This window comes from Primulina eburnea, chromosome 15 (genome assembly GCF_022965805.1).
Source record: "Primulina eburnea isolate SZY01 chromosome 15, ASM2296580v1, whole genome shotgun sequence".
Classification (NCBI taxonomy): Eukaryota; Viridiplantae; Streptophyta; class Magnoliopsida; order Lamiales; family Gesneriaceae; genus Primulina; species Primulina eburnea.
In genome coordinates this window covers 13,900,556-13,972,644 of record NC_133115.1, presented here as the reverse complement: position 1 = coordinate 13,972,644, position 72,089 = coordinate 13,900,556, and the positions used below count along the sequence as shown (strand labels likewise).

Sequence of the window (72,089 nt, the reverse complement as noted above, 5' to 3'; positions counted from 1 at the left end):
TGAGAGTCATTGGCAGATTTACCAAATTTCTAGATGTTCGGTGGTATCGACGCATAGGAGCAGACTTCCTCCGATTGTAGACATTCGATACAAACATGACCGAAATCTAGGAATAAGACGTACCGTTACCCCGATTGAGAGGGTAGGTGACAGACAATGACGTCTTATTCACACCGGGATCCCTAGAGTTAGAGTTCGAGTCGAGTCAAGATATGAATTGATTTGAGTTGCATGCTTATATTGCTTTGGTTTCATAGATTATGGAACCCATTGCTATTTCTTTCATTCATGTTAGTGTACTTCATGATTTATATTGCGTATATGCATGTATAACATGTTTTATACTGGGATTTGTTCTCAAGTGAGTTTCCGGCTGTTGTTGTGTCTGTATGTGTGCATGGCAACGGGTGGGACAGGATCTGAGTCTCGACGAGGATGAGAGATTGATAGAGTGGTGACTTCGGACGCAGAAGATTACTAATGGTTTTTACTAGACATGTACTATATATGAATTGTAGTTGGTAGTGAACACTAGTTTGTATTATGAAAATAGAACAAGACTTGTTTCTATTTATGTTTGAATGAAATAGAGTTGTTGCTTATGTATGATTTATATACATTTGAATTAATGTTAAAAAGCAAAAAATTTTGACCCGCAATTTTTAGAAAAGATCCAATAAATCCCAAACAGAATCGAGTTAGAGCCCGGGTCTCCACATCGGCTGCCCATACTATAGCTTCTGATGGCTTCTAGGACACTCCAAACCCAAGTGGTTCTAACAGATTAGACGATCTGTATCAATCACACTCGAGTGTGGTGAAATTCTCGAGATAGCCCGGGTAGTAGGGTACCCAGGTATTTTCTTGAGAACCCGGGCTGTGATTATGGTTGCCCGGGAAGAGGCGTAGTGCCCGAGTATTCGAGGAGAGTACCCGGCATATTGGCTTTGATTCGGGCTATCCAAGTAACAAACGGGGTTAATGAAGACCTGGATCCTTATGGGGGTATCACCACCCATCCCTAAAATAGTCGGGCTAGAGCTTGACTCGCTGTCCCGATTAGTCATAATTGTGCTTTTGCAGAAACATAATTCAGAATGTGTAAGAGCATCAGGGGCTTCAAATATCCCCTAGATGGGACGAAATACCGGGGTCTGATACCACCCGTGTTTAAGATGTTATGCTTGGGCTTCATATCTCCCAAGCTTTGAGTAAGATATCGGGGCCTCATATATCCCGGGCTTTGAATAAGATATCGGGGCCTCATATCCGCCGGGCTTTCAATAGATGTCGGGGCCTCATATCTCATGGGCTTCACATATTTTGTCGCTTAGTATTCTTGGGCATTCCAAGGGGTGTCATTATGACGCTTGATTTAGCATTTAAACCGCCGAAAATCGTTTCATATTCCGAGGTAATAATGAGCATGTCTCCTCAATATTTGTGCACGTTATTTCATATGCCCGCTACAATTTACGAGGCACATCTTGATCGTCCACGTGTATTCAAATCAATGGCCGAGATCTCCCCCCAACGCCTATATATATTAGCCCTCCTATTTTCTTAAAATTACTTTCAAATTCAAAACTCGCGGAAGCTCTTGCAATTTCTTTTCTCGAATCTTTGACGCACAAAATCATCCTCCTCCGACGATCTTCCACCACTTTTCTCCCTAATACTTTTAAATTTTTTATTTTTTTTCCCCCAGAAATATCAAATTCTACCTCTTCTACTTCTAGAGCAAATGCTCGAGGCTCACCTAGTGATGAGTCTACCACGATGCGCTCTGATTCTTCCCCATCTCCACCTCCCCGTCGCACTATTACCCAAGTTTCTAAAAAACCCACAGCTCACCAAAAAAAACCATCTTTTTCCCAGCCCTCCTCATCTGACCACTCCCGGGCTCTGCAAAAGAGCAAGGATAAGGACAAAGCCCGGGCGTCGAGCCCTCTTCCTACTGATACCCCGGGAATTCCTTGGTTCTCCTCAATGAGTAGCACTTTGCGCCCGGGGTCGGACGAGAAAATTCGAGTCCTAGGCTCCATTCCTTCCACCTTTTCCATTTTGATACCCGGGCCTTCTGATAGAGCCAATAACCCTCCTCCCGCGTACACAACTTTCTTTCGGGTCCAAGTTAGAAATGGTCTCCGATTTCATGTTCCTCCCTTTTATATTGCATTCGCCAAGTTTTTTGGTGTACCTGTTAACCAATTTCATCCCAATTCTTTTAGGATTATGGCCTCTGCCTATGTACTTTTTAAAATGAACAATTTGCCATTTCCCCCTCATTCTCCATTATTTCTTTTCTTGCAGACTCGGGGATAATGCTTTTTCCCTGGCTGCCCGGCTAAACGCCAGATGCCTTGATGATATCCCTTCTTCTCAGAAGGGTTGGAAAGGAAGATATTTTTATATTCAACTCCCGCGTCCCCTGCCCGTCTTACCGGCTTCCTCCCTTCCCTGCCCCCACAACCTTCCCTCCCCAGAACTTACAAATTTGAAGATCCCTTCCTTGTAAGCCAAACCTTGGTAGAGGGACGTAAATACTCATCCTCTACCCTTACTTCCTCCTCTTCCCCCCTTCCTTGATCCTGCTCCTGCTCCTGCTCCTGCTCTTCTCTAGTAAGCCAAACGGCCCGAAAATTCGTTACTTTGAAAATTTGCGGGAAATTTAAAATTTTTATTTTAAAATAAATGGAGTGCCTCATTCATACCAAAAAATGATAAAATGTTTAACATTCAAAATAACAGCAGAAGAAATTATTACTTGCCAAAATAACAAGTTAAAGTATTCGACAACTGATAAAATATTTGAGCATCAAAAATAAAATGGCAAGTGCTGAAACTGAGGTCCTCGGGTGCCATTACTGCCGACCCAAGCTAGCTCACTGGTCCCCGCCCTCGATCCCGACATCATCAGTACCTACAACAATCAAGTCTAGTGAGTCTAAAGACTCAACATGCATATATCGTAAATAACGAGTAAATAATATAGTAAAACTTGCATGGGATAAAAATATCATGTCATGAGGTATACGTGAAAATAACTTGTCATGAGCAATTATAATACGTGCATGCTGAACTGAAAAATCATAGTAAAAATGTTTGCTCCTTGGAGCCCTGTACTGAAATAGCTTGTAATAATTTTCTGGGGAGATTATGGTCTACGCAAGTGGTCCCTGAACTGAACTGAACTGAGCTGACCTATACTGGGGACCGGACCGGTAACTGGTGACCGGATTTACGTCTGATCAGACTACTGCCACAGTATACTGGGTGAAACAACTGAACTGGCCGGTAACTGGTGACCGGACCGGTAACTGGGGATCGGATTTAATCATGATAGTAAAGTGACCACAAGCAATATCGCATAAATCTCAAAATGAATATTTTTGCACGTAATATAATTAATTCACACAATTAAATATCCTGTAATAATTTTACTGATGGATTGGATCGCTCCCAGGCTCGCTGCAACCTAAATATGCCATGAAAAATATGCAATAGCTTTTACTTGACCAACTACGCAATTAAATTCAAAAACTGAGACAAATGCGCCTAATGACTTCGTATTTAATCATTACTCCGAACCAGCCCAAACCAACACTGAAACATCATATAGTCATGATTAAAATACACTTAAAATGATGAATTAATGCTCGTAAAATAGTTAGGGCCGAAATCTAGGTGGATGGAGGCCAAAACATGAAACGCTCTTTCGAGAGTCAATTTGGCACATCGCACCGTAAATTCTCGTACGACCTCAAAAATGAACCAAATTACAAACGGTAAAAAACATGACCTTCCTAACTCAATGAGGCACTGTCCAGTCCAAGGCCATAGGCTAAAAGCCAACCGAGAACTCGAACGAGCCACTGAACCGTCACAGCAAGTTGCTGTCCAAAAATACAGCAGCTGTGCTTTGGTTTCCTTGCGTCGTTTGCGAGGCTAATGGCCATTGGGGCTTGAACCACCGACCATAACCTCTTACCAACATCCTAAGGAATGGTTTGAACCAAGGCTAAGGGCCCTAGGCCAGCCACAATTCGCATAACACCATAACTCCACTGAAAGTCACACCCGAGAGCACCCTTGCATGCGTGTGGTGTCTTGCTTCGTTTGTTGTCTCGTGTCGTTCCAGTGGCCATTTGATTTACCATGGCACGATCTAAACATCTAGGGTCCTGGTATGAACCGTGGTTAGGGGCCATAGGCCAACCAAGATCCACACCATCCCTCAAAACCAAATGTTACACTTGCTGAATTCGAAAGGGGCGAAGGGCTATTCTTGTTGTTTGATTTTAAAACCGATTCGACCATGGACCAAGCCTCAAAAGGGTGACTTGGTCACGTCTTAGACATAACCAGGAGATGTTCTAACCATGGCTATAGCCCTTAGGGCAGCCAAGATCAGATCCATCAATCTTTGACATCCACACCATCCCTCAAAACCAAATGTTACACTTGCTGAATTCGAAAGGGGCGAAGGGCTATTCTTGTTGTTTGATTTTAAAACCGATTCGACCATGGACCAAGCCTCAAAAGGGTGACTTGGTCACGTCTTAGACATAACCAGGAGATGTTCTAACCATGGCTATAGCCCTTAGGGCAGCCAAGATCAGATCCATCAATCTTTGACATCAAACAAGAAAATCGAATGCAAATGGTGACATGATTGGGGAGTTGCTGTCATCTCGATTTCCAGCAAGCATGGGGGCTGAAATAATGGACCAAAGTGGTCCTTATCCATCCTAAAACATGTCTAGATGTAGCCTTGGGAGCCTGGAACCGAACCAATACCTGAAACCACCAAAACACAAGAAACCGTGAAGCTTGTCATGGAAACGAAAAATCTGCATGTTTTATTTTCTGAATTTTTTTTTGATAGATTTCGGTTTTTGCATGGAAATGATGATCATGAAATGTAAAAATAATGATAATAGGACTTGATTGAAGAGTCAAGAAGAATATATGCATGCCTGGTTTCGTTTGAAAGAAAAACGAAAGAATGAGACGATCCGGCGCGGAGGAGACAGAGTGATCTACCTTCCTTCCTTCTACTCGATTTTCTCTCTATTTTTTTCTCTAGTGCTAGCCACGATTTTTCTCTCAAAATTACTCTGAATTTCGTGAATGAGTGTGGGGGAATGATGGTTAGTAGTGTGAGGGAGATCCAAAAATAAAGGGATGCAAAGGTATGACCAAGTCTTGTCTTTTTGAAATTTGAATTGGTTGATATCAAATGGCTTCTTGGATGGATCTAGAATGAGGCCGATTCTCTCATGCAAATCTAAACTAGGTTAAAGCTTAATAATTAATTAATTAAGGTTGATTAATAATTAAAAAGGTTAGCATGCTAAAATAACAAAGAATGGGTCAAAGGGTGAGTTGGCATATCAAGCTTAATCAATTAAGGGTGGCCGAAATTACACAATAAAAATGAAGGGGAAATGTTGTTTAGTTGATAAATTTTAATACCTTAAGGGCCTTACCTATCTCTTAAATAATTTAGTGAATTAACACCTCAATTAAGGGACCTAAATGAACTTATTTCCTACTCACCCCAAGTAACTTAAATAATTCCTTAAACTTTCTTTTAACTTAAATCAACTTACTAGATAGCTAAAATAAAATATGGGAATGATTTCTTAAATCTTAAATTTTATCTCAAAACTCCAACTCCAGTCCGGCTTAACTGAATTAACTGAAAAGATAAAAATTAAACTACTGCATAAAATAAATAAATTTAAAGAAGAGAATTTAAATACTCATAAAAATCATTTTAATTTAAATACTAGAATTATGCATGACTTATACGTAGTCTGATTTACGGGTTCTACAATCCTTCCCGCCTTAAAAGAAATTTCGTCATCGAAATTCGCTTATCTTTGATAAAAAAAAAGTTTAGACTCTTATTTCTAGAATCCTAATAATTCACGCTTCCGATGTGCTACTCTGATAAGATAAATATTAAGCTGTCCTTACGTCTCCTCAATCCTAAATAAATTTGTCTACCAAAGTCCTCGTTTGTGATTATGGCGCAATTCTCGAGATGACCCGGGTAGTAGGGTACCCGGGTATTTGCTTGAGAACCCGGGCTATGATTATGGTTGCCCGGGGAGAGGCGTAGTGCCCGAGTTTTCGAGGAGAGTACCCGGCATATTGGCTTTGATTCGGGCTATCCAAGTAACAAACCGAGTTAATAAAGACCCGGATCCTTATGAGGGTATCAAGAAAAAGATTTTAAATTTATGTGGTTATATGGTTTTGAAAGATGGTATCCCAACAAGTTAGTAATATAAGATAACAAAAATATTCTAAAAATCATTTAAATAACAGCATTTTTTTACATAATTTCAGTAGTTTTCTCTGAAGTTTCTAATCAAAGTTTATCGATAGAAAATGAAAGTGGGTCGACACATTTAATTTTCAACATCTTCCACATATTTTGGTAAGATAAAAACTTGTGTGAGACGGTCTCATGGGTCGAATTTGTGAGACGAATCTCTTATTTGAGTCATCCATGAAAAAATATTATTTTTTATTCTAAGAGTATTACATTTTATTCTGAATATGGGTAGGGTTGATCCGTCTCACAGATTAGTGAGACCCACTCTTTTGATAATTATTTTAGCTAGAGTTTACAAATTAAAACTAATTTTTAAAAGTAATATATAAATAAATAGATACATTTTATTTTTTTGGTGCCCTTTTGACAGTTGGCTTGAGGCAGAGGCCTCTTGGACCTCTCCTCATATCCGACCACGACAGCGGTCAAACATTATAAAGGCAATTTGAATTCAAATGTGGACAAATTTATTATCAGAGAATACTGTTTCTTGGAAGGAATAAGAAATATATTCTGATAGGCACAAAACAAATTCAGCTCGAGACATGTAAAGGAACATATTTATCTGGGCAAGTCCACTGACTCGTAGGGGATAACCATGATGGATATCCAACCCAAAATAATAATAATAAAAAAAAGTTCAAACCTTTCGAACTCTGCTTCCGAATTCATTTCAGGCCCTCGGGTGTATATAGGCAATAGTAGGCTATTGTCCAGCAAAATTTTGTCCAATTTTATTAGTTTATTTAAGTTGGTGAGTTCTAATATCTTAATCAAAATTGCAGCTTTAGTTTGTGAAGATGTGGAGAATTTAAGGTTGAAACAGTGGGAAAATTTGAAGGCTACCTTAAAAATCTTATTATTTTTAAATTTCAAGATCTTGCTACAACTATAAAACTCAAGATGTATTATCATACGATTCTTTAATCACGAAAGGTAATGCGCTCAAAACGGAGTCACGTCCTCGATTTGATGAAATAAAGAATGTTGTGTTGTCCCGCTCTTTTAGAAACATGTAATTTTTTGTGATGTTTACTTCTAAACTACGAAAACTTAGCAACAAATAATCATGACCAAAACAATTGAGATTCAGACGAATCTTCAAAGAATTCGTCTTTGACAATCCTATGAAAACAATCGACAAACATCACAAAGTTTAAATCTTTTTTATTAAGTTTGATTTTGTTTGAACAAGATAAGGCTTTGAAAAGTTTGAGATAAAACTAACAAAAACTTTTGTATAAACTCAATTGATACCCCGGGATGTCCCGGGTCATGGATAGGTCCTGGGACTTCCCGGGCCATGGAGCGTACCTATCTATGGATGGTGCCCGTGCCAGGATGGAATGCTCTTGGGCCGGTAGCATGACAATATGGATTAACATCCCGAGTCATAGAACAGCCCGGGACGAGGGGAGTACGACTTAGAGAAATCATGAAATGGACAGTCATTCAATAGGCCGGGCTATTGGACCACCCGGGACATGACTTTCCCGAGACGTGGAATGCCCGAGTTCTTATATAATTACCCGAGAAGCACTCTACCTGGCCACCTCGATGTGAGTGAAGTATTTAATGGCGCCGACTTGATAGAGCATGCACGGCCGACCTATGTCTAACAATAACATAAATGATTGACAAGATCAAGTGGGTTTGATGTGAGTAGCATAAGATTTGACATGTCAAAACAATATGTTAGAATCAGCAACCCTACTACAATTAATACTCAAACACAAAAAACGAGGTCATCATTGCATCCTCTACTATAAATACCAGGTTCTTTACTTGCATTTATTCTCTATTCAGATATTAACTCACACATTTAATAGTATCATTTACTCTCCATCTAGCACACCAATCACACAGCCATCACTTGGCCACATTGGTTTTATTGCTTGAGTACCCTACTGACTTAAGCATCGGAGTGGTCATGCCGGACATCCCTCCGGCGCCCATTCACGTGGTTGTCTTCTTGTTCGCAGATCCCTTAAATCATTCGAGGAATCACGAGATTCAAGCCAAACGTCCAACTCATATTTCCTTCAACATTTTGATAGCAAATCCGGCAGAGTTCCCGACCCAACTCGTCCATTTCGTCCAGGTTGCATCATTGGCACCGTCTGTGGGAAACTTGAGTTCTAAGGCGTTGATATGGCTCCTACTCGGAGAGCAAATCAAGACACCTCCCGAGTTCATGTAGAAAACAACACCCGCCTTTCTGGTGCAGGTGGCCCCCCACCTGATGGTCCCCAGCCCACCATCCATTTAACCCCTGAGGCGTTGACCAAAATCGTGACGGATGCTGTCAAAACGGCCCTAGCAAAGCAAGCCACCACCCATCATTCCAGTCACCCCGAACAGCAATATGAGCAGCCACAAAAGAAGGCAAGGAGGGAAGGGAAGGGAAGGAGAAAAATGTCAAGAAGGGGCCAAGGAGAGAGAAGTGCACTTTGTTGCTGAGGAAGAGCAATAAGTGGTGGAAATTGAGCCAGGAAAGCACGTCCGGGTGGCCCGAGACATTAGCACGTCCACCCGGGTAAATCTCTTACAATGTTTAAAAACTAACATTAGTGTTTTCGCCTGGTCTCAACAGGAGTTGGCCGGGATCTCGCCCCAAGTGGCCGAACATAAATTGAACATCCTCTCGGGATCCCGGCCCGTGAAGCAAAAGAATAGACATTTTGGCCCTGAAAAAGATAAGTAATTGAAGAGCAAGTAGAAGAGTTGCTGAGGGCCGGGCATATCAGAGAATTCCAGTTCCCTACCTGGCTATCAAATGTGGTCCTCGTCCCAAAATCCACGGGGAAGTGGAGCATGTGTGTTGATTTCAGGGACCTGAATAAAGCTTGCCCCAAAGATTGTTATCTACTCCCCCGGATTGATCAGCTGGTAGATTCCACTTCTGGATGCGAGTTATTAAGCTTTCTGGATGCATACCAGGGGTATCACCAAATCCCCTTGGCTCTGAAAGATCAAGATAAAGCCAGTTTTGTCACCTCCGGGGGCACCTTCTGCTATGTTGTTATGCCTTTTGGCTTGAAGATTGCGGGAGCTACGTACCAGCGCCTGATGAATCTTGTCTTCCAAAAGAAAATAGGTCGGATTGAGGTGTATGTGGACGACATCATAATCAAAATCCGGGAAGTCTCCCACTTCATTGATGATCTAGCTGAAACTTTCACCACTTTGAAACAATATGGAATAAAGCTCAACCCGGGCAAGTGTGTGTTCGGGGTCAGGAGCAGTAATTTTCTGGGTTTCTTGGTAACTGATAGAGGAATCGAAGTCAACCCTGAAAAAATCAAAGCAATAATGGACATGCCTTCTCCTCAATCTGTCCGAGATGTGCAGAAACTAACCGGGAGGATTGCTGCCCGGTCGCGTTTCATTTCCCGATCTGCCCATCGGAGTTAGCCATTCTTACAAGTCCTAAGAAAGGCGCAGAAATTTGATTGGGACGACAAATATGAGCAAGCTTTTCAAGACTTGAAAAAACATCTGGCTGAGTTGCCCGTTTTGTCCATGCCCGAGCCCGGGGAGAAATTGTGGGTTTATCTCTCCGCCACTGAGTTCGCTGTTAATTCTGTGTTTATCAAAGAGGAAGGGGCCGATCATAAACCAATATATTATGTCAGCCATGCCCTTCGAGGAGCAGAATTAAAATACAGCGAGGTGGAAAAAATAGCATTGTCCTTGGTAATGACCGCTCGGAAGCTGAGGCCTTATTTTCTTTCACATCCCATTGTGGTCCTCACCAACTCTCCACTTGGAAGGATCATGACCCACGCCGAAGTCTCCAGAAGAATGATTAAATGGACTGTGGAGCTCGGGGAGTATGACATCGAATACAAACCCCGAGCTGCTATGAAAGCCCAAGCCTTAACTGATTTCTTAATAGAAATGATTCAACCGGTAGAAGAAGAGGTATGGAGAGTGTTTGTTGATGGTGCTTTAAATTTATCGGGATGTGGAGTCGGGGTGGTCCTAATTGCCCCATCAGAAGAAAAAGTAAGTTGGCTTTGTGGATTGATTCTAAGGTCACAAATAACGAAGCAGAATATGAGGCTGTTTTGGCTGGGTTGTAGGTTGCCCGGGAAGTCGGTGCTTCCCGGGTCATTATTTATTCTGACTCTCAGCTGGTCACACAACAAATCAAAGGAATGTATGAGGCCAAGAACGAAAAAATGCTCAAATATTTAGGGCTCATCACGGCCTGGGCAGCGTATCTGAACGACTGGAGTATCGAACAAATTCCCCGGGAAGAAAATTCAGAAGATGATACCTTAGCCAAATTGGCTGCTTCCATGATAGATATAAGTACCCGGAGATTCTCTGCTTTACCCGGCTGGTGCCTCTATTGATGAAGAAATACCCCCGGCCCAGAAAAGCTCATGAATGACTCCCATCGTTGAATACATAGTCCATGAAAAGCTCCCAGAAGATCGAGCCCAGGCCGCAAGAATCAAAAAACAAGCGCCCAGGTTAGTCTTTTTTAATAATGTTTTGTACAGGCGACCATATCAGGGCCCATTACTCAAGTTCTTATCAGAAGATTAGGTAGAGTACGTCCTCCGGGAAATACATGAAGGATGTTGTGGGGAACACCTTGGAAGGACTGCCCTATCCCGGAAAACTATATTGGCCGGATTTTGGTGGCCCCGAATGAATCAAGATGATGCCCGACTTGTCCTAAGATGCCAAGGTTGTCAACACCATTCTAATTTTCATCATCGCCCAGCTGTAAGTATGCAACCAATCTCCGCATCATGTCCTTTTGACCAATGGGGTTTGGATATTGTGGGTCCCTTCCCCATAGCCCGGGCACAGAAAAAGTTCCTTGGGGTGGCTGTGGATTATTTCTCCAAGTGGGTAGAGGCCGAGCCATTAGCAAAGATTACTGAGGAGGAAGTCATGAAATTTCCGTGGAAGAACATTATTTGCAGATATGGCATCCCGAGGAAGTTAATTTCAGATAATTGAAGGCAATTCCAAGGAAAAAAGATCACCTCCTGATGTCAAGAAATGAAGATTATTCAATCCTTCACCTCAGTAGCTTACCCTCAGGCTAACGGCCATGCTGAAGTAACTAACAGAATTATTGTGCAAGCATTGAAAGCCCGGCTCCATGGAAAGGGCAGAGACTGGGTGGAAGAGTTACCGAATGTATTATGGGCGTATCGAAAACGCCACGATCGTCTACCCAAGAAACACTTTACAGTCTTGTATATGGTGCAGAAGCAGTTCTACCTGTGGAGATCGGGAAACCTTCTACTCGGATAGAATCTTATCCGAGCAACAACGATCAGGCCCGGGCCATTGAACTTGATCTAGTTGAAGAAAGGAGAGACCGGGCAGCTATTCGAATGGAGTCTTATCGCAACCGGGTAATAAAATCCTACAACAGGCATGTTCGATTACGAGATTTTCAGGTTGGAGACTTGGTTATGAAAAAAATCAAGCCAGTAGGTGATGTGGGAAAATTAGAAGCAATGTGGGAAGGACCCTTCAAAATAGTTCGAAGAGTCAGCTCGAGTGCAGCTTATTATCTCGAAGATTCTCAAGGACACGTTCTTAAGAGGCCATGGAATTCTTTTCATTTAAAGAAATATTATGTTTAAAAGCACGTGTATCTATTGTTTCTTCATCAAATAAAGAAATTGTTTAAAGAAATATCTACAAAGCCCAAGGACCCGTACCCTGGCCCGGAGGACCCTTACCCCGGTGATATCCTAAGTCCAGGGACCCGTACCCTGGCCCGGAGGACCCGTACCCCGGTTATATCCAAAGTCCAGGGACCCGTATCCTGGCCCGGAGGACCCGTACCCTGGCCCGGAGGACCCGTACCCCGGTTATATCCTAAGTCCAGGGACCCGTACCCTGGCCCGGAGGACCCTTACCCCGGTCATATCGAAAGTTTAAGGACCCGTACCCTGGCCCGGAGGACCCGTACCCTGGTTATATCCTAAGTCCAGGGACCCGTACCCTGGCCCAGAGGACCCGTACCCCGGTTATATTCTAAGTCTAGGGACCCGTACCCTGGTCATTTACTAAGTCCAAGGACCCATACCTTGGCCCGAGGACCCGTACCTCGGTCATATTTTAAGTCCAAGGACCCGTACCCTGGCCCGGAGGACCCGTACCCCCGTTGGATTTTAAGCCTAGGGACCCATAACCTGGCCCGGGGACCCGTACCCTGGTTATCCATCAGACCCAGGGAACCATTCCAGTTACTTACACCCTGGTCATTTATCAAGACTAATTTCATTTTAAATCCCCGAGTTTATTCTTTGTGAAGGTGTATTGGTTGATTGATAAAATTCAGAATTATTACCGAATTCAAGTCAATTCTTGCAGTCCTGGATATGTTTTAGAACTATTACCAAATGCGAGGAAGGTAAAGCAAAATATTTTAATTGATACTCAAAGTATTTACAAGGTGCCCGGAAGCTCGGGAATAATAATAATAAAAAAAACCAGGTGGAAACAAAACAGAAGATCCTAGTCTACTCGGGGATTTTTCTCCTTATTCTGCTCATCTTCATCATCTGGAAGGGATGCGGTAGCCTTCTCCAAATCAGGAAAATCCTCCTGGTCCGCCGGAACAAGGCCCGCCTCCTCAAACTGCTCCGGGCATCTATCTTCTTGAACTCAGGGTACTTCAAAAAGTTTGCCATTTGCTCCTCCTGAGCAGTCTTAATGAGGGTCACAACAGCCTGGAAGTCCTCGGCTCGAATCGGGAGTACTCTGCTTCTTCCTTTGCCGCCTGTGTCTCTGCTCGGGCCTCAGCAAGTTCCGCCCGGACCAGATTCATTTGCTGCTCCCAGACAGCCCTCTCCCGAGACAACACATGCTCTTGAAGCTCATTCAAACGACCCACCTCCTCTTGGAGTTTAGCATGCATCTCTCGGGCCGAAGTAGCCTGAGCATTGGCCCCCTTTTCTACTTGAACCACTCGCTCGTAGGAATGCATGAGCATCTGCAAGCCCTGAAAACATAAAAAAGTCAGAGAAAGCAATGTAAAAGAGTGTAATTTAATGGACTTACAGAGAAGGTCCGGGACACTCCTTCGCAGAGCAGCATATTGGAATGAACTCCCTGGAGGTGTGCCACCTCGTCAGGGCGCAGAAGGCCCCGGATCATTTTAACAAGATCCGAGCTGATATCATCCCCAAAGATGTTGGGGAGGATCCAGGGCCTTCCCCCGGAGGGACCGGCAGAAGAACCAGTCATAGGAGGAGATCGGGCGATCTCCTCGGCCTCATCCTCTACCACCACCACCGCTTCCGCGATCGGCTCCTTGGTGGCCTTCCTCTTTCGCTGATTTACAGGAGCTGGGTCCTCCTCGGCAGCCTGGGAGGTGGATTCCTCCCGAGAAGGGGCAGATTCCTCCCTGGCTTTATCTTCTGCCTCAGCACGGCACTCTTCAGCTTCCCAGGCCTCAGCCGCCGCACGAGCTCGGCGTTCTTCTTCCTTCTGAGCTTCCTGGGCCCTCTTCTCAGCCCGGATCTTCTTCTGCTCGGCTTTCTTTTTTGCAGCAGCTTCCTGAAGGCTGGCATTAATCATTTCTCCTTCTGTATTGGGAACTCGTAGATTAGAAAAATAACAGTTTGAATTTAAGAGTTGGAAGTTGGGAATTTATTTACCAGCCTGAGGACCAGCTTGATCAAATTCATCTATTATCCGATCTACAGGATCTTCAGGCCGGGACCCGATCCCGTAATGAATTAGATTGCTCCCCCCCCCCCCCCAAGTAGCACTGAGGATAAGTAAGACTGTTTCTCCAGAACATCCCAGGCTTGGGTAAAGGGGGGAAGGAGTTTGAAGTCCCGGGAAAGTTCAGGCTGTGTGGGCAAAGAAGACAGAAAGCCCAAAGCACAGGTTGGCGGAGTCGGGAACTGAAGAAAGAAAAATTTTGTCTTCCACCCCTTCAAAGAGGAAGGGATGTCAGTTAAGAACCGGTAAAGCATTCGGGCCATGAAAGAAAAGACCCCGTCATTAAACCGGCAAGAATAAAAATAATGGAAAATGGAGGAGTTAATAGGCATAAGTTTCATGCGAAACAAAACAAAAGTAGCAGCCATAATGCGAAAAGCATTAGGATGGAGATGGTTAAGGGGAAGATTAAAAAATCGGATCACCCCTTCGAAGAAATGATGAATGGGAAATCGGAGCCCACTTTTAAGTTGTTCCATAAAGAAGGTGTGGTAGCCGGAAGGAGGGGTGTCTGGGTGGTCACTAGGCTTAGGAATTAGTATTTTATAGGTGGAGGGGATGGATCCTAAGGACCTAATTTCCTCTATACTACCCGGGCGAAGGGTAGAAGTCACAGTAGAGAACCACAAGGGCCCTGCTACCGGGTCTTTCCCCTTGCCCTGAGTGCCAGAAGGTCGGGAAGACGAAGCTTTGGATTTTTGGAGGGGTCGGGAACGGGAAATAGGAGTACCTATGGGAATATGAGCAGATTGATCGGAAGGAGTCGGGGAATTATCTTTTGACCGACCCATGGCATTTTGGCCAGAAGTAGAGGAGGTGGAGTTTGACATGACTATGGAAGTAATGAAGGGAGAAGAGACTTACTAGGAAGAAACGAAGATGATGACTGGTAGCCGATGAACGGAAGGGTCGCCGGAATAAGATCTACGCGACGGAAAAGCTCGAGAGAGGAATTTGGTAGAGCTTCGCTACAAGTTTGAATTTGCAAATGATTTTTGGAAAATCGGTCATCTACTATATATAGGGGAGAAAGGTGATCTACACCGTTGATCTAAAACAAATCGAACGGACCAGATCAGCCTCGGAAATTGAGCGGCATGATTAGGCGGGATATTTGAAAAGACAGGTGCGTAAATCTAGGCGTCATGATCATTCATTTGCTCGGAATATGTACAGATTCTGACAACTTTTCGGTAGGGTGCGCATCATTCTGACATCGCATTAACTGCCCGAGGAAACCAAACGACACTTTATTTATGAGCCCGGCATCTCATTTATAAGCCCGGGTGGTGAGAGAGCCCGGCATCTTATTTATGAGCCCGGGAGACACAGGGCCCCGACACTTTATTTATAAGCCCGGGTGGTGAGAGAGCCCGGCATCTTATTTATGAGCCCGGGAGACACAAGGCACTGCACTTTATTTATAAGCCTGGCTGGTGAGAGAGCCCGACATCTTATTTGTGAGCCCGGGAGGCACGAGGCCCCGACGCTTCATTTTATGCTCAGGAGACATTAGATCCTGGCATTTCGATTTCATGTACTGGTCATATATTACTCAGTTATATTTATTTATTTGCAGAAGATTAAAGAAGCAAGATACGATAATTGAAATTTTATTAAGGAAATGGTCGATGTATTATATCCGCTATTCTCGAAGCTACATAATCTTGCCACTCAGTTATCCAATCGGTCAATTCCTGAATGTGAAGATTGGTGAAGGGCTCGGTGGTTGAGATCTTGTTCAGCTGATGTCATTCCTTCCACAGCATCGCATGCGACAAAACTTGGTCAGTGGCTAGATCAGCAACTCGAGCCACTCCAAGCTCTCGCCTATATTTCCTCGCCACTGCTCTTTGTGCACGAGTAAGGGACAAACCGTTCTGGTGTGTGTTATTGATATCTTGAATCTTATACCAGGTAGACATGACCTTTTCCCAGATATATTCTTCAATGGTCCTCTTCAAAGCCTCTATATAGGATGTATTCCGCCTAATGCTTGAGCAGGCGTACCACTGCAAGTGATTGTACTGCTGAAAGCACTGGAATCACTCGAACTAGACATAATGAACTGATACTCACATTCTGTTCCTACTATCTTATTTATAGAAAAGTGGCATTTAATATTGAAGAAGTCGAAAGGTCTCAAACCAGGCGAAACACCTTCTCATTTATTCAGGAGAAGGGAGCCAATCGCAGCCGTTGATCTATAAACACATAAACGTTCATGATGAATTGTTGGAAGTTGAGCCGAACAGACGAAAGGACGTGCACGAATATTAATGTATCAGACTTACCGAATTCTCGGAATATGAAACGGTTTTTGGCAATATAAATGCTAAAGCATGTGTCATGGTGACACCCCATGGACTACCCGAGAGTGCTAACCGGAAAAACGTCTAAGCCCGGGAGATATGAGGCCCCGGAATATTATTCCAAGCCCGGGAGATACGAGGCCCCGGTATATCATTCTAAGCCCGGGAGATAGGAGGCCCCGACATCTTATTCTAAGCCCGGGAGATATGAGGCCCCGGCATCTTATTCTAAGCCCGGAGATATGAGGCCCCGGCATATTATTCTAAGCCAGGGAGATATGAGGCCCCGACATCTTATTCTAAGCCCGGGAGATATGAGGTCCCGGAATCTTATTCTAAGCTCGGGATATATGGGATCCCGGCATTTCTATTTGTTATTTATCCGATTACTTATCTTCGACTGATATCAGTCCATCTTATCAGTCCATCTTATGTCATTCTGTTCAGTTCGTGATATATATGACTGATGAAATTAAAATTCTTCCAGAGAAGTAAAAAAAACAGAGAAATTAGATAAACATCTTATTTATTTGAGAGAATTTTTGCGGATTACATCGAAATACTCTTCCTCTACAAAAAAACATCCACATGGTTATCCATTTTTTCACTTCTCCAGTGGAAGTCTTTTGGAAGCTATCGGAGTCGGTGACATCCGTCAAAATCTCCCTCTCCTTGTGAAGTATCAGCTGGTAGACATAGTCATCCTCAAAGAGGTTCACTGTCCCGGCAACGTGCAAACGTTCCCGATACTTCTCCAGCTTTGCCACCAGTCGAGGAGTGGTAGCTTCTCCGCATTCTTAGAGAAACTGCAGTCCCTGCAACTCCTCCCAGTAGCGAAGGATCTTGTGGAAGACTTCATTTTCCATTTCAGTCTTTCGCTTTTCAAAAGCTGCATGCATGAACTCTTCCGCCACATCAGGAGTCTTTGAGCTACTCGCACCTGTCATTATACTGCTTGGATAATAATTTGCTAATATGATTGACAAATAGGTGGGTTACTATATATATAGGAGGAAGGAGTTGATCACAGCTGTTGATCTTGAAATGTATGAACGGTTATGATGTATATCGGAAGTTGTGCTAGGTAGCCGAAAAGACATGCACAGATATCGAGATATCACAACGATTATCCTTGGGAGTACAAAATGTTTCGGATAAGTTTGAAGAATAAGGCTCACGTTAGCAATGTCCACGTTTCGCACTGCAACCGGCCCGAAAAAGATCAAACAAGGCGATTTTCCTGACCAGGCACATGAGATTAATCGGGACAACAAGTGGACTCTAGCCCGACTAATTAAGGAGGGAGTGATGATACCCTGAGATGTCTCGAGTCATAGATAGGTCCTGGGACTTCCCGGGCCATGGAGCGTACCTATCTATGGATGGTGCCCGGGTCAGGATGGAATGCTCTCGGGCCGGTAGCATGACAATATGGATTAATGCCCCGAGTCATAGAACAGCCCGGGACGAGGGGAGTACAACTTAGATAAATCATGAAGTGGACAGTCAGTCAATAGGCCGGGCTATTGGACCACCGGGACATGACTTTCCCGAGACGTGGAATGCCCGAGTTCTTATATAATTACCCGAGAAGCACTCTACTCACCCACCTCGATGTGAGTGAAGCATTTAATGGTGCCGACTTGATAGAGCATGCACGGCCGACCTATCTCTGACAATAACATAAATGATTGACAAGATCAAGTGGGTTGAATGTGACCAGCATAAGATTCAGAAAAATAGGGTATAATCAGCCACCATACTACAATTAATACTCAAACACAAAAAACGAGGTCATCATTGCATCCTCTACTATAAATACCAAGTTGTTTACTCGCATTTATTCTCTGTTCAGATATTAACTCACACATTTAATACTCTCATTTACTCTCCATCTACCACACCAATCACACAGCCATCTTTTGGCCACATTGGTTTTATTGCTTGAGTACCCTACTGACTTAAGCATCGGAGTGGACACGTCGGACATCCCTCCGGCGCCCATTCACGTGGTTGTCTTCTTGTTCGCAGATCCCTTAAATCATTCGAGGAGTCATGAGATTCAAGCCAAACGTCCAACTCATATTTCCTTCAACATTTTGATAGCAAACCCGGCAGAGTTCCCGACCCGACTCCTCCATTTCGTCCGGGTTGCATCATCAATAATATGTTGATAATGTTCAAAATTCATCCATATATCTTTACAAAACAAAAAGATATCAAAAAAATCAAGTTCTTAAATAATTTGATCCCTAAACTAGGGAACAAAAATATTTTCCGTGCAACATGGTCCGCTTCACTATATTTCTTCATTTTCTGGGTAAGGGGTGCGCTTGTTCTAGTGCAGGTGGGCGGTAGCTTCTGTACTTTTAGGCGTTGCACGTGGGGTGCGCGGATGCTACTGCCCTCTTGATAATTTAGTACTTGAATTACATTGCAATGACCTCCAAAATTGTTGCCATGTTCCCCAAACCCCTTTAATTGGGACATCATGTTTGTAGACCCTTCTTGGTAGCTCACCATGAGTCCTTGAAATGCTTCCTTAAACTCTAGCTCGTCCCCTCGTTATAGGTCATTAAGCAACCCTAGGAAATCTCATGCCTTCTTTAGAGCTTGATCAACCACGATCGTATAGTATTATATCTTCCCAGATTTCTCGGAGATTCAAATCACCAAAATCTCATTAGTTTATTCAAAGATTTGGTCAAGTGAACAAAAAAATTGAATCTTTAAAGTTATTATGATTCAGTAAAATTAATGAATTGGAGATATTAAAAAAAAAATAGGTAAAAAAATTTCGGAATTTTTTTTAGATGCTTTGCCTAAATTTTTAATGTCAATTAGAGAAAATACTCTAAAATTTTATTTAATGGGAAAAAGAGCAAATAAAATATGTGAGATATGTTTTAGATGTGGTGGAAGGAAAAATTAGCTACGCAGTTCGAAAAATATTGCCACGAGATTAAAATCTTCTTGCTAATTCTCTGGGCTTTTCGATCTCCCTATACAAATAATTCATCAGCAGCATGACATGTGTCCAAGAGATCGGAGCTTCCGAACTCCATCATCCAAAGGATCCAACACGGCCAATGAAAGATTGACACGTGACATATAAGACACTTCAAAACTTCCAAACTCACAAGATTCATCATGTAAATATGAACGTCAACTACTTAAAAATTACTAGAAAAAAAAATAGCAAGCTAATTTTCGAAAATGACATTTTTATGTGTGCATGCAATAACAGCTAAAAATTATATATTTTAAAATAAAATTATTCAACTAACATTAAAAACACTGTAGTTAAAGAAAAATGAGACAACCGTCAAACCCTATACTATCGTTTAAAATAATTCACAAATGAAACCTGCGAAAATCCTAACAACCATCCACATATAAAAGAAAAAGTATGAAAATGTTCAATATCACTCATACCTCATAAATGTAATGTGAGAAAAATATGGTCCTCAAATTAGCGTGCACATATCTAGCACCGCCTACTCAGTCTTCGGCGCCTCCAATCTCCTCATCAATATGCTCACCTCAAGCATTCACTGTTAGTGAGTCTAAATACTCAAAACAATATAAAAGTTATAACAAGTACATATACATAACATGCAATAGTGAAAAGTACTGTAATCAACATAAATTTCATGATCTTAAAAACATGAACGTAAATGTATCGTAACAAAGCATAACGTGTCAAAAAATGTCTCAACATATCATCATATACGTGTTCATTTTCTTTACTTGAATTGTGTTCATTAGTTGTGACTTTTGTATCAGCTTTATTCGATGAATCCATTAACGTATAACCGTGGTACCCGGCGGTGGCGACATTAGCGACTATTACCCATCCATTGAGCCTTGGCCTTACATGTCATCGTATTTGTCGTGTTCGTATTAGTTACAACTAACTCACATCCTTCCAAGCATGTCAACATGTTCATCACTTATGAAAATCATGTATATACGTAATTTCTTCAAAACAAACATGCAACGTATTTTTCATATATCCATAAAAAGTCATGTTCGTGATAACATATACATTTAAAACATGTCAATTTACCATTTTACCCCTGAATCTCAAAATTTCGACCCGAAGCCAAACAAACTCTTAAAAACACCTCAAAACATATTATTAATCATTTTCTAGACATAAAATTGAGCATGTTTCATGACTTATACGATTCGTTTTAAAACTTGGACTGGGGTCCCGGTTTTAACCCGAATCAACCCAAAACTTAACCAAACTTCTCCCGACTTAAACCACGACTCTAACCTACATGACAAGCCCCTAAACCATTTTTTCCATACCCCTTAGGCCTTCGAACAATGCCTTGAAGTTGCTGGAATTTTTCTGCGCACCTACCACAAAACCCTAGTATTACCCTAACCTCGATTTCTCGACTCTAGCCCAAACCGACGAGGATTAGACCCAAGACAACCCTTCCTAGACCACCTCTGGACCCTCCTGGACCAACATAACCTTAGCCTCAGCCCCATGCACGCTGTTAAGCACGACCACCAGTGAGTCATCTGAAACAAGCCTTAACCAAGACCACTGACACCTATCTCTCTGAATCGGCTCTATGACCAAGGCCACCAGTGTTCGAGCCATCTTAGGCCATGACTCAAACCCATGAGGGTCTGATCAAAGGCTTGGAACAACCCTTGCACCGCCGTCTAACTCAATTCTTCCGATCTAGCCACACCAAAACCATCCACCAAGGGAACTAGCGCTCGGCCTTCACAAAACCTTGACTACCTCGCGACTACAGCCCCTTGAAACCATTATTCCCAACATATAAAGCCCTTAGACCCTCGATCGTGGCATCCCCTTACACAAAAGCCATGAAAACCAAGAGTTACAAGAAAGGGCATGCATATTTCATGTCAAACGATGCATAAACGATTTGCTCCTCATGCAAGCACACATGTATCAGTGTATATTAGCGTGAATGACGAGAAAAATAAGGATTTATGGCATGCCTTTGCGTTTAAATTTTCAAAATCATGGATATCTACGCGTAGGACGAGCAAGGGAAAGACGGGGAAGGAAATTTCTGAAAACCTTGAGGGAAAATCGAAGTGGCTGCTGATGGATTTCGAAAATGTTGCTGCTGAAGTGAGGGAGGGGGCGGCCGTGTGTTTGGAGAATAGGGTTAGGGTTTAATTTTTGTGTTAAAGTCAAAATATAATACACTAATGGGCCTTTTATAATGTTTAAATGAATTAAAAAGGGTTTAGGCTCATTAAGCAATAAAATAAACCCTTCAAGCCCAAAAACACTCTCGAAAAATATTTCGTTTATGTGCGTTTTTGAAAATATTGCCTGAACCCTCAAAAAGTCCCCAGACTCGCTAAAATTCGCGCATCGGTTAAAAATATGACCTGACGAGTAAATATACCTTTCCAAGGCTCATTTTCAAAAATCACACTTAATTACACCATATACTAAATAATTAAAAGTATTTATTTAATAAAAATATTTTTCCTAAACATCCTCGGTCTCCGTTCTTCGTTCGAGCGCGAAATGCAACTTAAAGCCCTAATGCATGAAAATTTAATTAAATCATGAACCAACCCACATATCATGCAATAAGCATGCGTTAAATACATAAATATAATTTAACATTTATTTTAAATAAAAATTCTAAATTGCATGTAGTCATGTTACGTAGTTCGAATTTCCTAGACATTACAAAATAAGTCAGTCGATCTGATTTCAAGTGCACCTTTCATCATCTTCTCTTACTCAGTTCTTAGCAATATATATGGTTTTTCTAACCTATCTCTAAGGAATATTGAGAGTCGGTATGCTTTTGGAGTAGACGACAAGTTTAGGATCAGTCAACAAAGCTAGGCGTACGAAATGAAGCGTCTCCAAAGGGCTAATGACGGGCGAAAGTTTTGAGCGTAGGAGTTGGAAATCAGTTTGGAGGTCTTAAGTTGGACAAATCTGGTAGACAAAGGAGCGTGTAGACAAGACAACAATTCTAGCATGAGAAGATTTATTAGTTATTATTTTGGATTTTAATTCTGTTATTTTTTTGGGTTATAAAATATATTTAATTTACTTGGTTAGTGGATTTATGTTTGGATTATCTTTGAATAATTAATTTTTAACTTATGCATGAATTCGTTAATGGTAGATGATGATTTTCGGCTAAATTGGATGAGTTGGGTGGACAATTTACTAAGTCGGGTTATGTTTCTTTCCTAGGAGCACCAGGAACTAAGAAGAAGGATCCCCAGGGGCGGATCTAGGATTTAGACACTGGGGGGGCCGCTTAGTTTATTTTGCGACAGTTTTCTCAAAAACCGTCGCTATATGGCGACGGTTATAAGAAACCGTCGTGGATTTTGCGACGGTTTTCGTCACAACCGTCGCTAAGCCAAAAAAAAAGAGCCACCAGGTTTCGAAATCGGGCGGATCAAACATTATAATTGGGTTTAGCCACTGAGATACATGGACGTATCATTCATTTTGGGGGGGCCATGTATATATATATCTGTTTATATATTTAGTTTAAAAAAAATTAATATACACTAAAATTTTTTTTTAAATTTTTTGGGGGGGCCGTGGCCCCCGTTCGCCCTACACTAAATACGCCCCTGAGGATCCCAGCTGAGTGTTCTGCACACATGGAAAACAAAGAACGTTAGAAGAGCGCCAAAAGGTTTTTAGGCATAGTCACTCCAACGCTCAAGTGAGTTGAGTATTCGCGCAAATGAAAGTGAGGTATAAAGAATATATAATAAGTGCTTGTGGAATTTTAAGTGAATATCCTTAATGATCGTGCAAACCTAAGTATTTATAAAAGAAAGTAATGATGAACTTGTTTTCAGTGCTCGACCACTCCTCGTGATCAGATAGTTTCTCATACCATGTCCACTATTACGATTGACAACTCATACTGCTTCTAGTCTTGTCACATCGCCCCAAATGTGTTGATTGATATACTAATGATTTCAAGGCATGACGATCCATACTTGTGGGCCCAGATTCAATGCCTGTCTCGAGATGCTCTGTAATGCACATGGGCTGTTCCCGATTGGGCTTAAGTCTCCTCACGGTTATCCCATTACCCATTACTCATAGAACTTCTCCAGCCCAGGCATTGGAGCTTTTGCCTTCTCAGGATTAGAACCCAAGACCTCCTGGACTTATATAGATCTTGGCAGCAATCCTGGTACCAGTTGATGGTACCATGATTGCTGCCAGATCTATATAAGTCCAGGAGGTCTTGGGTTCTAATCCTAGGGAGGTAATAACTCCAGTGCCTGGGTTGGAGAAGTTCTATGAGTAATGGGTAATAGGATAACCGTGAGGGGACTCAAGCCCAATCGGGAACAGCCCATGTGCATTACAAAAAAATGCGCCTTTTTTGTAATGCACATGGGCTGTTCCCGATTGAGCTTAAGTCTCCTCACAGTTATCCCATTACCCATTACTCATAGAACTTCTCCAGCACAGGCACTGGAGCTTTTGCCTTCTCAGAATTAGAACCCAAGACCTCCTGGACTTATATAGATTTTGGCAGCAATCCTGGTACCAGTAGATCAACTGGTACCAGAATTGCTGTCAAGATCTATATAAGTCCAGGAGGTCTTGGGTTCTAATCATGGGAAGGCAAAAGCTCCAGTGCCTGGGCTGGAGAAGTTCTATGAGTAATAGGTAATGGGATAACCGTGAGGAGACGTAAGCCCAATCGGGAACAGCCCATGTGCATTACATCAGCCCCTCAACCAATCAACTAAGCATGCACCCGTTTCCCCCAAACCCGTCCAAACCCATGCACATCTACCTTGCCCTTGGAGCCACCCTCTTGCCTCCATATTAAGAACATCATGCAGCCCACTTAAGTCTATTGGACCCTCCCTAACCGCAGCTAGCAGCCGTGACCCTCAAAGACTCCTAGTCGAAGAGTCCTTTCCCTTAAGGAGTCTATTTTCGTTTTTATTCATTCCCTATTTTTTACAGGCCTTAAACATATACATAGGGACCCTTAAACATGTGGAAAAACATCCCTTCAAGTACCCCTACCATGGCAGCCACTCTTTGCATCAATATGAGAGTTTTAAAAAATGAAAACACTAGTTTTGTACATATGTAGCCATAAAAACGAAAAAATAAAAGTTGTACCATGTTTTTCATGTAATCATGTATCAAACACATAATATGATTTGAAAGATGAGAAAAAGGAACTTCGATTATATGTTGACGATGGTGTGAAAGATTAAGGCGTGAAAGATATGGTGAGAAACACACTATTTGATATGTTGACGATGCGAGGAACTTCGACTAGGAGACTCTAGGATGATTTTCTTCAAAGCCTTGCTTGCTTTTCTTCTTGAAAGTAACGTGTGTGCTTGTGTATGGTGTTGGGAATTCTCGTGTGGGGGGGTTCTGAATTTGGGGCGTGAGTTTTTGTCATAGTGGGAGGGTTTTAACACTTTAAATACTTAATTATGCACTAACAAGGCTTAGGCCTATTAAGCACACAATTTAGGCCCATTAGTCTTTCATTAGAATTTAACTAAAATATTAAAATAGTTTTGTTAAAATAAGTTTTTGAATTTATAAGACAGGTTGCCAAAACGTTTGCATTTTTGTTGAAAAACCAATACCAATAAAATTTACGTCTCGGCGTATAAAATCACCTCAAAACTCCTTAATTTCAAAAAACATGAAAAAGCATCACTCATATTTTAAAGAATTAAAATTAATTATTTAATAAAAATATTTTCTATTTTTCAACTTTCGGTCTCCATTCCTCGATCACAACTCGAATACCTTCTTAAAATTACATTTTAATGCAACCATGTAAAAAAGTATATTTTAAACATACAAAAATGCACAACATATTTAATCCATGTAATTAAAACATTTAATTAAAATACAAAGGAATTTAATAACTTTCATGCATTTGGTTCGCGTTGATCTTTAAATTTTCGGGGCATTACACTTTATATAGAGACAAAATATAGAGATTTATTTCTTCTTATATAAAAAAAAAAGATATTCAACGAGAAAAAACTCCGTGGACTATCATGGAAAGATATTTATCCAATACATCATATGTATATGGTTATTATAAACAGAGAGAATTTTATGAAAATCTTTTATTATCTACTAAAAGTGTTGAAATAACTCACTTTTATAATAATACTCAACAAAAAAGAAGTTATAACTTCTCTAAATTTATTATAAAGAATATTATATCTATTGAAGAATGTGGTATATCTCCATTAGTAGAAAAAGAGTTTTATTCTCAAAACCATCAAATGAATTTTAAATTTAATTTTTGGGATTATATCGAGAGTTTTTCAAATTGGTTTTTCATATGGTGGAAAATATTTAGTCCATCATCAAAAATTTTACATGAGGATTTTATAAAGCCAATTGATACTTGGTTAAATTGAAATGTCTGCCCTTTTTATTACTTTAAAAGTACTATAAATTTTTTTAAACACTCAATTTTTCGGCCATATACCTTTACCTATAAAAGATTTTACCCCTTTAAAATAAAACATCATCCATCTAACATTTCTAAAATCAAGTGCCCTAGTCATAAAATGAAATCGTCAACTGTTTTACCAACCTAAAAAGCAATAAGTTTGAAAAGCATAGTCCATACTAAATCTCTCAAAAAACATAAATAAATAGTCTTAAAATCCTTAACGTAAATCATGAATCATAAATCATAAATGCGGAAAAAGTAGAAGCGCTGGTCCTCGGGTTGTGTGTGCCTTCAGCCCAGTCAAATCATCCGTCAAGACCTCCCTCAACCTCACCTGCATCCATCACACCTAGTGAGTCTAAAGACTCAATACACCATAATCTTTATAACAAATAATATGTATAAAACCACATGCAACAGTGAAAATAATTTTACGTAAAATAAATTTTTTCATGACATGCAAACATAAACTTTAACTTTTTCCTTTTTCCTCAACATGACATAAAACCTTTTTCATTATCATAAACATTTTTCCTTTTCCTTTTTCTTTTCCTTTGTTGAATTCATATCGTTAATTGTGACTTTCCTCATCATGATATAAACCTCAAAAGTCGATGGATTCATCTACATGTAACCACAATACTGGGCGGCGGGGACATCAGCGACACTCTCACCGGTCAACTGAGCCTTGGCCTATCCTTTTTCGAATAGAAATACGATCGTCGATGTTCCCTCTAGGGCTTTTTCCCATAAATGGGCTCCCTCTGGGGCCTTTTCTCCTCACGATATTCTCATTCTTACCGTTACCACATAACCGTTACCACATATTCATAATGATGAAAACACGATCGTCGGGCTCTTACTGGGACCGTCACCCTCACGATATCTCAAACATTAACGAATTAATCGCAATTACTTCACTTTCTTCAACATTTAATATTCTCATCACTTTATAAAATCATACATAACATAACATTTTCGTTTTTGAAACCAAGCATGCAACATGTCTTTTAAATGTCTTCCTTAAATTATAAAAATTACTTAGACATTTAAAAATCATAATTTAACCATGAAGATTTCATAAACATTTAAAAATAATCATAATATCATAAAAACAGCATTTAGGGCACTGTCATGACCTCTACAAATTTTTAGGTATAAAAAGACCGTTTTACCCCTGGACGCGACTTTTTACGTTTTTGACTTTTTTTTTCCTTGATTTCTTGACTCTAACATGTCTCAAATAATTATTTAAGCTTACATTACTTTTTCCATAATTTTATTTAGCTTAATTATTGGACTTTTTCATTTATCTTTAATTAATTGTTTTGATGGTGTTTTAATCCCGAAAAAAACCCAAACTTTAATAAATTCTTAATTTAGTCTTATTATATTATTTTAGCCCTTCTGAACCACGACTCGACCTCCGTGAGCCGTTTTTCAATTTTAATTAGTTAAAAACCCTAACTTGACACCTAAATTTCGACCCCGAGCCAACTTTCGATTTTCACGAGTTACCCCCGAACCATGTTGATCCAAAACTTGACCAACATCCTAAAGTACCCTACTGGACCTTAAGTTCACTTAGAATCCAAGCCAAAACCCAAGAACGAGCCACCCCAAGTCGCGCCTATTCTGGCCGAGAATCCTTAAGGTGGTAGGACTCTAACTTCGTGGACTTGTGGACCTATCCTGCGCTCCAGACCCTGAACCATCCTCTAGGACACCTACCTAGGACCCTAAGGACTCGCCCTAGCCCAGCCCCTGAGCCCTGGACCGAGCCCTTCCCTCCCCACAAGCCGCGCACTCCTGCACGCACCTGCTTCTGCTTCTCGGGTAGAGTCCTAGCATGGCTAGGACTCTTCCCCAGCCCCTAACTCGAGTCATAGCTTGGCTAGGACTCTCACCCTGACCCATGATAGCCCTTGGCCGAGCCCTGGCCCAAGCCAAGACCAAGCCCACCCCTTAACCAAGGAACCCGATCACCTTACCCCATGACAGCAAATTTTCGGTTGTTCTTGATTCTTTTTGTTTCAGCCGTGAGTTGGGTGTGTGTGTGTGTGACATTAATTCACATAATAACTTAGCTTGATCATCACTTAATGTCATGGCAGCCCCTTAGGTGAAAACACGTGAGTCATGGCATAAAATAGATGGCACATAAATCACGCACAAGTGAAAAACGAAAACAGCAAATCTGGACTTCATTATTTCATACAAAAAACTTTTAAAAACATATTATGACATGAAGGATGAGAAAAGGAGATGTATGGCGTGCCTTTGCGTTATATACGCACGAAAATCCGTTGAGTACGAAGAACGGGACGCAACCTTGGTTTGTTCTTGCTTGCACCCTTCGAAAAATCCCTTCTAAATTGTGAGTGTGTGTGTCGTGAGGTTTGAGAGAGTTGGGAGAGAATTTTCAGAATTTTAAAGAGGGTGGCCGATTTCTTGATGCAAAAGGTGTAGGGTTTTGTTTAATTTGACACATTAAATGCTAATTAATTAACATCAAGGCTTGTAGGCCTATTAAGCCCCTAAATTAAGCCAATTAGTTTTAATTAGTATTTAATAATATATTAACAAAGTTTTTGTTTAATTAAATTTGTAAATTTATTAGCCGGGTTACCAAAAAGCTCATATTTTAGTTGAAAAACCAACACCGATAAAATTTACGTCTCGGCGTATAAAATCACCTCAAAACCCTTTATTTTTTCAAAAATAAGAAAACCATCAACCACAATTTAAATAATTAAAAATAATTATTTAACAAAACATTTTACGTTTTTCAGCCCTCGGTCCCCGTTCCTCGATCGTCATTTGAATATTCCTTAAAAATAAAATTTTATGCAGTATGCCAATTAAATCATTACTAACATAAAATCATGCATGACACATAATTAATTAAGCAATTAAAATAATTTAATTACTCATTTTCATAATTCCTAGATTTGCATGGAGTTGGATTACGTCTTCTTAATTTTGGACCTTATATAAATGTTTCTCCAAGTATGAAAAAATATTTTTCTGAACATTGGATTGACGAAAAGACTCTATGTCTGTTCTTTATAGAATTTGGAAACATGGGTTTGGACATGGCAACCAGAGTTTGGTTATACTGATGAAGGCATTCCCTGCTTATGGAGGGTTAGTTCCACAAAATTTTGGGACAAATTATTGAGAGATGATCCTGAAACAGGAAAACCTTATGGTCATGAAACTCTTCAAAATATAGAGGAAAAGATTTATGTATATCAGAAAGATTTAATAAACAACAAGAGAAATAACAAGACTCAATGAGCCTCTTCAAAATTCTGACTCAGAAATATTCTGATATTTATTCCAAAGATAAAACGATTGAAGTCTACATTGAAGAAATGAAGAAAGATATTTATAAGAATATCGGATGTTTGGATTCTAAATCAGATTCGAGTGAAAATCAATTCATTCACTTAATGCACATGCAGGATGCACAAGACCTAGAGGAAGATACTCCTAATTTTTCTCATATTATTTATATTTTGAAAATTTAAAAAATTCAATAAAAGATAATATCAAAGATGATTAGATATAGTGGAGTTGGTGGAATATCGCTACCAACTTTAGTTAGCGACATATCATTATCAACTTTTGAATTTTGTAATCATGTTACTATTTGTTTTTTAAAAGCGTTGTACTGTTTATATTTTTAGTTGGAATCCGGGGTATAATGTCCGGCGCTTCCTTCTATAAGTAGGTTGTTTCGTGTTATTAGAAGGACACGGTTGAGTTTGCTCCCCTATATTCTCTCTCTGTAAACAATCCTTCTTACGAAATAAATAAAAGCTTCAAGTTTTGAACATAACTTTGTAAGTTTACGTTTTTATTTATTGTTTTTATTATTTAAATTTGTAGAGAATAGCCTGATTGACATGCTAAACTATTCATGTTAAATCATTATCTTATTATGACATTATCTATATATATTTGTAACGTGGAGAACAATTGAGATAATAAAAAATTTATTTGAATTTGAGAATTTAATGTAATATAAGGTTTTTTGGTTAAACCATAAGGTAAAAAGATGAACCAGGAAATGGTAAACACAAGGTACGAGTAATTAGGAAATAATAAATTGATCTTGTAGCTCTTCAGCCTGTTTAGCCGAGAATGACGTTTTAGACATTTATGTGTAATTTTTTATGAATTTATATTTCTAAGGTATCTCGATAAAATCCTTTGATGTTTAATTTCTTTGGTATATTTGAACTCTCAATATAATCCCAAAAATTAAATTTAAAATTATGTTGGGTTCAATAATTGTCCTTGCTTGGTAGAGCGATCGAACCGTGGTGCTTGAGCTGCTGTGCGGTTTAAAGGATTTGAGTTGCACCATTACCACTAGCTATAGCTTTTGGTAAAGCGGCAAACGCTCGGTCCTACAATTGGTATCAGAGCCAAGGTCACGGGTTCGATTCCCATTGATTGCAAGGAGTGTAATTATTGGGAGGGAGATTGTTGGGTGCAATAATTGTCCTTGCTTGGTAAAGCTATAGAACTGTGGTGCTTGAGATGCTGTGCGGTTTAAAAGATTTGAGTTGCACTATTACCACTAGCTATATCTTTTGGTAAAGCGGCAAGCGCTCGGTCCTACAAATTCATTTGATGATTTTGAGAATAAAACTCTTTTTCTACTCATGAAGATATACATCATTCTTCAATAAATATAATCTTCTTTATAATAAATTCGGAGAAATTATGTTATAAATTTAGAAATATTATATGTATATATAAGGCTTTTTTTAAAAATATTATAAATTAATAAAATCATTATAAAAATATTGCAAATTGATTTTTTTTTTTTATAAAGCTAGTATAATCCGCAAATAACTGTCACGGATTCATAATTAATTTTAAAAAAATTTAAAAAAAAAATAAAAAAAGAATGTCACGGATTCTGAATCCGTGGCACAAGGTCACGGGTTCATTGTCCCTGACCACCACCCGTGACTCCTCCCTCTCTATTTATTTGCGCAAATCCTTCCATTCGTTATCCCATTTTTTTATTTACGTCCCATCCATTTGGTATCCATTTCCCTTTTCCATTCGGTATCCTATTTTCAATTTTTCTGTACCATTCGGCAATTTAATTCGGCGATTTGTTGTTTCCCTTGACATTTAAATTTTTTGGGTCATTTGTGACATAATCTTCCGTCTTCGGTATTTTTATTTCCACAACATCAATATTTCTGTTTGTTTGTAATAGTTCTCGTCGGTTTGTTATGCTCATAATTTTTTTGTTATCAATACTTGTGCAGTATTATTTTATTTTATTATTGTTTAATTAAAATTTTTTTATGTTGTATTTTTTGTAAGAATGTTTAACATTGATAGGTTATTATATTGTTCGTTGATTAATCATTTATATCATAAGAGCAAACCTTAAGAGGTAACGTTCTTTTTTTTGTTCATTATATTTATTATTGTTCGTTTAGTGACTGAACTAAATTTGATTGACTGAATTTACTTATTGCAACAATTTATATTATTGAAATTACTTTAATATAATAATATCAAATTTTAATTTTTTTATAAAATACTTATTATTAGTTGAATAATATTTTTTAAGATTATTTTCATATAAGATTTTTCAAGTAAAGGTATTTGACCTACGAATTTTTCATATAAGTTGAATAATAAATGTATTATCATATAAGTTGAATAATATTCTTTAATATTATATATTACTGTTATTTAGTAAATTTATTTGAAACCTCCATTTTTTTTTGTTAATATTTCTGATATTTTTTGTAATTTATTGCAGATATTAAACATCGTTCGCTGATTCAATTACAAATTCTGTACAACAACATTTGAAAAGGTAATTTCACTAATTTCTTATATTTTTAATTGTATTATTTATATTTTACTAATGTAATTATAATATTGTTTAGTTGCATTATACTATTAATTGTAATTTTGTTCAGTTGCATTATTCTATTAATTATAAATTTGTTCGGTGCAGATATGGATAATGTGAAGGCCTTACTTTACGTAGGTGGATACGTAATTATTGAAGTGGCAAGGTTGGATATAGTATCCTCGCGACCAAGCCCATTAAAATCCCTCGGTCTACTATATTTTCCCAATTGGTGAATTATGTGCATCGCAAGTAAGAGATCGACCAATCAAAATTCTGCATCAAATTTTCAACGAAATATTGTTATAGCTCGTTGTCTCGTTACATTATATTGAAGAGCATGTCAATATCACAGATGATGTAGTCTACAATTTATGTTTGAGTTGCCGACACTGGCTTGCATGTACTTGTATATTGATTCATCTCCAGCGTTACAGAACCTAAGTGATTACGATTTTGATGCAGTCATGTCGGTAATAACGCAAGGTTTGGGAACAGTTGGTTTAAATGAAGCGGGACCTTCTATGTATCATGTCGATGAACAGTCAGCTCAGACATACTCTGGGATCGACACTCGTCCTTGGGATCACCATATCACGAGTCACACTAAAGAAGACTATGCACGGGGGATGAACGGAACACGAGAATGAGATTTTACTTCAAGGGGTTGGGATCATCATATCACGGTTCTATCAGGAGTTGATGTCGCATGGGGTTCTAGTATAACAGGGCAATTGGATTTGAATTCATGTGCTGATGAAGAAAATACCACAAATGTCTGACATTTTGATAGTTATGCTAGGGCTGCAAATATTCCTGCCCCAATTACAGAACACATGGATGAGGAAAATGATTTATTTGGGGACAGTTCGCATCATATGTCATGAATAGCGATGATGATTTGTATACTACATCAATTGACGGAGAAGTTGATGATGATGTTGACAATGCAAATGAAGGGACATCGACGCGTGTGTTCATGTCCGGACCAATAATGATCGAGAACATTCCTATTTCACAGGAGCATATTTACGTGAAATTCCCCAATAAAGTTTTGAACTTTGTGTTTTGGGCCTTCAAACCATGTATAGATAGTTTTCGACATTGTCGCAACATAATCAGTGTAGACGGTACCCATATGTACACCAAATATAAGCACAAACTACTCATAGCAGTAATGTAGGACCGAGTGTTTACCGTTTTTACCAATAGCTATAACTAGTGGTAATGGTGCAATTCAAATCTTTTAAAACGCACAACAACTCAAGCACCACGGTTCGATCGCTCTACCAATCAGGGACAATTATTGCACCCAACAATCTCCCTCCCAATAATTGCACTCCTTGCAATCAATGGGAATCGAACCCGTGACCTTGGCTCTGATACCAATTGTAGGACCGAGTGCTTACCGTTTTACCAATAGCTATAACTAGTGGTAATGGTGCAACTAAAATCTTTTAAACCGCACAACAGCTCAAGCACCACGGTTCGATCGCTCTACCAAGCAGGGACAATTATTGCACCCAACAAGTAACATTGGATGTCAATAACCAGGTTTTGCCCCTAGCATTTGCGCTTGTTGATGAAGAAAATTATGAGTCTTGGCATTGGTTCTTCGGTAATGTTGCACGACATGTTGCCAGAGGGTGTAGTGGTGTGTTCCTTATATCTGATAGACATGCGGGTATAACAAGCGCAGTGCAAGATATCCCTGACTTCAAGCCTCCTCGTGGTGTTCATCGGTTCTGTTTGAGGCATGTTTGCTCTAATTTCAACAGAAAGTTCAACAACATTCATTTAAAAGACTTATATTGGGAAGAGGGGATACAACACCAAGTAGAAAAATTTAATGCGACAATGGAGGCAATTAGAACAAATAATACAGCAGCTTTCACGTATTTATCAAACATTCCAAAAAAAAATATGGTCATTGGCTCATGATGGTGGATAGAGACGAGGGATAATGAAAACGAACATGTCTGAGAGTACTAATGGTGTTTTGAAAGGGGTGCGACGTCTTCCAATAACTGCAATTGTGGGGACCCGGACGCTAATCAAGTTCTTTATCATAATTGGGACTAATTAATCAATTAAAACAGGGTCTAATTTATTTTATTTTTTTTTAAAATGCGGAACGTAGTGAAATTAAAACATATATACATATCAGTATATAAAATACAAGTCCTGTATTGCAACACATTTATTCAAACTAGGGTTTGACAACTACTATCAAGTGTTCAATCCTATCTCTAGTCCAAGTCCGGTGCCACCACTCTAATCACGATCTCTCTCTTCATCTCCTGGACCCTGATCATGTCCCACCTGTTGTCAAGTACACATACAGACAAGACAACAGCCGGATAACTCCGGTGAGATATAAATATCCCAGTATAAATCATGTATACATGCCATCATATAAACAATATAAAAGCATATAACAGAAAATCATATCCCATATCGAAATCATGACATGAAATAATAACAAGAATAAATCATATTCTAAACATGTACCCTAATCAGGAACATAATCAATATCAAGAATAACTCCTATTCTAAACCTGTACCAATATCAGGAACAGCAAGGAATATGAACCATATTCAGGAACATAACCAACATCAATAACTATAACTCAATTTAATTGTCACTCAAACTCGTGACTCCACGTTTTAGACTAGACTCAGTCCTAGCCTAGGGATCTCGGTTTCCAGACATTGGCATTCCATATCGACCAACAGTAATAGAAAAGACTCCAGTTCTATCCACGTCGATATCGTATCGATCACCAGTAATAGAGAAGCTCTGTTTCTATCCGCATCAGTATAGTACCGATCAACAGTAATAGAAGAAACTCCGATTCTATCCACATCGATATAACATCGATCAACAGTAATAGAATCAAGTTATAATTCTATCCACATCGATACAATACGGATCACCAGTAATAGAAGGAGCTCTATTCCTATCCACATCGATAGCCAATTATCCAGCGACAGACAATGGCACTTCCGCCAATACAATATCTTATGACATCGTGCAATGTGCCCGGCGTGATTCCACCACTATCAGGCACTTCTGTCATAAGACTACTCGTCTAATACCTGTCATCTATACTTCAAGAGGACAAGTATATCAATCAACTTAATGCAAATATCAATGCAATAAAGTAAAGTATGTGATTTAGGGAAACTCGAGTCAAACCTCACTCGAGTTGTGCAATCCCAACTCAACATTAATTTATACCTTTATCTCCTCACTCAGAAGAAGAAGAAGAATTCCCGACTCTATCTCGGTCCATTCTCAATCTGGTAATAACAATACCGAACAGATATAATATCAATATTCAATTCAATTCAATACCTGTTCTGATAAATATTCAGATCACAATAAAATCTGATCAATGTCAATTGAGATACGATATAATCCATATCGACGATATCACGATATAATCAAAATCACTATCGAATCTGTTCAATATCAAACAACTGATGTTTCGACGGCATAACAATACAGTCTTGATAACCCCGTCAGTCCGAACATCACAGATATAATACCAGAACTCATAATCAATGTCAATACCAGTCATAATCTCAATAACAATACATATCTGATATGAATTTTCAGTCAAATCCCTTCCAAAAATCATAACAATTATATAAACAGTCCGTTCTTTAATCTGACTTCGATTCTATGATGTCTAACATGACAAGAACATCATATATGAATTCTATTCACTTCTGACAACAGCATAATTTCAAAACTTATCAAAACGTAGCAAAACTTACGTCAAGTTGTAGCCTACGTTGACAGGAACTCGGTACTGTACTCAGATTCAAAATCAAACGGACGGATTGAACTAAAAAGGCGTAAGGATTTAGAGCTTCCCTCCCTCGGCTCTCTCTTTAATTCTCAGAAATGCAATTCAGGTATATATGTATATATATATACATCTCGTGCATGTTCAAGGGCAAGTGGCAACCTTACGTTGTGCATGACTCGCGCTCGGGCGGTAATAAATTACCGCTCGAGCGCGACCTCCTCTGTCCAACGCTCGGCGTACTACACCTTGGCGCTCGGGCGGTTAAAACCTACTGCCCGGGCGCCACTTCTTCTGTCCAAGAAGTGTTCCTATTGGACTTTGGCGCTCGGGCGGTCATTTCTTACCGCTCGGGCGCCAATGTTTCTGTCCAACAATTGCACCCTTCAAATATAATTTTATTTCGTGTCCCGATTAATCCTTTCGTAATCATATCAAATTATAAATCAATAATTACCGATTACTAGGATTAAATTTCCGGGCATTATAGCAATAGTTGAGATGACCTTACAGCGATGCGTGCACTATTTCATTCAATGGCGAGCGCGAAGTGATAAGATGCTGGAAAAAAATCAACCATGGACTGACTATGCATACTCTAAATTTGATATGTAGTCAAAAAAGTCAATTGAATATCGAGTAGTAAGATTTGACCAAAGGGATAAAACATTATCCGTCGTGGCAGGAGGAAGACCAGGTCGTCAACATCACGTACAAGCTGTCAACATTTCTACGCGTGATTGCACATGTGGTAAATTCACAATATTTGGAATTCCTTGTTCACATGTTATATGTGCAGCAAAATGGTTTGGTTTGAATCCCGCACAGCTTGTACAACCTTGGTTTACACTGAGCGAATACGTGAACATATACGATGGAAGATTCTACCCTATTCATGATGAAAAATATTGGGATGAACCTACATTCAATTACAACACAATAGTGTTCGTCGACAAAGGAGGCAGGCTGGTAGAGATCGCAGGACATGCATAAGAAACGAGATGGATCAGCCATCATCGAGGGAGAGACAACGTGGGAGGTAAAAGATCTATAATAACATATTGTACCTTATTTTTAAATCATAACATGTGAAGTTATTAATGTAATCACAAAATTGTGTATTAAAATTTTATATTTATTAATAATTATTGTTCATTGCAGGTAGGTGTAAGTGAGAAGATCGAGTTATGGTGCATAATACTTATGTTTGTTACACAAATTTTAGAAAACAATATTGTGTTGTTATGACAATTCAGTGTTGTATTGTTATGAAGATGTTTTAATATCAAGTGTGTTTACTTATTTGACTTGATTTAGCAATTATACTTATGTGCTTTCATTACTATAACTTTATCCGTAAATTTATTAGTAAAAGAATAATAAATCACAATCAATACATTCCACAATTTTAAAAAGTCAATAATAAAAAAATTGTATACGAATGTTGAAAAAATATGTTGTAGCAACAACTTCTAATTAAAATAAATAGTTAATGATTATGGTAAAGATGCCCCCCAGTGCCACACGATGGTCTTCTGATTACTCTACGTCCACTACCTAACATCAGTTCAACATCTTCACACGTACTTGTTTGGGTTGCAGATATACTGGTATCGGCAATGCTCCCACCAACCTCATATCCTTCTGTATCAGAATATTGTTCAAATGGTATGGGCGACGTGTTAAATGTAGGGCGACTCTCATTCATACCCGGTCGAAAGTCACTACGTAAAAATTGTTAAAACTACCAGCAAATGGAGTGTAGTAACCAGCGTCATAAGATGGAAAGCTTGAAACCACTGGCGGAGTAGTGTATGCCATATTTGAAGATGATGGTCCGGGTTCGAACTCATTTCCTGTCCACATCGGTGGATATTGCACATGAGCCGGGCGTGCCTGTGACATAAATGCATATGTTATGTAACATATATTTAATAAAATAAATTATATTTACGTACATATGTAGATAAATTGAAAATGTCTTACGATAAATTGTCGGTAGTTTGCATCAACAAGATGGTAGCCCATGATGTTTGAAGGTACCATTGGCGGCGAGAGCATTATTTGTGAAATGCGATGATACCAACCAACATAGTCCGCTGTGATAGCGGGTGTACTAGGTATGACATAATCCCCACCAATCACAAAATTATATCTGTCATTCCACATTTCTACAAAATCTTTGTGATATTTCGCCCAATCAAAGTTGTTCAGGCCTTGTCGCGTCAGTTTATGGAAATTTTCGAAGTTAGTAGTAGGTGGCGGAATACCCTGACACATTCCAAACTGTCGGAGACATCGCTCTGGTCTATGCATCTCAACTATATGAAAATTGATCAATGCGCATGCCGACCGACATAGATGAATTCTGTTTCCATCAAGAATTCTGCCAACCTCCAGGGACTCCATATCATAAACTGTCCATAGAAACTGAAGCAAATAAAATGAAAAAAAGCTTATCAAGTTGATAATATATAATTCAGACTGAATTTGTAAAAAATTTTAAACTCTAAACAACTAATATATATCTACCTGCCCTTCTACCATCCTGTCAAGCATATCTCTCATTATACGGACTGTATGATGGGCCGTGTGTGTCCAAGAGAATCCGTGTCTCCACCTGCAATTTATAAAATTACACAATAGTTTCATTAAAACTAAATAACAAAATAATAATAATAAATGCTAATTATTTCTTATTAGTACCGTGTGCCATATGGTGGGAATGGTAGATCCTGAAGCACATTCGCAGCCTGCTCTTCTGAAATAGATACCGTTGCGCTCTATCAGGACAAACAAGAGTAATTCTAGAGCATACCCAAATCTGCAATAACATACAACATAAATAGTCAAATCATAAGAAAAATTAAGCACAACAAATATAATGACCGTAGAAGCGTAAAAATACCTGCAATATCTGAACAGGGCCACACAAATCGATCTTTAATCTCATTGATGTGTCTCACAACTCTCTATAAAGATATGCCAACACACTAGAACCCCAGCTAAACGTATTCACTAATTATATGTCCTCAAGAAACTGCAAATACATAAGTTTCATAGCAGCACCTTCCGAGTCCGGAAACATATATCCACCAATGATCATTAATGCAACACAACGGATATATTGTGCCACGTCCTCTTCAGTGCTTTGATCATTAATGATATTATTTAGGCAATGGTCTAGCAAAGTGGTCAGATAAAGATGTGCACATTTAATCTGAGAAGATGTAGGCGTAAAAGCCAACCAAGTAGCGCAACGCTGTTGTAAGGTATGTTTTTTGTACGCGGTATCTACACCAGTGATGTGAATGCCATCAATATTCAACCCCCAAATAAGGACAATGTGGGGACCCGGACGCTAATCATGTTCTTAATTGTTATTGGGACTAAATCAATTATAATAATCAGGGTCTAATTTTTTTTTTAAATGCGGAAGGTAATGGAATCAAACTCTTATAAAAATCAGTATAAAAGTATAAATCTGATAAAATATACAATCATACATACTCAGGTTCAACAGCTACTATCAAGTGTTCAAACCCTAGCTCTAATCCAAGTCCCGTATCACCACTCTAATCTCGATCTGTCTTCACCTCTGTGACCCTGAACCTGTCCCACCTGTTGCCATGCACACATACAAACAAGACAACAGCCGGATAACTCCGGTGAGATATAAATATCCCAGTATAAACAATGTATTAAATGCAATCATATAAAACATATATAAAAGCATAAACAAACATCAAAACATGTATCTAATCTGACTACATGAATCAATGACTCGTGATCTAATCTTATCTTATCTCAAATCTAGGGATCCCAATCTAATTTAGACTCTGGTATTCTGTATCGAGTGTCTGAGATAGACATCGATCTACATCTAAGGCTCTTCGATACACCGTAAGTCTAGAGTCTTATCGGTTCTGAGAAAGACTCGGCGGTTCTGCCCTAGCTAGGCTGATCTGCCCTAGACTCGGACTCTGACCCTATTCTAAGTCAATAGATTAACATATCAATTTGATTAACATATCAATCTGATAATCTGCAAATATCAATGCAATAAAATAAAGTATGTGATTTAGGGAAACTCAAGTCAAACCTAACTCGAGTTGTGCAATCCCGAATCAACATTTATTTATACCTTTCTTGCTGTCTTTCTGAATCTGTCGAAGTCTCGAACACAAAGTCTGTCAATACTCAATCTGGCAATGACAATATCAATATACTGTATCAATATTCTAATCAAATCACAATGTCTCTATTTTATCAAATTCTGACAGTACAACAGTACAATCTTGCGATACTGATAATACTATATCAGTCTATATCAATTCCAACCATTGACAATCAACCACCGTACAAATCTGATATCACTTCTCAGTCAATTTCATTCTGAAAATCATAACAATTCCATATTCAGTCCGTTTCTTAATCTGACTTCGATTCTCCACTGTCTAACATGTCAAGAACAACATATATGACGTGTATTCAATTCTAACAACATCATAATTTCCAAACATGTTAAAAAGTAGTAAAACTTACGTCCTGTAGTAGCCTGTGGTGATAGGAACATAGTACCGAAGTCGGATTTAAAATCTAACGGACGGATCGATCGCAAACCGAATTCTAAACTCAATGAACAAAAGTTTCCTCTGAATTCTCGTTTTTCTTTTCCAAATATTTACGTTTGTGTATATTTATATATATATATATATATATATATAAACCCACGTCCATGCAACAGCCACATGTCGTTTTTTCTTTCTGCATGTCTCGCGCATATGCGCGACATTTCTGGCGCATATGCGCGAGACCTACTGGTCTCGATCTTGGCAGCTCGCGCATATGCGCGACATTACTGGCGCATATGCGCGAGGCCTACTGGTACTCAACTGCATAGGCTCGCGCATATGCGCGAGGTCTTCTGCCTGTTTGGCGCATGTGCGCGCATTCAGTCGCGCATGTGCGCCAACCCCTCTGGACCTCTCGCGCATGTGCGCGCGTACACTCGCGCATGCGCGCCAATCCTTCTGTTCTCGCACATCAATTTTCACACGTGATCTCATTTCGTGTCACGGTTAGCCCTTTCATAATCACATTAAATTAATACTCAATAATGGTTAGTTAACCGTGATTAATTCTCGGGGCATTACAGGCAACGTCCTGTAGGGTGATTGTTGCCTCGCCCACGGTAAGGTGAAATGTGTGTGTCTCACGACGCCATCTCTCAACAATGGCTGTAAGCAAATGATTATCAAATATTTAATATGACCACACTGAATGATACCATAGAAGCTCATGCGTGCAAGACATAGGCGGACACGGAGGTGAATCCCAGTATTAAGCAATCTCCAAAGACATTTGTCAGACCGGCGTGGCGGAATTATTGCATCCATGTTTTCAGCGTTGATATTATTTGATATGTGTCTACCACACAAATACAACACATTATTCGTATTTTCAGCCATCTTGCAAACAAAAAGTCATTAGTTAACAAATATTATATGTTGGAACTTTTCAAGTTCGCAAATCTTGATTTTCATGCTAACAAAACTTGTTATCATATTACTAATAATCTATCTTAGTGCGTAGACAGCTAAAACTGAACTAATCAGTTTACGAACCCACAACTGAAGATATCGAAGATGCCAACTGATTGAACCAAATGATTACCGAGACTAAATCAGTATAACTGGATCTTCAAACAAGCAGTTCAGTTGATTGTCCAAACTGATAAGTGATTCAGCGGGAAGACCTCAAAAGCCTGGCCAGCCGATGATGTGTCCAACTGACAAAGAACCCGGCTAACCAGTTCAACTGAAGGTGTGAAATCAATTCAACTGATTAATCGACTGATTTCACTAGCCTAACTGAAGATCAGTTCAGCTGACCAGTTCAAAACATCAGTAGAAACCTTTCAGTTGCAGATCAAGACAAGTTTACAGTAAATGGATTCCAGCTGTGCAAGAAGGTACAAAGTTAGTGTCCAGTCAAAGGACAATAATGGACGTTACATCAGAGCATTAAAGACAAAGTGCTTCAGAAGGGCAGTCAAAAAGACGAGACACAAAGTCCAAGAAGTCGATTCAAATGCAACAGATACAATAAATGAATCTCACTATACGATCAGCTTTTCCCGTCTATAAAAAGATAAGATCGGTGAAGACTTAACAAGTGAAGTGATAAAGATATACGAGAGTTGAGAAGAAAAACAAAAGGGTACGCTCAGTTGCATATCAGCTTTAAGAAGCATTGAAGCCCAGAGGGAACTATTCATTGTTGTATCAGCTTAGACTAGAAGTCACTTTCCCTCTATGTGTGAGAACATCCTTGTTCAGTACTCACATACACACTCACTCTCAAATTCACTCAAATACAGTCTTGCACAAAGACGTTAAACTTGTGTATGTAGTCTTTGACACATAGACGTTAAAGAAGTGTTGGCTGGAAGATGCTGCCTTCAGTCGTAGCTAGGAGTTTGTTTTAGGCAGTAGTGTAAGTCCACTGAGTGGGTTTGTATAAAGTGTTTGTATAAATCAAAGTTTTCTATTAGAATCTATCCGAGGAGGTCGAATGGGTGACATATGAGCAGTTGAAGTCTCCGAACATCCATAAACATATCTTGTGTATTTAACTGATTAACTATTGCATTCAAACTGTTGTGATCAGTTGGAGTATTCGTCAATTTAGTTGTCATCATAACTGAACTGAAGAATGCAAAAACTAATCTGTCTTCTTTCGGTTAGTCAGTTTACATAAGTTAAAATTTTTCTGTTATATCAGTATTCTTCACGAAGGATTAATTCGATTTTCTTCCGCTTGGTTTAAACCAAACCCGATTTAATTCATCGGTGTTAATATTCTTAGAACACGAGCAATTGCAGCTCATTGGAGAATGTAGTGTTTGAAATGCCTTCGAAGGCACTAACACACTCGATCCTTCATTATATTTTATATCAACAAAATTTAACTACATATTTTATAGTAAAAGAAATTTATTTGCAATTTTCGGCTCGAAAAAATAAAATGTATATGTTGATGACAAATTGATAATAAAACTAATTACTGTAAATTAAATAATATCAATAATACAATTAGCATTATAATTTTTGTAATTAAATTAAGTATAATTATTATTATTACTTAAAACTACTATAATACGTTCATAAAATGCTCAGTAATGCAAATATTCTAAATTATAGTATTATAATTCCAATAATACAATTAATATTATAAATATTGTTATTAGTTAAAACTACTATAATTAACGAACAATAATAAATATAATAAACAAAAATAATATCGTTACCTCTTAATACTCTGAAAAAATGCCGAAGACTTGTGCTAATGAATAAATGAAAAATTTTGAAGACCGGTACTGGAAAAAGACATGCTCGGTGCTCGCCGCTCGGTGATCGAAAGAAAAATAAGGAAAATGAATAACTGAACGATCGATGAATTGAAAATGAGGAGGTGCACACCTCATTTAAAGAAGGAGAGCTCACATATTCTTAGAATCCGTGACTATGCGTTAATTTTTTTAAAAAAATTAATTGAATAAGAATTCTGATTTCCGGATCGTAATATTTTTACAAACTCCCAAATTTTGTTATATTTTAATATATACTTTTTAAAATAATATTATTTTTAAAAAAACCCCTAAATATAATTGATTATATATATAATAATATTATTTTTTAAAAAAACTCTAAATATATATATATATACCCTATGGCTAGGGTTTAAGATGCAGTGTTCAGTCAGAGTTGGCATATATAAATGCGTGGCTTCTTCATGAAAACCTGCTCTGAAACCCTAATTTTTTTCCCAGTTGAACATGGTTAGTTGCTCGAACAATTCTACAGCTGAAGAGGCAGAAGTAGCAGAGCAGACCAAATACTTCAAGAGTCAATATTTATCGTCAGATATCAAGAAACCAGCTTCACCAAAGGACCCACTCGATCTCTGTTTTCCTGAGCTCGAGGATATCCCTACGGCCTTTTCTGATTCTTTTCTTGATTTTGACTCAATCAACAGCTGGTTTGTTGAGGTAAAACCTGAGATTGACGGCGTCCACAAAATGGCTGATTCGGGAGAACATCCAGTCGGTTCTGGGTCAGATAAAAGTGAATTTAAGGCTGCCGTGGAGGGTTTGGAAATTGGAGGCGATGAGCTTTGCGGTAAAGATTTAGTTGGAGTTGAATTGAGTGGAGGGGTTTCGGGGCAAGAGAAGTGCGAGACTGGGGGTGTTACTAGGAGTGAAGTAATGGGTAGTGAGTTGGTTGACAGCAAAATAATTGATGAAGGGGTTTTTAGTAGAGGTGAGCTATGTAAAAATTCGGTGGATTTGGGGTGTTCTATCGATGAGCAGCTGGGAAAAGTAAACTTAGACGAGCCGCTGAATGCTTCGATTATTTCGGAGATTGTTGAGAATGTAAGTGGTAAAATTAGAGGGGTGGATGATGTTGCTAAAGGTGATGTGTTGAATAATGGTGAAAGGATCAAATGTGGTATAAGTGGTGTAACGGATGGTGGTGGAAGTGGGGTGAAGAGCCATGAAGTGGTGAATGATAAAGGTGGCAACAGTATTGATGATTCAGAGTCCGAGGATGAAAGTTCATCGTCGTCGTCGTCATCTTCTAGTAGTGATGATGAGGATGAATGTGATGAGGACAGCGGAGATATGGCTGGTGGAAAGATATCCAGTAATAAGGAAGGAAGAGAGATTGATGTAGAAGAAGGTGAAATTTTGTTAACTGATGCAGATGAACTGGTTGGTTGGAGCGATAATGAAAATGATGAAGATGGTGGAATTGGAGCTGCAGGGCCCGTCACATCTAAGAATGAGCTTAAGGTAAATGAATATAGCGATTGTCATTTTTTATTCTTTTTTGTTTTTAAGTTTTTAACTTGCAAGTGAAGTGTTGTAGAGAGATCATGAAACTATGAAAGTCATAGAACAACAGATATTTTTTTTGCTCTCTCTTGCCACAGCAGTTTTCATATGTTTTATGACCTTTTTCTCTCCATCAAGATTATGTTTGGTTCCCCTTGATTGTGGTCCTTTTTCAAATGAAACCCTTTGAAATTTGAATTTTTTCATTACCTAATGTTCCAGGGGTTATTGAGGCTGAATATAATTGTCTTGTATCCTTTGCACTTTGCTTCGGTGTGAGTTAGGCACTTTATAGTTCTACGGTATTTGTATTCTTTTGGTAATCAAGTGTCTAATTTATGCTAGCCTCCATATATATTCTCCTTTACTTAAGTCCAGGGTAGTCATTAGTCTCGTGCCTGTGTGTAAGCTTGGTGCAACCCTTCACTGGACAAAACCATGTTCCTCGGTGATATACTGCAATTGGAGAACTACAAATCGGCCCTCAGGTGTATAGGTGTTCAAAAGGAAGGAGGTGGAGGTGGAGGTGGAGGTGGTGATTTTTTTCACAGATCCAGGAGGTAAAAATGTGACAATTGGTCCTTTGGAATAAGAATATTTATAAGTCATATTTAAAGAACAGAAACTTTTGGAAACCAACAATTGAATAGATGAATGATATTCTAAAAGATGTAATTAAATTTTTTTTCTGAACTTTTAAAAACAGAAGACAAGGTTATCAGGCTATAAGATGTTAATAAACATTATAAGAATAATTGCCGTGTGATCATGTACACTACCTGTTACAGTTACCGTGAATGCCATCATAACCATCTCAATTCCTTTGCGACTTATCCGAGTTTGTTGGTTTCTAGATAGAAATGGTGTTGAATGTTAATAAAATCGAAAGTCTTTTGGGTTAAGCAGACAAGTGTATGTAAACTTTTTGTGCCCAGAGTTTCCTATCTGATGAAAAATTAAACTATCTATGATTGTTACAAAGCTAGTGAAATCACTTTGGACCAAATTATTTATAAGAAACATGTTGCAGTTGGTTGCTGCTCGAAATGAAGTAAAATTAACACAAAGTTGGGTTAAAACTTTAATGTACGGTAAATTTCATGATTAATTTTTTGGGATGGCTTATTGATGTGTGTATTCTTCAAATGGAGTTGCTTGATGCAGTTAGAAAAGTGTCGACTCAAGTGCTTTTCCTTGAACGAGTAGTTGGATGGACTAAAAGTTTGTACTGAATTAGAAAATGACAAATTATATTGAGCGATGTGCCAAAACAGGATTTTTTAGTGAATCTGGATAAGACAGGGTTAATGCTTTGTAGGGTTGAGCACTTACGGTGTGGTTTACTGGAAATATCCAGTGATTAGCTTCAAAGTCTTTGGATGTGATGATAAAGATGATGAAATTTCATACAGTAGGAAATTTTACATTGACAATGAATGATAGGATTTATTAATTAAGAAATTTAAGTGTGTGATCCTTAAAAAGTTCTACGTATCACAACCTACTTCAGTTCATTTGTGGTAGGTGGCTGTGCATCACGCTCTATTTGTTGTCAACGATTTTTAATAACTTTAAGTTTAAACACTTAGAAGAAAACTAGGATATTATAAAGTCCCATAAGATGTTTGCCTAGACTCAGGGCATAGAGAAGCTCAACCCTTGCCCCGAGAAGTAAGTCAAGGCGTCAGTCCTTTATTAAACACACATTTTGGCTGTGATGCATGAGCTTCTCTGTGCTCTGTAGGTTCAAGATGTCTTTTTAAGTCTGCATTAAATGTAGGGATTGTAAATTCAAGGTGAAATGCAGATTATTGAGCAACTGTTTAGATTTGCGATAATATTTTAAATCATTGTTCTAGTTTATTATCCCATTTGGCAGAAACGTGTGCCTTGTCTTACTCCTTTGCCTCTAGGCTCTATTGTACACCTCTAAGAACTAATCCTTGGTATGCACGAACCATGAAGTGACTAGGTATGACGTTTTAGTTGGCAGTCTTCATGATACAAGGAAAAAGTCGTTATTCAAAATTATAAACAGCACCCTGTAGAAATTTAAGTAATTCAATTCTTTTGGTGATTACCTAAGGATCTCTTGGAAATGTCATAATCTCGGCCTTTCTATAAAGTACTACTTATGATCCATGGAATTCCTGGTTTTATCTTCTAGATAAGTCTTTAAATAGTGTCAATGAATTAAAATTTTGATTGATTTTTGGAATGCCTGAGTTTGTCAAGATGATTGATGTTTGTAAACATGTCATGTTGTTTCATTCTCTACAATTCTTTTGACATGAAGGTTTCAGATTAAAGAAATTGTATTACGTTTAAACCTTGTTTTCTGTTTTCACATTTATGTACACGTGCTACTCTTATGATTAGTTTAATAATTGCTCGTACTCTCGACCAAGAAACTTACATTCTATTCATTTGTTCATGTAGATTCTACCACCCGTTGCTTCTGTCACCGTGACCTTGCAACCACATCATCAGACCCTTCCTGTTGGAATTATTTTGTCGGTAAAGTCATATATAGAATTCTACTTAACAGTTAACACACATAGAATGTGAGAGTTTAATGGAAAATCCGAGAGCTTAAATATATAATTTGTGACTTTTCTATTTCACAGATCATAGGGGCCCAGGTTATCGTGGAAGGGATCGAGAAACACAATCCTCTCAATGAGGGCTCGATTCTTTGGATTACTGAAAGCAGATCACCACTTGGGATAATAGATGAAATTTTTGGGCCTGTCAAGAATCCTTATTATGTTGTCAGATACAATTTTGAGAGTGAAGTTCCATCCAACATCCAGCAAGGGACTTCAATCTCATTTGTTTCTGAATTTGCAAATCATGTGCTCAATGACAAGAGTCTTTACCAGAAAGGGTATGACGCATCTGGTGAAAATGATGAGGAATTGTCGGACGAGTTGGAATTCTCAGATGATGAAAAAGAGGCTGTGTACAAGAAGATGCTTAAAATGAAGAAGAGAGGAACAAGCGAATCAAAGCCTGGATCTAAACGAAAGGATAAGAGACAGTTCAAGAGTCAACCGGGTAATTGGAAGAGCAGTCAAGTTCCTTCATCAAAAACTCCACATTTTAGTGATAATCTACCAATAACTGAATCCTTAAATAATGGAAGCTCGGCTGGTCTTGGACTAGCCTTTAATGCTAATCAAGCCATTGTTCCTCCGTTACCTGTTCAGACACCCATACCTGGTTTTTGTGCTCCTAATGGGAGTTGGGGTATTGGGTTTCTCGGCCAACAGCCGTTAAATATAGGTGACCTCTCTGGTGTACCAGCAGCAGCAAATTTTATGCAGTGGATGCAACCGAATCAACCTGCTTTTCGGTTACATCAAATGCCTCCTGTACAAAACAGTACCATTCCAGGATTGCCTTTTAACTTTAGTTCTTCTGTTAATCAACCAAATTTCGGTGGGTTTCCAGCATTTACACCCTGGCTTGGTCTTCCAAATCAGAATGTGTTCAATCAGTCATCCACGGGAATAGGTTCACAGACTCCTCTGCCCCAGGATGTGGTACAGCAAGAATTTCAGTTTGATGGATCACAAGTTAGTAATAGTTTGCTGCCGTCCCCTATTAATTCTGGGAATCCCCAGAATTTTAATCGATTCCGTGGTGGGGGTAGAAGAGGGCATAATAGAGGTGGGCGACATTACGGTGGTGGGAGAGGCACATCTCGAGGTCGTTAGCCGTCAGTCCATGAGAGCTGTTTCAAATTTTGTTTTTCTTTCTATTTTCCTTTGATTCTCCTTAAGTATTTGTACCGTTGAATACATTCAGTGCAGTTTGAGGATAACTTGAATAATTTATTTTTCATTCAGGTTTTATTGCATCTTATGATAATATGTTTCTTTTTTCATATTACATCATGAAAAAAAATCATTTATTTTTTATACTTGGAACTGCCATGTTCACAAGACTAGCAGCCATTTTCAAGAATGTCCTCCGTTGTTTTTGAGGGAAAAAAATCAGTTTTAAAGGTCAATTCAAACATTTTCAGTACTTTTTATGGACAAAAAACAATGTTTATCTGCCAGAATATGACGATTAAACAAGGTACGTACCTCATTGTCAAGTGTCAAGAAACTATTTTAAAAAGTAGGCCTATTTTAGGAAAATTCGACCCTGCAGGCAGTGCCTGCAGGGGCAGATCAAGGGCCAGAATTTTTCTGGCCCTTGGTTTTTTTTTTAAAAAAATTCCCCCTCCCCCATGAAATGATCTGGACCGTTGATTGGGTGTGGGGGCACCAGTATCGACCAAACCCCTATTTTAGTTTGTAATTTAAATTTTATCTTAATATGTTACTAATCAGTGTTAACGTTAACTATAGTAAGAAAAATAAAAATAAAATACAAAATACAAAACCAGTTTAACCAATGCAAACCCAAAAACTGATGGGACACGATTATTCTGTGTTAGAAAGAATTAACAGATGGGACAAATCACTAAGAAACCCATTGTAAGTGTCCTGTCTTGCTTGTGACTGGTTAGTTCTTCGTTGTTGAATTAATTCGTTGATCCATTGACTCTGAAGTTTCAAACTTATAAAATGATATGTATCTTCCTGTAACAACTTTGCGATAGAGTGTGTATTCTCCATGTGAAAATATAGTCCTTTTGAAGATGAAAGGTCTAAACCCTTGCAAATATGACTGTATCATGGACTCTTGTAGAAACTACTATGTGATAGTTGCTAGATATGACAATTTTTTCCACGGAAATTGTCCACGGATTCGAGGTATGTGGGGAAAACCGAAAACAAGACAGAATTAGGACTGTGTTATCGAGTATAAGTTTGGAGATTTTTTCAAATCTCTAAAATAGATCGAGGCGGGTATGTGGATTTTATCTTCATGCTATACTCGTCCCCAAACCCTCTCGATAATAATAATTATAATAATAACAATAATTAATGTTTTATTATATGTGTATTGTTGAAGTAATATTAATATTTATACATGTCATTGAATTCTGGTATTAAATTTTTTTAATGAATGATGGAAATTTTTTTAATGAATGATGGTAGGAGCAACAGACAGTCACATTGAAAATACATGAGACAAATATATGAGAGATTTTAGATTTGAAAATTGAAGACCTTTCGGTCCAACTCAATAGTATTTGAAGCGGAGACGAAGATTTAATCCCCACAGAGTCAGAGATGGTGATTCCCCGATGAAAGAAATCAGAGATATAATTTGGGTGCAAGGATACGGATGAAAAACTCTCCTCCGCCCTGCCTCATTGCCATTCCTAGTAATTATTTTATAAAAAGGTTAATTCAAGTTGTTATGAAAGTCTATTGTAGCTCCTTATTAACCAATTTAACATATATTTTCAACCAATATGGGATATTGACTCGCAATCACCCTTCCTACAGAACGCAATGTCTTCTTCATGGCCTAACTCATCGATCCACCAACACGGGAGTTTAGAGACGACTCTTATAGGTTCAAGAGTGATTCTCACATATGTATTACTTTGTCCTACAAACATTTATTTCTCGGTATTTCTGTTGGTTATCAACTCATATACCATTATGCCACGCCACACATTCAAGCTGAACAACTGAACAATGTGTCCCCTATGAGAGCAACCACAATGGTGGATATTTGGACTGAATATCCCTGCACTCCAAATATTCACCATTGTACTTCATTGATGGTTGCGTCCTTTTTTTTCCAGTTATGAAATTGTAACCAGATATAGTGCTTTGAATTTTTTTTTTTTTTAAAAAAAACAGTTGTGGGACGTGTTGTTCATGCTGCAGCATTATGCGTGCATGAGCAGCAGGAGCACGAGGGTGGGCCAATAGCAGGGTCCATCCTTGTTGTAATTTTTTTTTTTGGTTTTAAATTATTGTTTAGCATTTAATATGGAACCAATTAAATGTTTGCAGATCAAGTGTGGAGGATTGTTAAAGAGTCAATCATCATGGAAACAGTTTACAAAGAAAGCAAGAACTTCCTATCAACAGGTGTTCATACTGACTCGTCTAATGCTAACACAACTGCTGATGTGGAGTATAATGAAGCCCGATCTCGTCCAATGGGACATAAGGCCGCAAAGAGGAAACACAAAGAAAGGGAAACCCAAATTGATGAAATTATTCAGGCTACACAACCGCCAGTTGCACATTTGAAGGAATATATAATAACAATAAAAATTGAATCAACTCATCCAAGCACATAAACACCTCGTAATGGAAACACGAGGCATGACATATGAACAACTTCAGAACCATCGGGCGATATGTGAGCAGCTAAAAAAAAAGGATTGAACATGTAACATGGTTTGTAGTATTTGCTTCCATGTCATGTGTTTTAGTATCTGTGCGGTTTGTAATTTTTGTTTCCATGTCATGGGCTTTAGCATCTATGTTGTTTGTAATTTTCTATTATTAATGTTATTTATGTTGTTTCGTGGCAACTCAATTTCGTATAGGTTTTTTTACAAATAGTTCAAAAAACTAGCCGTCACAAAATAACAGTTACAAACTAGCTGTTACTAACTAGCCATTACGATCTACCCATTACAAAGCAACCGTTTCAAATTAGCCATTACAAACTAGCCATTGAAAAATTTGTATACATTGGAGATGAAACATTCGCAATTCTCAATACTACAACTATTCTCATATCTCTCTTACACCAAACTCTTGTTTGTTCCAAAATTCTCTAGATCCTAGTCAAACTAACATAGAAAATATTCCCGAAGACACAAAGAACCATGCAACATCAGATATTGGTGAAGAATTATTCATGAAGATACTACCCAATCAACGTAGAGTGGCTGAATTCGTGCAAAATTCTTATGAGACTACACAAAAAAGAAGATCAATTAACAGAGAACATGTATCTGGACATGCACAAATTAAGATTATTTCTCTGCTAAGGGGTGTACACCAATGACATGTTCCGATTAATTATAATATTTGTTCTTTGTGGCTGCCTTTACAGCCACTCGACTCTTAGCAAAGGCTTCTTGCATCTCGAGCTTATCTGCAAGAAACATGAAAGTGTTAATAGCAAAATATAAAGAATTAAGTGGGCGTACAAGAAAGAGAATGTAAAATAAAGAGATAACGTGTTGAGCACCCGAAGCATCGAACTTATCAATTACCCTATCTACAGGGTCCTCAGCCTGGGCACTCAACCCGTAGGCCACCAGATTTTCCTCGGAAATTAGTAGAGAAAAATAAAATATATGACCCTCCATAAGCTCCTGGCTCTGAGTATAAGGCTTAGAAGGAAGACTAAATAGAAAACCTATTGGACATTTGGTGGGGGATGAAAGAGTGACAAAGAAAAACCGGCATTTCCATCCCTTCAAAGAAGAAATATTTTTATCAAGGAAGCTTTTGTCGACTCGAGCAGTCAGAGTGAAGGCACTCTCATTGAACTAACAAACAAAATAGTAATAAAGGATGAGAAGAGATAAAAAAATTGTTCATTTTAAAAAGTGCATAGGCCGAGGCCATTATGGAAAAGATTTGGGATGAAGTTGGTTAGAGGGACCCCGAGAAAGTGAGCCACCTAGATATACAAAGAAGGGTTGGGGAACCAAAGACCACTACGAACTTGGTCCCCGAAAAAATTATAGAACCCCTCCAGGGGTCGGTCAGCTCGCTCCGAGGGACCAAGAGTGAGAAGGGAGTAAAAAGAAGGGATAGATCCGAGAACTCAAAGTCGTTGTCAGCCCTTGGACGTAGAATACTGATCATAGTATAAAACAAAGGGGTACGAATTTTCCCTTACCCTTATCCCGGGCATTAGAAGGCCTGGAAACCTGGTGAAAAGTTTTAAGTTTTTGGGATTTCTCGGAAGGAAGGGCGAGGACTGGCTTCTTAGAGGCAATGGGGGAGAAGTTAGTTGAGAAAGCAGAAGGGGTAGAGTCGAAGTACAACGTGGCGGACTCTAGGTCTGAGGAACCACGAGCATTGGCACCCGAAGAAGAGGAGGTATAGTTTGACATGTTAAGGAAAAGAAAACTTATTCGAATGAAGGAGATGATGAAGCGGCCGGAGTTGAGGATACGGATTTGCTAGAGATAAGAAAAAAACTCTGAAATCAAAGGAGCAGGAGAACAAGATACGAGAATGCAAAAGTGTTAGATGAGGTAAGGCTGTTAGTAATTATAAACTGGGAGAAGATCAATCCTTGCTGTTGATCTCGAAGTAAATGGATGGACGAGATACACATAGATGATTGATCTGAGTCACCCGAGAAGACAAGAAGTCAGGTCATGAATGAAGCGACATATGTCATATTTTCTTTTCAACTTCTAGGGCTTACGTCATGTTTCCATCAGCCTTAGCCGACCTAAAATTCATAAAATAATTTATCCCCAATCCAAGTCCAATAATATGACCATTCGAGATAACGAGTATGACTCTAGCTCGATTATTTAAGGATGGAGTGGGGATGCCCTGAAAAGAGCATGGGTCATCCTCAGACTCGGGCAGATTAAGTGATCGGAAGCCTAGGCCTACCGAGGGAACCAGCTCGGTTAAGGACAATGCTCTTATATAAATAATATCTCGGTATGCAACAACTAGGGAAGCTGATTAGACCAACACATACTCATACAAACCTGAGCTCCCAGCTTAGTTCTGGTTGTGTAAGAAGGCTATGATCATGAATTAGGGTGCCTGAGCATGTAGAACCCGTAAATTGGACTGCGTATAAGCCATGCATAATTCTAGTATTTAAAATTAAAATGATTTTTATCGTATGAGTATTTAAATTCTTTTCTTTAAATTTATTTATTTTACGCAGTAGTTTAATTTTTATCTTTTCAGTTAAATAAGTGAGGCCGGACTGGAGATGGAGTATTGAGATAAGTTAATAAAGACTTATTTAAGAAGTGGTAATTTAGCATGTTAGTAAATATATTTTAAAAAGTTGGCATGCATGCAAGTTATTAAACTTCTTTGGTATTTTATTTAATTGTTTTTAAAGCATTAAATGCATGTTTATTTCATTAATTTATGTTTAATTATTTTTATCCATTTTAGACATAATTCATGCATGATAGGATTTAATTCATGAAATTCATGCATTAGAATTTCTAGATGCATTTCACGTTCAAACGAGGATCGGAGACTAGAGAATTTTCAGGAAAATTATTTTATTATACGATTTATTTTTATAAATTAAGTTAAGGTATTTTTAAGGGTATTTCTCAAAAATTGGATTTTATTGGGTATTTTTACTCGTAAGATTTTTATTTTTACCGGTACATGAATTTTATCTAATCGGATGACTTTTTTTGGGTTCAGCTAATATTTTCAAAATCTTTCCAACACGAAATATTTTTCGGGAGTGTGTTTGAGTTTAATGGACCTATTTTTAAGCTTATTGAGCTTAATTAGCTTTTTAAACCTTTAATTGATAAGTTAAGGCCCATTATCTATTATTTAATTATTTAATTACTACCTAAACTACTCATTAACCTTAACCTAATAAGTGTACCAGCCGACACCCCTCATTTTCAGAACCCTCCCCTCGGTTTTTGTAACAGCTCCCCAAGAAAGCCACAACCAAGCTCTATTCTTGAAGGAAAATGGGTCTCCGGCACTCTTTCTTCGTTTCCCTCGCGACTACATCATCAAGGCACTCTTTGTACCATTGTATAACGAATCATTTTGCTCAGATATCCCCATCTTTTATCATTCTATTGTCAATGTTGTATTTTATGGTTTGGTGTTAGTGAATAGTATTATTGTATATTCATGGTTTATTATGGTATAGTATGGTAATGGATATTACATATGGTTTTGATGGTTGAGTTTATGTGGGATGGTTATTGTTTATGGTTATGTTTATTGGAATGGTAAAAGAATGATTATTGTTTTTGGTGTTACGTTTGATAGTTGGTGATGGTTATGGAGGGGGATGAGTTATTGTTGTGATGGTTTTTATGGATGATGATGTTTAGTTGCATTGATATTGCATGGCATTGGAAGAGGATGTATTCTAGGTGTATTGGTGATGATTTTTAGGTGCAGGGGCAGCGCTGCAGGTGTCTTTGGGTGCAGGCGCCGAAGCGCCAAGAAGGTGGCGCTGCTGCGCTAGGCAGGGTGATAGTGCTTTTTGAAAATGCGATTTTGAGGGATTGAATGGATTATATATTGAATTTTTTAGAGACTTCTATATATTTCCTTCTCCTTCCTTAATTTTCTATCGGTTCAAGCTCTTCTTTCTCAAGGTTTTCTCTCCAAAATCTCTCCACTTCAAGTTCAAGGGTTCTAGGAGAATTCTTAGTTTCTTCTACTAAATTTTCAAGCTCCAAGGTATGGATTCTATATTCTTGAAGTTAGAGGGTTTAAAGAATTGAAGGTTTTAGTTGGTTTGGTTGATTCGTATGATTAATGGTGGATTGTATGTATTATGTTGTAGGAATTTTTTTGAGATCATCATAGCAATCGTGTGCTTCTTGGGTTGTAAGTAAAGGCTTTCCTTCTTTGCTTGCATGATATATATGTACAAAATCCATGTTTATTGATATCTAGCTCCTTCCATTGCTATGTCCCTGATATATTTGTTGTTATTTATTCATTGATCAAAGAATACCATTGCATTTATTGATAAAGGAGCTAGTAAGCCATTGTTGCCTACCAAGTGTTTGTTCAATTGCCTCAATGAAGTTTCTATTGATTAAAGTAAAGGATTGATAGTATTCATATGCATGTTATTGGCCAATTTCATGATAAATGAGTATCTCTCACAGTTTTGATATTTATATCAAGGAGATACTTATTACATGGTCACAGGTCACAGGACTATCAATTCATTTCTTTAAATTCATGCCAATAAATACCAACTATATTGCCTTGATAGCTATTGTTCATTGAAGATGATATTATATAATTTTCAATTCCATAACCATGTTATTCAAGCCAAGCCTATGTATATGTATTTTTTATTGCAGCTTTCTACTTACTAAGTTATAAACTCATTCCAGTTAATATCATGTGATGCAGGTGATAAGAAAGAATGAAATGGATTGTCAAAGACGGAAGAAGTCATATGACAAGATAAGGTGAAAACTTTTGTCTTGGAACTATTAATTTGGGATAGTAAACATTAATAGCCACACGTATCATGTATTTTGAAAAAAAAAGAATCAAACATATTATGGTGGCTTTTAAAATTACTTTGATGATAATTTTTGAAAATCATTATGCTTAAAAGTTTGTTAATTTCCCTTTAAATGTAATGCTTCCGCGTATGTTATTTATTTAAATGTTATTGTCTTGGGAGCGGAGTGTTTCAATTGGTATCAGAGCAGTTTCTTTGGACCATATATGACGTCTTCTACCTAAGAAAATCCGGTATGTTTTTGATCTTGCATCTATTGATTTTAACATTGAGAAATGATTTTATTTCATTGCCATTGATATCTTATTTTTTCCTAGCTATGTTAAAGTGAGCCTATATGTAGGAAATGCCTCCCAAAAGAAAAATCACTGAAGGGGGGATGATAGGACCCCTACCTCTGATAAGACTGTGAAATTTGTAGACGAATTCAGTAAGCTATTAAAAGAACAAGCCAAGGTCCATGACGAACAGATTCAACAGTTATTGAGCATACACACCCCGACCCAGGGTCGTGGCTTTGGAAGGGGTCAAGGCAGGATGGAAAGTACTGAAGATGTTTCTTATGATCGATTCAGGAGGATGAACCCTCCTGAATTTATCGGTGGTTCTGATCCACTTGTGGCTCTTGAGTGGGTCAAGTCATTGGAAGCCATATTTGATTATCTGAAGTTCACTGATCGAGATAAAGTGAGTTGTGCTATTTTTATGCCAGTGAAATAAGCCTGTCTTTGGTGGGAAGCCACTAAGGTTACTGTTAACGTTCGTAAATTAAAGAGGAATGAATTCAAAGATTTATTCTATGCCAAGTATTTTTCGAGTGAAGTCAAGGCCAAAAAGGTAAAAGAATTTCTTGAGTTGCGACAAGGTTCCATGAATGTCAATGAGTATACTCTCAAATTTGAGGAATGATGAGTCTTTGTTCCCTTTATAGTCGAAAATGATAAAGATAAGGGAGAGCATTTTCGTCGTGGATTGAGGCCAGAGATTAGGAGAGATGTTCACATGTCGAAAATGGTTGCATATCAAGATATTGTTGATAGAGCATTGCTTGCTGAACTTGATGAACAGAAGATCGAAAAGGAGCGACAGTTAAGAAGACAGAATTTCCAAGCGAAAGGTCAAGGGGAAAGTGCTCATGTTCGAGGCGACCACAAAGGGAAAGCTAAGATGGAGCCGCGTAGCAAAGCTCCATTGTCTTCTTCTGATCCTGATAAACCATTGTGTCCTAAGTGCGGCAAGCCACACAAGAGAGAGTGTTTGATTGGCAGTGGCAGATGTTACAGATGCAAAGAACTGGGACACACGGCACAGAAGTGTACCTTTACTACTGATAAAGGAATAGTACAGGGTAGGATTTTTGCAATGACAAAAGAGGGTGCTAATCATGATTCTTCGGTAATATTTTAATATCCGGCACGGAAGCACTTACATTAATTGACATTGGTGATACTCATTCCTTTATGTCGGAAGTGTTTATGTACTCTTTATCTGTTGAACCTACTGTCATGCCTTTACATTTCAATATTGTGTTACCTTCTGTAGATGAAATTTGGCTAACTTGTATTTTTAAAGCATGTCCTGTACAGATGGGTACAAGATTGTTGTTTGTTTATTTAATTGTTATTCCGATGGTTGCCTTTGATGTCATACTGGGTATGGATTGGTTTTCTGCTTACCGTGCAATGATTGAATGTGTGGGCAAGACAGTGAAGTTTTTAGATGGTGATCATGACAATGAAGTTTTTGTTGGGGTAGGTTCTTCGTCGAGTATTTCCATTATTTCTTGTTTGCAAGCTTCTAAATTTTTGCGCAAAGGGTGTATTGGTTTTCTGCCTTCGGTTTTGGATGTGAGAAAAAAAAGTAATATGCAATTGCAGGATGTTGATGTAGTGCAGGATTATCCTGATGTGTTTGCTGAGGAGGTGCCTGGATTACCACCTGATCAAGAGGTAGAGTTTGTTATTGACTTAATGCCAGGTACAACTCCAATTTCTAAGGCTCCATACAGAATGGCTCCGACCGAGATGAAAGAATTGAAGAATCAATTACAGGAGCTATTAGATAAAGGTTTTCTCCGTCCTAGTTCCTCGCCATGGGGATCTCCGGTTTTTTTGTGAAAAATAAAGATGGGTTGTTGAGATTATGTATTGACTATCGAGAACTTAATAAGGTAACTATTAAAAACAAATATTGTTGGAAACAAAATTACGACGTTTGACAAATTGCCAAATGATTATGCGAACCAACTGAATCTAGTAAACTGAACTCAGCAACTGAATATAGTAAAATGATCAACGCAACTGAAATGAAACTCAGTTATTCTCCTCACCAGCTAATTGCCCAAACAGCTGATTAATTCAGCTGAACACGTCATTAACAACCGACAGATAATACCACTACAGTCTGCAACTATTAGTGGGATGCCGCATTTCAGAGGTCACAGAGTACGGTTGTCAGAAGAATAACGATGGGGCATATCAACGGATATAATATTCAAACAGCAGTTAATGTTACCGTTGAAATGGACGCTTATAAATAGTTGAAGAGAGCAGCTCAGAAATGGATATCAACCAACAACGAAATTCGAATCTCTTTGAAGCTTGTTGTTACGATGCAAAATTATTTACTTGCATTCAAATATCGAAATCTCTCGCTTACCTGTTCTATCAGTAGCATTCAGGCTATACATTTGAGCTTACTAGCACTTTGTAATATCTGCTAATTCTTTAAGTTGTGCTAAGTTCAGTCAAGGACTGTAAAAGCGTTTGTAACTAAGAGTTTCAGTTTTGGCAGTGTTAAGTCCAAACTGAAGTGGGTCAGTACAAGTCTTGTATTTGATCAAAGTCTTTAGTGGATATCCTATCTTCGTGATAGAAGGGGTGACGTAGGATTTATTCAAGTCTCCGAACATCCAGAAACAATTGTGTTCTTTTACTTCAGTTATTATATTTCAGTTAGATATTCTATCTTTCAGTCAGTTCATATTCCGCAACTGTTTTCTTCAGTTTAACTGATTGTCATTGACTGACGTGATATCTAGAGTCAGTTCGTAACAAAACTGAATCCAAATCTTCGAAGAAAATATAAAATTCGTGAAGTGTTTATTCAACCCCCCTTCTAAAAACTTTTCATTCGTCTAACCGATCATTTCAAGTGGTATCAGAGAGATTGTATCTCGTCTCAGAATATCTTACTCAAACTGTTCAGTATATCTTCTTTTAACAAGATCTCAATGTTCTCCAGAGAGGAGTTTGATGACTGAAAAATAAGAATGCAGGCTCACTTAGCTGCACAAGATGATGATATGTGGTACGTCATAACTGACGGACTCATGAAGAGTTTGAAAGCCAACACAGCTGTTGCCATTACTGATGGGGCACCTCATCGTATAGAAAAGCCCAGAGAAGAATGGACGACAGAGGATAAAAGAAAAGCCAATTTGGATAATGTGGTAAAGGACATACTATACAAGACGCTGGATAAAGTAACCTTCAGCAAAATCAAAATGTGCAAGACAGCCAAAGAGATTTGGGAAAAGCTGATCCAGCTTTGCGAAAGGAACGAATAAACCAAAGAAAACAAACTTTCTGTTACTGTTCAGAAGTTTGACAATATCAAAATGAGAGTTGGTGAAACGATGTATGAATATGATGAAAGAACCAGCTGCATCATCAATGAATTAAATGAACTTGGAAAAATGTACACAAACAATGAAGTTGCATTGAAGGTAATCAGAGGTCTTCCCAAGGAGTGGGACGTGAAGACCATGGCAATGATGGAATCCAAGGATCTGAACAAAGTTGAGCTTCATGATCTATTTGCTGATTTGAAAGCTGACGAGTTTGAGCTGCAAACTCGAGAAGGAGAATCTTCTACTCCAGCAGCCACGACTGCCTTAGCTGCTGTTAGAACAGAACCAACTGGTTCAGTTGAAAAAGCTGTTGATCAACTAAGAAATGATGCCATGTCATTGTTCATCAAAAATTTCGGAAGATTTATGAGGAAAAATCAGGGAAATTTTCAGAATAAATATCAAAGAAGCAATTCCAAGGAAGAATCAAACGCTTGCTACAACTGTGGCAAACCAGGTCACTTCATTGCTGACTGTACCAAACCAAAGAAAGACATTCAAGGCTCAACTGAAAGAAGAAAGAAACCATATGAGCACAAAAATAGATCCAAGGATGATAAGAAGTTCTCTAGGAAGAAGCATGAAGTGCTCTTGGCTGAAGAGAGCAAATCAAAATGGGCAGAAACTGACAGCGAGGGTTCAGAACCAAAAACTTCATGCAGTTCCAGTGACAGTGAAGAGGAAGTGAAATGTTTGATGGCTGGTGATACAGAACTCGAGTCCAGCAGTCAACAGGTATTTGGCTTTAGCTCAATTGATTTTACCAGAGAAAAACTTATTTCAACTCTGCATGATATGGTTAGTGAGTATCATAAGCTTGCCTTATCATTTGAAAAGGCTAGAGCAAAGCAAACTGATCCTATAGACAATAAGACTAAAACTGATGAATCAGTTGATATATTGAGTCTGAAAAAAGAGATTGCTGAACTCAATACTGAAAGAAGCAAGGATCAATTAATGATTCAAAAGTTAATGCTTGAAAATTCAAAGCAAACTGAGCTTATTCAGGCTTGGAACAAATCATCTGTTGCATTGACTGATATACAGAACTCACAGAAATCAGTTACTGATAAAACTGGTTTAGGGTTCAATAACCAAGATGAAATGTCTCCCAAAGATACTCGACCAAAACTGAATATGGATAAATGGAAATACATTCACTTTGTCAAATCAGTTATGGTAAAAGAACAACCGGAGCCAAGTAAACTGGTTGAACAGCCTACTGAATGCATGAACAATGGCAAAAGATGTGGTATTGGTTATAGCCCAAAAGTGGTAACTGATTCACGCAGTCAGCCACCAAAAATATTTAGCAAAAATTATTCAAATGGCTACTCCAATTACTATAACAGAAAGCCAGTTCAGAAAATATACTGGCTGAATAATCAGTTGAAAAAGGACAAATCACATGTTGTATCTTCTGCACACTATACACCAAGCACACACAGATCGGGAAAGACCATTTGGAATACAGCAACTATACGGTCAGTTAGACTGATCCAAGTCTGGATTCATAAAGGACTAATCAATTTTGGACCCAAATAGAAAAAGGTACCAGAATCTTATCTTTTGTGTGATTGCAGGTAACATGTACAAGCATTGAATCAATATGGTACTTGGATAGTGGATGCTCACGACACATGACAGGAAAGTCAAACTTGTTATCTCAACTAATTAAGTACACTAGACCAAACATCAGTTTTGGAGATAATTCCAAAGGTAAAACTGTGGGTAAGGGTAATCTTATCCATGGTAACTTTATCATTAATGATGTTTTATTAGTTGAGAATCTCAAGTATAATCTGATTATCATCAGTCAATTATGCGATAATGGATTCTCAGTTCAGTTTGACAAACATCCTTGCTCAGTCAAATGCTCAACTAATGAAGTCATTCTAACTGGAAAATGGTATGGAAATACATACAAAGTTAGTTGGAATGATCAACCTTATGCACCAGTATGTTTAGTTGCTTCAAAATTTTCTCAAAATTGGTTGTGGTATAAGAGATTAAACCACCTGAATTTCAAATCTATTACATATCTGAGTAACCACGATCTTGTCACTGGTTTTCCCAAAATGGATTTTATCAAAGACAAAATTTGTCCAGCATGTCAGTTTGGTAAACAAGTAAAATCTTCTTTTAAAAACAAGGGCCGTAAATCTTCTTCCCGATACTTAAAGCTGTTGCACATGGATCTATTTGATCCAATACCGGTCATGAGCTTAATACACCTTGGTGGTTGTAGACGATTTTTCAAGATTTACTTGGGTTATTTTTCTTAAGACAAAAGAACAAACTACTGCACAACTGATCAAGCTTTTCAAAAGATTATTAAATGAAAAATTAGTTGGTATTGATGGAATCAGAACCGATCGAGGAACTGAATTCATCCATCAAATTCTTTCAAATTTTTTAGAAAATACTGGAATTAAGCATGAGCTCTCAGCAGCTAGAACTCCTCCGCAAAATGGTGTAGCTGAGAGGAGAAATCGGACTCTTAAAGAAACTGCTAGAACAATGCTTGCTGATTCAGGTATTTCTCAAAGATTTTGGGCAGAGGCAGTAAACACTGCGTGTTATACTCAGAATAGATCAATGATTAATAAGAATCATATGAAAACACCTTATGAGATCTGGTATGGAAGAAAAAGTGTGGTTTCATACTTCAAAATATTCGGCTGCAGATGTTTCGTTCTTGACAATGGCAAAAATTATTTAAAAACTTTTGATGCAAAATCTGCAGAGGGAATATTTCTTGGATATTCTTCCGTGAGCAAAGCTTATAGAGTTTTTAATAAAAACTCTTTGAATGTTGAAGAATCTATCCATGTTGTTTTTGAAGAAACTGTACTAACGGATAAGCCAACTGATCCAGTTGAGCTAGTGGATAGATTTACAGATATCAGTTTGGAGGATGATGATGAAGAAGACAATCATATCAATCAAAACAACCCCCAAACACCTGAACCAGAAGTATTAGATCAACCAACTGAACCAGAAGCTGTTCCTAACGATCAGTTGATAGAGAAAACAAATGATATTCAGTTAACAACTGAAACCGCTCCAACTGAAACTGAAAACATTCAGTTGCTCACAGAAGCAGTTGCTGACTTAGAAGCAATAAACGCTAAACTCAAATTGAAGAAATCACATCCTCCAGAATTGGTGATAGGTAATCCATCTGATCCGGTGAGAACAAGAAATCAGATGCTCAATCTATTTATTCACTCAGCTTTTTTATCACAACTGGAACCAAAGAAAGCTGATGAAGCTCTTGCTGATCCAAACTGGATAAATGCAATGCAAGAAGAGCTAAATCAGTTAATCCATAACAATGTCTGGAAACTAGTTCCAAGACCAGTTTCAAAAACTGTTATAGGTACAAAATGGGTTTTCAGGAACAAACTGAATGAAAATGGTTCAATTGTGTGCAACAAAGCAAGGCTAGTAGCACAAGGTTATAGGCAAGAAGAAGGAATTGACTACGATGAGACATATGCACTAGTTGCAAGACTTGAGGCAATCAAAATATTCCTTGCCAATGTTTCATTCAAAAAACTTCAAAGTCTACCAGATGGACGTAAAGAGTGCATTTCTGAATGGAATCGTGTTCAGCTGCAAATACTCCCATGAGTTCATCAGTAAAACTGGACACAGATCAAGGGGGAATATCAGTTGAGACGATGCTTTACAGAGGTTTAATAGGTTCATTATTGTACCTAACTGCTAGTCGTCTAGATATTGTATTTGTTGTTTGCATGTGTGCTAGATTTCAGGTAGATCCTATGCAATCACATTTTACAGCTTCCAAGCTTATTCTAAAATATCTAAAAGACACACAAAATGTTGGGTTATGGTATTCTAAAGATCCATCTTTCAATTTAGTGGGATATTCAGATGCAGATTATGCAGGATGTAAGCTTGATCGTAAAAGTACAAGTGGATCATGTCAGTTTCTAGGAGATAGAATGATCTCTTGGTTCAGCAAGAAGCAAACATCCATAGCCACTTCCACAACTGAGGCAGAATACCTTGCTGCTGGAAGCTGCTGCACTCAACTGCTCTGGGTTCAGCAACAACTGAGAGATTATGGAATTGACGCAAAAGAATCACCCATATTTTGTGACAATACAAGAATTATTGCTATTACCTACAATCCAGTTCTTCACTCCAGGACCAAGCACATAGATGTCAGGCATCACTTCATCAGAGATCATGCCTTGAAGAAGGACATCAGACTGGAATATGTTTCAACTGATCAGCAAGCAGCTGATATCTTCACAAAACCATTGGCTGAGACTAAGTTTTCTCATTTTCGCAATATACTTGGATTAATTGATTTATCTTAATTTTTATCAGTTAATTTTTATCGATTAATCTTTATCAGTAATCTTGCTTATGAATTATTTGTCAGTTGATGAAATTGAAAACAAATACAGGAAAATAAAATACAGAGATTAATTGAAATGACATTTTATTCATCTGAAGAAATCATCATGGATTACAGTGTACAATTACTCCTGAACAAAAGCTCTCCACTTGCTCATCCATTGAGTTAAATCTCCAGTGGAAGTCTTATGGAAACTGTCAGACTCAGCCATAAGCTCTAGGATTCTCTTCTCCTTATAGAGCATTAGCTGATAATCTCTGTCATACTCGAAAATATTCACTGTGTGTGCCACGTGCAGGCGCTCCCGGTATTTCTCCAGTTTCTCCACCAAGACGGGAGTGGTATCCATCTCATTCTCCCAAAGTAACTGGAGTTCTTGTAAATCCTCCCAGTAGCCAAGGATTTGATGGAAGACTTCATCTTCTATTGTCTCTTTCTTTTTCTCCAGTGCAGCTTGCATAAATTCTTCAGCCATATCCGGAGCCTTTGAACTACTTGCATCTGCCATTTTAGCTGTTGAATTTCTATTTGCTGATATATTTGCAACTAACTGTTCTACACTTATTTATAGACCCGGACAAGGAAGATGAAAGGACAATGCCATTACAGCAGACGATTACACTTCTAAGCATCAGGATAATTTTAATTAATCTTGCTTATATTCTCGTAATTTTTATATGCATCTATTAAGGGAGAATATTGGTTTTAAGAGGTTAACTGAGAAGACAAATGTTAGTCAACTCTCAACTGAAAGGACACAGTCTTACAACTGATCGTTCAGTTGGATATTTCACTAATCTTCTCATATAAGTTAACTAATTAACCATATTATATTCCAAATCAAGTGACGTGACTGACTGCTATCTCATGATGAATCTTATCTTAAAACGTGGACGCATATTAACCGTTTAAATTGTACACACGTTACAACACAAATACACATGTGTTCATTCAAAATTTTCAATGGACTAACACGTGTCCAGAATTTGAATAGTCACGTACATAAGTACCATTCCCCGCTTAATTTCAGTTTCCTCTTACGCGTACATCAATTTTCAAGAGAAAACTCATACACTCCGAGCTTGTGTCTTGTGAAATTTCAGGTTTTCTCAATCTCAGAAATGGCAAATCAAATTCCGGCACACTTATTGAACGCTATGGCTATCAATTTTGAGTCGGTCCTATCAATCGGAGAAGCCGATGTGAAGAATGTCTTTCTGAAGCTTGAATCAGCAGGGTTGAAAACTTTATTAGGGCAATTCTCACAAGAGATCTATCCGAAGGAACTTCAAGATTTCTACTCAAATGGATTTATCAACTCTATGGAAGCATCATCTTTACTGTCGACAATCACCTATTGACCATCTCTGAAGATTCTCTTGGAGAATTATTTTTGCTGTCTTCTGATGGGTTAGCACAACTTGCTGATGTCAAAGCATCTGATGTCGAAGAGATGCAAACCTTACTTTCTACTGATGGACGGAAAATCAAAGTTTCCGATCCAAAGAAGGAGCTGAAGCATGAGGTTCAATTATTGGCCGACATTGTAGCCAAGGGGCTATTGGCAAAGGCAGGATCCTTTGCTGCTTTAACTTTGGAGAAATTTCAAGCCATTACTGTCATCATGGTTGGATGAAGACTCAACTGGAAGCACCTCCTTTCCAACATCTTGAAGAATATGTTCTCTTCCACCAAGCAGTAAAAAGGTTTTGCAATACAGCTGAGCTATTTGATGAAAGTCAAAGGGTTATTATCTGATGATTCCGAGAGATTATCTAAATTCAAAGTGTTCAATGCCAAGAATATTTTGCCACCAAAAACTAAGTTGGACATCTCTCCTGAAAAATTTATTAAGATTAAAACAGAGATTGGGATGCAGCAGGCTGCTCCCAAATTAGTTAAGATTGCAAAGACTCTAGCACAAAAGAAGACTTCAAAGCTCAAACCTGCTCCCAAATTAGTTAAGATTGCCAAGACTCTAGCACAAAAGAAGACATCAAAGCGCAAACTGCTTATCAGTGATTCTGATGTAGAGAAGACCCCGTCTCCTCCAATTGTCAAGAAACCACGGACACTGAAAAAACCAAACTTATTTCTACTCCAATCCAGGCTGTTCCATTGAAGGCAATTCCAACTGAGTCCTCAACTGAGGATCAGTTACCCTTGTTCACCATTCCACCAAAGAGTAAAATCACTAAATCTAGTGATAAAACAAGACTTGTTGGAGTAAAAGCTCCACTTATTAATATTTCTCCTTACTCCCCTTTACCATTTGCCAGACCAACAGGAGTTGTGCTCAGAGAGAATATTGATGTAACTACGTCTGGATTAACCATTCCTCATATTTTGACTGACTCCAAGGGCAAAGGTAAAATACAAGAAGAGCCCAGACCTTCGAATGCCATTCAAACTCACATTGATCTAATTTGGCAAGAGGTCAATAAATTTGCTGAAGAGAAGCTCCAAGTTTTTGAAGAATGGGTAAATTTCAGAGTTTGTGTTTTTGCGAAGGACCTCCACAAAAAATCTAAGCTAAAAAGATTTATTGCTCTGGAAAGAGTAGTTCTGAAGATGGTCAAAGCTTCTTCAATTTATCACGCTTTGCAGAGGAAGAGGTATTTCTTTGATCTTTCAAGAGAAAAGAAGCTGCAGCAGATTGTTACTGAGCTTCGGCAAAATTTCAATCCCACAAGTCCAACTGCATTCAATGATAATGCAGTGTATGCTCAACTGGACACAGATTTTATTGGACTACAAGCAGAAATTAAAGAGTGGGAAATGGATCAAGAACTGATCATCCCAGCATTTTCTCAAGAAATTGTGACTGAAGAACTAGCTGAACAATCAGCTGGAGAGCTTGATAAGGACACTACTTCTACCCTTTCTCAGAAAGCATATGTCTCCTTATCTTCAATTGCTCCAACTTCATCCTTGTCATCACCTCCTATTGATGATCCCAAGATGTATTCAGAAGCTGAATTGAAACTAGCTCATATTGATGAAATTATTCAACCAGTGGTTCAAGAAGCTTCCACGAATGAACCTTTGTCAGTTGATCACTCCGCTGATCAAGCAATTGAAGAGAATCCCATCTTAACTGAAGAGCCAGTTAAAGCTGTCATTTCTGAACCAAACGATCAAGCTGTAATGTCTGTTCAATCACCAGAACACCAAATTACTGAGAATCTGGAGGCTCTATTAACTACTTCTGAAAATCCTCCAACTGTTGTGTCAGCTCGAATCTCAAATGTTCATCAGGTAGAAGCATCAGTTCATAACCCTCTAGTTGAAGACCCTGCAAACTCTCACATTCAGCAGGAAAGCTCAAATGCTAATCAACATCAGTCTTCACCTCATCTGGTCCAAGCGGAAGTAGCTGAAACAAATGTTCCAGCATCGACTATTTCTGAAACAATGATACCTGAAAGAACCATGGTGATTTTTGATCGACTCTTTCAGGAAACTGGAGCGTCGGATCAGCCAAATCCTCATTCCACCAAAGATCTTGATTTTGTTCTTGAAGAGATTTAGGACATTCAGCATAATATACACAGAGTGATTAATGATTTGTACAAAATCCAGCATACTCAACTAGAACATTCTCTGAAGCTAGAACATTCTGAAGCATTCAACTCAGAGAAACTGAAAGCAATTCAAGAAGCATTAACCTCTCTTTCTCAGTCAGTGGACGCAAATCAAAAGAACAAAGGTTTGGCTCAGAGTCCCTCCATCACTCAAGACGTTATCAGCAAACGAGTTGAAAATCTTGAGACGCTTGTAACAAGAAAAATAGACTCGTTGCAAACCACAATGCTCCCTGCCGTCTCTAACATATCAACTTCTATCAATATCTTATCAACCGATGTTCGGAAATTATCTCTTCAGATGGGTTTATTTGACAAAAAGGGGGAAGAGATTAAAGAGCTGCTAGATCATCAAAAGAAGAGCAGTCTTTGAGTCATTGTACTCCATTCTATATCAAAACTTTTATGTTATCTACGATGAGTTCAGTTTTTCAGTTATTTTGCGCTTAGTTTTGTCAAACACCTTAAAGGGAATAATTGTTGGAAACAAAATTACGGCGTTTGACAAATTGCCAATTGATTATGCGAACCAACTGAATCTAGTAAACTGAACTCAGCAACTGAATATAGTAAACTGATCTACGCAACTGAAATGCAACTCAGTTATTCTCCTCACCAGCTAATTGCCCAAACAGCTGATTAATTCAGCTGAACACGTCATTAACAACCGACAGATAGTAGTACCACTACAATCTGCAGCTATTAGTGGGACGCCGCATTTCAGAGGTCACAGAGTACGGTTGTCAGAAGAATAACGACGTGGGATATCAACGGATATAATATTCAAACAGCAGTTAATGTTACCGTTGAAATGGATGCTTATAAATAGTTGAAGAGAGCAGCTGAGAAATGGATATCAACCAACAAAGAAATTCGAATCTCTTTGAAGCTTGCTGTTACGCTGCAAAATTGTGCATTCAAATATCGAAAGCTCTCGCTTACTTGTTCTATCAGTAGCATTCAGGCTATACATTTGAGCTTACTAGCACTTTGTAATATCTGCTAATTCTTTAAGTTGTGCTAAGTTCAGTCAAGGACTGTAAAAGCGTTTGTAACTAAGAGTTTCAGTTTTGGCAGTGTTAAGTCCAAACTGAAGTGGGTCAGTACAAGTCTTGTATTTTATCAAAGTGTTTTAGTGGATATCCTATCTTCGTGATAGAAGGGGTGAAGTAGGAGTTATTCAAGTCTCCGAACATGCAGAAACAATTGTGTTCTTTTACTTCAGTTATTATATTTTAGTTAGATATTCTATCTTTCAGTCAATTCATATTCCGCAACAGTTTAATTCAGTTTAACTGATTGTCATTGACTGACGTGATATCTAGAGTCAGTTTGTAACAGAACTGAATCCAAATCTTCGAAGAAAATATAAAATTCGTGAAGTGTTTATTCAACCCCCCTTCTAAACACTTTTCATCCGTCTAACCGATCCTTTCAGATATCCTTTGCCGCGGATTGATGATCTTTTTGTCAAGTGCAAGGAGCAACAATGTTCTCGAAAATTGATCTCCGGTCAGTGTACCATCAATTGAAGGTGAAGAAGAATTATATACCAAAGACTGCGTTTGGAACGAGGTATGTCCATTATGAATTTTTGGTGCTGTTATTTGGACTAACCAATGCTCCTTCAGTTTTTATGGATTTAATGAATCGTGTCTTTAAGCCTTATTTGGATAACTTTGTCATTGTTTTTATTGATGACATTTTGATCTTCTCTAAGACACGAGAACTTCATCGTGAGCACTTGAGAACTGTGTTGCAACCATCGAGGGATAAACAATTATATGCTAAGTAAAAGAAATGCGAATTCTGGTTGGAGCAGGTGGAGTTTTTGGGCCATATCGTTTCAAAAGAGGGAATATCGGTGGATCAATCCAAAATTGAGTCTATTAAGCAATGGTCCGTTCCAAAGACAGTTTCAGAGGTAACAAGTTTTCTTGGTTTGGCAGGATATTACAGACGGTTCATAGAATATTTTTCAAAGATATCATTGCCTCTGACGAGGTTGACAAAGAAGTCTATGAAGTTTGAATGGACAATAGAGTGCCAACAGTCCTTCCAAACATTGAAAGATAAGTTGACTTCTACACCTGTTTTAGTACTTCCTTGTGGTACTGAGGATTTTGTTGTGTATACAGATGCTTCAAAGCAGGGGCTAGGTGTCGTACTGATGCATCGTGGGAAAGTGATAGCATATGCTTCTCGTCAGTTTAAGGACTACGAGATAAATTATCTCACTCATGATTTGGAACTGGCTGCTGTGGTTTTTGCCTTAAATATTTGGCGGCACTATCTTTATGGTGAAAAGTGTGAAATTTTTACAGATCACAAAAGTTTGAGTTATTTGTTTTCACAGAAAGAGTTGAATATTTGTTTTACAGTCCTACAATATGCTGGAAAAAAAAATATTTACATAGAAAAGATGAACTTTTTTTATTTCTGACACTAACAAAGGTACTCACCCGCCATTGGCCAAGGCAACTCCGTACTTCAGTAAACTCTTTTTGTCCTAAATATTTCACGGGAATAATTGTCCATACTCGATCGTCATTAATGCCAGCAGATTTCATGAACCAAAAGAAATGTTGTAAAACAAAATCAGTCGCATCCGCTCAGAAAGATTAAATTTTTTTGTAATATTAGAGACACGGAAAATGCCGAAGCAGGTTGAACCCAAAATTAGATTTGAAAATTTTTCCAAACAGGAAAACTGACCGATTCTAAAAGAAGATTCTCCAAGATTCCTAAATAGAAAGATGATAAAATGTAAAGTCCTAAGACTAAACTTTTGGTAATTCCAAGCGAGAGCTTTTTGGAGCTCCATTTCTTCAATATAACCATTTTGGTTTCTTTCCACCATCTGGAAGCTTCGAACCACATCCGGGTGGGTGCCCGGAGGAAACGAAATGTAAACATTATGCGATTGTTGATACGGGAAGGAACCAAAACCGTGCGGTGGTGGAGTCTGACCCGACCCAAACGAGGCAGTGCTGCCCTGCGGGTAGGCGTATGGTGCATACGACGTAGAATGGTTGGATGGATATTCAGCTGCAGGCGTGTGGTATGGATTGGCCAACATGGGTTGTATTATATAATATTTAATATATATGTCTATTTTAAAAGTTATATTAGATAATATTTAATATATATGGCTATTTTAAAAATTTTAGGACCGAACGTTCGCCGCTTTATCGAGTCTTGTCGGCTCTATGATATTTTGGTTTGTATATGTCATGAATGTGTTTGGCTGGCACATGTTTATGTTTTTGTGTTTATTGAGGGCATATGTTGTTTATTTTGAGTATTTAATTTTTTGGTATTTCCTAGTTATGGGAAGGTAATGCCGAAATTTTTATAGCCCCGAACGCAAATTTTTAACTTATTTTTCTGTTGTTTACTGTATAATCGTGATTGCGTGTTAATAAATCGTGATTAGGATAACGGGCCCTCACAGTTGGTATCAGAGCGACTCAACATGGGTTTGGGATGGTGGGGCAAACCTCAGCGAGAACGCCGAGTCTCAAAAGGGGGGGTGATATGAATCTGGCCAGGCATGGCGTGCTAAATCTTGCGATTCAAAGCTTCAAAGAATATATGCATAGCAATGAAGTTGGAAGATATTTTAATGTTATTCAAGTGCTAAATTATGAAGAAGAGAACAAATCGAGATCCCAGCGCTAGGGCGGTCAAACATTATCGGCCCAGCGCCAAAGCCATTGTCCAAGATATGAATTCCAAAACGACTCGCGCTAGGGCGACCAAAGATTACAGCCCGAGCGCACCCAGTCCAGAAGAGTTGGCGCTAGGGAATTCAAACATTACCGCCCCAACACGCCGTATAAGTTATTTGTTAACTAGATTTTTTGACATTTTTTTTTGGTTTTGTAAACATTATATACATGAATTTCATCATTGTAAACAATTTTAGAATATTTAGTTTTAATAATATTGATAGAGTTTTTCTCTAAATTTCAAATATTGGCTTTGTATACATCTTTGTATGTTTTTCAAATCAAACTTATCAAAGTTTAATACTTTGTGGCGTTTGTCGATTGTTCTTCACTCGGATTGTCAAAGACGAGTTTTATGAAGGTTTGCTTGAATTTCAATTGTTTATCTCGTTAATATTTGTTGCTAAATTTTTCGTGATTTAGAGGTGAATATTACAACATTACTTGTTCAAAAAGATTGGGACAACACAATGCGTGACTCCATTTTTGAGCTCGTTTGCCTTTCGTGGTCGAAGAATCGTATCATTTGGTATCAGAGCTTTTGGTTCCCATTGAGTCAAGTAAGTTATCTATCAGTTGTTCTTTCGTCTTTTTTTGTGTTCTTCGTGCCCTTTGTATCACAAGATTTTTTGTTGAAATCTTGTATTCTTGTGTTCGTGAATCTTGTGATTCTCGAAATTTCAGAGTTGTGATTTTTTTTTCGAGTTTGCACAATCCTCCTAGTGCAATCCCAAAAAAAAAGTACCGAAATTCGAAAATATGCCATTGTTTGGTTTTTGAATTTTTTTCTACTCTCTTCTGTGAGCCATATTCAAGTGTCTCTCACAATAAAAAAAAATAATCAAATTTCTTGTTTTTACGCAGTGCGTGTAAGTCAGTTTGCAAGTGTCGTGAAGTTTGAACTTGTGAGTTTGATGCATACAAGCTATAAAGCCTGAAAGCATACCCTACGAGAGAATTCTCAAAATCGAGTGAAATACTTGAGGGCGAGTGTTTATTTCTTGGAGTGACGTGCGAGGATTTGTAATGAGGACAAAAAAAAAAGAGAGTTGAGTGAATTTTCATTGGAGTGACCGTGAGGATTCGTGGTGAGGAAAATTTATTATTTATTGTTTTCTACTAACCTTTTCTTGCACGTATAATGAATGAAGATCGTCAATTTC

The 72,089-nt window shown here is 38.3% G+C and overlaps 3 protein-coding genes across 3 annotated transcripts; 2 read left to right on the top strand and 1 right to left on the bottom strand.

The window, feature by feature from the left end:
* The first annotated feature begins 9,871 nt into the window (after positions 1 to 9,871).
* LOC140815470 (uncharacterized) lies at positions 9,872 to 11,967 on the top strand. Its single transcript, XM_073174570.1, has 3 exons — positions 9,872 to 10,357; positions 10,435 to 10,697; positions 11,457 to 11,967. Exons 1-3 carry the CDS (start codon positions 9,872 to 9,874, stop codon positions 11,965 to 11,967), a joined length of 1,260 nt encoding a protein of 419 aa, XP_073030671.1.
* Positions 11,968 to 37,156: 25,189 nt separating this feature from the next.
* Positions 37,157 to 38,323, bottom strand: LOC140815009 (serine/threonine-protein phosphatase 7 long form homolog). Its single transcript, XM_073174104.1, has 4 exons — positions 38,262 to 38,323; positions 38,088 to 38,175; positions 37,542 to 37,985; positions 37,157 to 37,451 (listed from the first exon to the last, which is right to left on the bottom strand). The coding sequence occupies exons 2-4, from the start codon at positions 38,121 to 38,123 to the stop codon at positions 37,260 to 37,262; spliced, it is 672 nt and encodes a 223-aa protein (XP_073030205.1). The 5' UTR covers positions 38,124 to 38,175; positions 38,262 to 38,323; the 3' UTR covers positions 37,157 to 37,259.
* A 4,981-nt stretch (positions 38,324 to 43,304) lies between these two features.
* Positions 43,305 to 48,327, top strand: LOC140814099 (uncharacterized). The gene is made up of 3 exons (XM_073172970.1): positions 43,305 to 44,412; positions 46,894 to 46,971; positions 47,082 to 48,327. The coding sequence occupies exons 1-3, from the start codon at positions 43,396 to 43,398 to the stop codon at positions 48,171 to 48,173; spliced, it is 2,187 nt and encodes a 728-aa protein (XP_073029071.1). The 5' UTR covers positions 43,305 to 43,395; the 3' UTR covers positions 48,174 to 48,327.
* The last annotated feature ends 23,762 nt before the right edge of the window (positions 48,328 to 72,089 follow it).

What these genes read in the sequence shown, in the direction of transcription:
- LOC140815470 (XM_073174570.1), top strand. Translation starts at nt 9,872, where the DNA reads ATGCCCGAGCCCGGGGAGAAATTGTGGGTTTATCTCTCCGCCACTGAG. An exon ending in TTGCCCCATCAGAAGAAAAA is followed by an intron (nt 10,358 to 10,434) that starts GTAAGTTGGCTT and finishes GCTGGGTTGTAG; the next exon opens with GTTGCCCGGGAAGTCGGTGC. An exon ending in TTCTCTGCTTTACCCGGCTG is followed by an intron (nt 10,698 to 11,456) that starts GTGCCTCTATTG and finishes TTATTGTGCAAG; the next exon opens with CATTGAAAGCCCGGCTCCAT.
- LOC140815009 (XM_073174104.1), bottom strand. Translation starts at nt 38,123, where the DNA reads ATGAGAGATATGCTTGACAGGATGGTAGAAGGGCAG. An exon ending in ACAGGATGGTAGAAGGGCAG is followed by an intron (nt 37,986 to 38,087) that starts GTAGATATATAT and finishes TATTTGCTTCAG; the next exon opens with TTTCTATGGACAGTTTATGA. An exon ending in CAAACTACCGACAATTTATC is followed by an intron (nt 37,452 to 37,541) that starts GTAAGACATTTT and finishes TTTATGTCACAG; the next exon opens with GCACGCCCGGCTCATGTGCA.
- LOC140814099 (XM_073172970.1), top strand. Translation starts at nt 43,396, where the DNA reads ATGGTTAGTTGCTCGAACAATTCTACAGCTGAAGAGGCAGAAGTAGCA. An exon ending in CATCTAAGAATGAGCTTAAG is followed by an intron (nt 44,413 to 46,893) that starts GTAAATGAATAT and finishes TTGTTCATGTAG; the next exon opens with ATTCTACCACCCGTTGCTTC. An exon ending in CTGTTGGAATTATTTTGTCG is followed by an intron (nt 46,972 to 47,081) that starts GTAAAGTCATAT and finishes TCTATTTCACAG; the next exon opens with ATCATAGGGGCCCAGGTTAT.